The 72,089-nt window shown below is 37.9% G+C and overlaps 2 protein-coding genes across 4 annotated transcripts; one reads left to right on the forward strand and one right to left on the reverse strand.

Annotated features, from left to right (window-relative positions):
- The first annotated feature begins 5,490 nt into the window (after positions 1-5,490).
- LOC132644163 (DEAD-box ATP-dependent RNA helicase 20-like) lies at positions 5,491-23,030 on the forward strand. The gene is made up of 14 exons (XM_060360742.1): positions 5,491-5,933; positions 6,449-6,541; positions 6,638-6,802; positions 6,927-7,022; positions 7,751-7,825; positions 8,046-8,207; positions 8,652-8,732; positions 9,221-9,319; positions 11,368-11,463; positions 17,780-17,911; positions 20,292-20,366; positions 21,968-22,057; positions 22,152-22,226; positions 22,414-23,030. The coding sequence occupies exons 1-14, from the start codon at positions 5,727-5,729 to the stop codon at positions 22,585-22,587; spliced, it is 1,620 nt and encodes a 539-aa protein (XP_060216725.1). The 5' UTR covers positions 5,491-5,726; the 3' UTR covers positions 22,588-23,030.
- A 753-nt stretch (positions 23,031-23,783) lies between these two features.
- On the reverse strand, positions 23,784-30,188 carry LOC132644161 (protein NETWORKED 4A). 3 transcript variants are annotated; one of them, XM_060360739.1, is made up of 5 exons: positions 29,998-30,188; positions 29,503-29,637; positions 28,385-28,459; positions 27,717-27,825; positions 23,784-25,724 (listed from the first exon to the last, which is right to left on the reverse strand). In XM_060360739.1, exons 3-5 carry the CDS (start codon positions 28,397-28,399, stop codon positions 24,040-24,042), a joined length of 1,809 nt encoding a protein of 602 aa, XP_060216722.1. In that variant the 5' UTR covers positions 28,400-28,459; positions 29,503-29,637; positions 29,998-30,188; the 3' UTR covers positions 23,784-24,039. The 3 variants fall into 3 exon arrangements, with proteins under 3 accessions (XP_060216722.1, XP_060216723.1, XP_060216724.1); XM_060360740.1 differs by lacking the exon at positions 29,503-29,637; XM_060360741.1 differs by lacking the exons at positions 28,385-28,459; positions 29,503-29,637.
- Between the last annotated feature and the right edge of the window lie 41,901 nt (positions 30,189-72,089).

Consider the following 72,089-nt stretch of genomic DNA (forward strand, 5'->3'; position numbering starts at 1 on the left):
GGACATTTAAGTTAAGGGAAGAAAGTTGTTGAGGAAAGCAGGTTATATGTTGTGTATGTTGGGCAAGAATGTCGAGTATCAAATTAATGAGAGTTTAAAGACGTTTTGGAGAAGAGTTATAACGACCCTTAGATTGTTAATGAAGTGCTAAACAAGTGTTAAGAAGGTTCCCTATGGATTGGAGATCAAACGAAGTGACAAGAAATAGATCAGTGAAGATATGGGTATACGATCGATTATACGGACCGTATAATGTTATACGGCCCGTATAATGGACCGTAGAAGTGTCACAGAAGGAAGTTTTTAAGGGGTTGATTTCACAGTTGATTTCACGGTCACTTATACGGACCGTATAAAATTATACGGCCCGTATAATGTGCCATCAAATTGACACAGAAAAGGGTGGCCACTGGAGCAGTTTTACGGTAGATTATACGGACCGTATAAATTTATACAGACCGTATAATGGACCGTATAATGACGTCGAGACAGATTTCAAGTTTTAAATAAGAGACCCAAGTTCATTTATTTCATTTCCATTTTCCATTCTCCACAACTCAAGACTTCTCTAGAAGCTTCCACACATTTCATATATAAGAACTCATGAAAAATTGATGATCAACTTCATCAAATCAACAAAACTAAGTGTGAGAAACACATCAAAGTTCATCCAAGTCAGGAAATTCCATGGAAAGGGAAACTAGGGTTTTGCTCAAGTAAAGTATTTCCACCCAAAGCTTATTCCTACACCATCCAAGAAACGTGGGCATCAAAGGAAAACAAGCAAGTGACATATTAGTAAACGACAAAGGTATGTGAGGCTAGTCCTTTCTTTCTATGGCATCCGATGGCATGATTCTCCTTTCTCTCCATGAATTCTCTATATATACTGGAAAGTCAAGAGTCTATGATCATGAATAGCTACATGAGATAAGAGATATGTTATGAGTCCGATAATATTGATGATAAGCTTGAGTCTAAAGATTCTAGAGTTCATGATATGCTATTCCTATAATGCTAATGATATTGTACGTTGTATACACTCACCTTATACATTATTCCCTTCAAGGTGAGGCAGGATACCATAAGGCTAATGAAGTCATTCATTGTATACACTCACCTTACGTATTATTTCCTTCAAGGTGAGGCAGAGTATCATACAGTTAATGATGTCCTTTATTGCATACACTCACTATACATATTATTTCCTTCAAGGTGAGGCAAAGCACTTATAAATGCTCCATAATGGGATCGGGGGTTCACGACCTCATGTCACCCCGACATGTCCATAGTTGCTTTCAAGTTCTAATGTATGTTTCAATGATAAAGGTATAATGATGCTAAGTCATGATAGGTCTATAAAATGATCAATAAAGTAAGTTATAATATGCCTATGCTAAGTATGAATATGATGAATTACGATGAGTATATGATGACACGATATTACACCGTGCCTATATGGACGGGCAGACATACACACCACTATAGTGGGCAGCTTACATCCCGGACGCGGGAGGCCTGGACGCCACATCGTACCTATATGGACGGGCAGCTTATACTTGCACACTTATACATTAACACACCGTACCTATATGGTCGGGTAGCTTATACTTGTACATTTATACATTTATGCATATAGGATATGATGATGGATATGAAGTAAGTCAGTATGTGCTATTTCTTTCATAAGTGACAGCTATATGCAGTTGCTCCTTATTGATGTATCATTATTGTTTATGCCTCTCATACTCAGTACAATATTCGTACTGACGTCCGTTTTCTTTGAACGCTGTGTTCATGCCCACAGGTAGACAGGGAGGTGAGCGTGATCCAGACTCATAGGAGCTAGCAACTGATTTGGGAGCACTCCATTGTTCGGAGGTGCTTATTATTATTCTTTTGTGTACATGTATATTTTGGGCATGACGGGGTCGTGTCCCGTCCTTATGTCTAGCACTTCAGTAGAGGCTCGTAGATACGCATTGTGGGTTATATGGTCTCACAAGGTCATGGCTGTATATATGTATATATATGTGTGTACATTATCATTTTGATAGCCGAGAGGCGTATGTATATAAAAGTACTTGTGTTCTCAAACGAAAAATGATTTTCTTATGATTTGAGCATAAATTTGATAAGAAAGCATTAAATGAGTATGATGAATAATAGTATGAGCGGTGCTCGGTGGTTAGCCCCGGGTACCCGTCGCGGCCCCTAGTCGGGTCGTGACATAAACCTCTGGCTTAAGGCAGACTTTTTATTCAAAGGTCTGCCTGATAATTCAAAACTCCGCCTTATCAGGCAGAGTATGTTTTTTTTTTCAACAAATATATAGTATTTGTAGGTACGTGATAAGGCAAATATTTTCCAAAATTAAAAAGAAAAAAAAAAGACAAAAAAACTGACTATATTTATCCAACAACACTCCAATTAATGCAACAGTTACTGTAATTCAAAATGTAGTAATTGTTTTTGCTTAATGAGAAAAAAAAGTAAATCAAAAAACTGACTATATTCATCCAATTTATACTTTAATCGGTGCAACAGTTACTCCATTTATTTCAAAATGGAGTAACGGTAGGAGTAACTATTTTTGCTTCCTTCATCTATATAAAGCAACACAATTTTTGAAAAAGAAAAATATCACATAACAATCTGAATACAATTTTAAATATATTTACAAAATGAACATATCTCAAAATATTGTACGTGCTAATGGACAGGGACATCAACATGCACATTATCCTTCTCGTAACAACCCTGAGAACAACCCTAATAATTCGATTCTCCAACTCAGTCAAGAAATTCAGAATCTTAAAAGGGACGTGGATTTTCTGAGATCTCTTTACAATGTTCTCAGTAGAGAGAACGACGAATTGCGAAGAGAACTTTGCTTTGTCAGGCAGAAGCTGTTTTAGCATACTACTCAAATTGATGATGGCGCGATGTAGGTACATGTGAATTTACTAGTGATGGTGGTGACCATACCGGTGAAATTAGTGTTTTTACTAGCTGTTTATTTTTAGTTTATATGTTGTTTTTGTTTTTATTTTGTATAATTGTGGTGGCCTTTTTGTGGACATGGATATTACATGCATATTATTAATGAATTTTCACTTTGTTTAGTGTTTAATCTATTCTTTGTTTAGTATTTTGAAATTATGATGCCTCTTTGTGAAAATTTTTAGGCAGAGTTTTCTGTTAACTGAAGTTACTATAATCAAGCCCCTTTGTGAGTATAATAACTCAATAAGCATAGTATACTAATCAAAAGTAAGTTATAAACTATGCAAAATCACAATGAAGCAATAGATTTCATGAATTCTATGTTTAAAACTCTCTTTGTTTTTTTTCAAAACTCTGCCTGATGGGCAAAGTTAATGTTTGACCTTTTTCTGTTAACTGAAGTTACTATAATTTGAGTATAATAACTCAATAAGCATAGTATACTAATCAAAAGTAAGTTATAAACTATGCAAAAATCTCAATGAAGCTATAGATTCCATGAATTCTATGTTTAAAACTCTGCTTGATTATTTTCAAAACTGTGCCATATATTCAAAATTCTGCCTGATCAGGCTGAGTTAATGTTTGACCTTTTTCTGTTAACTCAAGTTCCTATTGTTTGAGTATAGTAATTCAATAAGCAGTGTATATAAATCAAAAGTAAGTTATAAACTATGCAAAATCACAATGAAGCTATAGATTTCATGAATTCTATGTTTAAAACTCTGCCTGAAATTAAAAAAAAAAAACACAATGAAGCTTAGATTTCAAGAATTCTTTGTTTAAAACTTTGCTTGATTTTTTTTCAAAACTCTGCCTGATATTCAAAAAAATCACTATGAAGCTATAGATTTCATAAATTCTATGTTTGATCTTTTTCTATTAACTGAAGTTACTACAATTTTAGTATAGTAATTGAATAAGCAGTGTATATACATCAAAAGTAACGTATAAACTAATCAAACCACAAGAAAACAATATATTTCATGAATTTTATGTTCAAAACTCTGCGATCAGGCCGAGTTAATGTTTGATCTTTTATGTTAATTGAAGTTACTACAATTTCAGTATAGTAGTTCAATAAGCATTATATATTAATCAAAAGTAACGTATAAACTAATCAAAATCAAAATAAAGCAATAAATTTCATGAATTCTATGTTCAAAACTCTGCCTAATATTCAACTCTATTTGATCGTTATATCACCTGTTTTTGAACATTTAAGTCATAATAAACTAAACGAACGTTATTTGTTGATATTTTCAAATAATAACAAATATAAACTTAATCAAACAGCTAAATTATTTAGAATTACGTTCAATTGAATTACATTCAATTGAATTGCGTTCAATTAAAACTTATTCATAAATTTACCTTTTTCTGACGATGTAGCAGCATAAACAACAGATTTTAGCCAGGTGAAACTTTGGAGAATTGAGATTTGGTTTAGTTGGAGCAAATTGCCCAGTGAAAAGGTGTTTTTGTGTTTTCGTTTGGAGATTTCTTTTACCCCCTATTTGGATGGTGGTTTCCCGTGGTTCATTAATGTATGGTTTTCTATGAAACTATGTTTGTTTCCATTGTTCTTAAAATTATGTGGTATGGTATTGTAAACCCGTGGTTCATCCCATGGTTATATAACCATGAAAAGTCCCAATTTTTGTAACCACGGATTTGGTGGTTTTTCCATGGTTACGTATTTCATTTCTCCATTATACCCCACCCTCCACTATCCACCCCACCCCAACCCCACCCTACCACTCACCCCTACCACTCACCCCCACCCCACCCCTACCCTACCACCCACCCCCACCCCAAGTACCCCACTCCTCTGCTACCCACCCACACCACCTTAATCACTACCCACTACCCCTCACCACCGCCCAACTCCACCCCACAACAACTCACCCCCACCCCCACCCTCATCTCACAACCACCCACCTCACACCACTCACCCCTCCACCACCCCCACCCACTACCCCTCATCACCACCCACCCCCACCCCCATAACCACTTACCCCACCCTACCATCCACTACCCTACCCTCATCCCACAACCACCCACCCTCCACCACCCCCACCCAATACCTACTTATTTTTTAAAGTTTCTATTTTATTCTTTACCTGAGTTTTAGTAATATATATAAACTAATTTCTAATTAAGAGTTAAGGATATTTTAGTAAACTTACAAGTTATTATACAGTACCATACAGTCAAACCAAACAATACAAATGTTATTAAACCATAACAAACGATACAGTCTATCCAAATATTGTGTTAATTAATACAGTACAATATAATACAACACTATACTGTACCATTAATGAACAAAAACAACCATCCAAATAGAGGGTTAGGTGAAGGCTTTCATATGTTTTGGGGTCGGGGGTAAAATTGTCTTTTTAGTTACGGGTGGATACAGCTTAAGGGTAAATTATAAAGACCACGATTTACGTTGGCAAAATTTAAAGACCAGCGCGTTGGCAGGGTATTCGTGCCAATTGCCCATTGGAGAAGGCCCCATATGAGGCCCAAATCGTTTTTCCAAGTAACACAGCGTAGATTTCATGAATAAAATGGGCGTTTGGAAGCGCAGGCAGTTGAGTACTCTTAAGTCATTTGCTGTCTTACCAGAAAACATCTGAGATAGTAGTGTGCAGTGTCATCTTATCCCGCGTAAATAATAGAAGAGTAGTAATACCCTAACACGGCGAGGGAGAATGTCTTATGTACCTCCTCACCTGAGAAACAGCACTGTAAACAGTAACGGCGGCGATCACTTGTCGTCCAAACAATTGGAAAAGGCGAATTCAGCTCGACGGAGCTCCTCCGTCAATTACTCATTGCCCAAGAGTGTCGCCATCCCTGACCCTGTCTTCCCCCACTGGAAGCCTTCCGAACGTGTTCTTCGTCTTAAATCCGAGCAGGCATTTCCACTCCCCTTATTTACATTTTTACCCTTAAATGCCCACTTGTAATATCTTCTTACGGTTTTACTCTGTCTTTTCCATCTTAAACTTCTTCTACTCTTGCTTAATTTTTTTTTTGTGCTGCCTTAAATCCTGCAAAATAAGAAATAGTAAGTTTGCATATACTGTGCTAATTTGCAGTTCAATTGGATTCTTCATACTAGTTGATTGAAAAGCTGCATCATATGTTTGTGCTCTTAGTCTCAGATTTATTCCCAGAGCAAGGGCTATTCCCTGGTGTGTGAAGTTACTTGTATCTTTAGGCCTTCACCCCAACATTATAATTATTATCCACTTTTACATGCTACACTGATTTTCTGATCAACTTTGGACATTTCAGTTGTAAAATACAACTAGTTATTTAGATTCCAAGTGTGTCAATATTTGCTAACTGTAATTTGAGCAAGTGCAGTGTGCAAAAAGTAAATGCTCTGATCCTGATTTACGTCTTTGATGTGCATTTCTATCTGCAGATAGAAGAGATTCGACTGAGGCTTAACGTTGATGTCAATGTGGCTCCAGGCTCATGTCCTCCACCTTCACCTATTGAATCATTTCCTGATATGGTTAGTTGAATGTTGAATTAATCATTGACAAATCACCTAATTGGGTTTTCAATATGTATATTATTTGGAAAACCTGGTTGGTTGTTCTCTCTGCAGTGCTTGCATGCAAGCATCGTGAAGGATATTGAAAAGCATGGCTACACTGCACCAACCTCTATTCAGGCTCAAGCCATGCCTGTTGCTCTTAGCGGCAGGGATCTCTTGGGTTGTGCAGAAACCGGTAGCGGCAAGACCGCTGCATTCAGCATACCTATGATACAGGTTGTTATTCCATTTGTGTTATTATCATGTCATGCTGTTAGTCTGTCAAGGATGTACCTCATCTTGCTTATATGAGTGTTTGATGTTTAATAAGTTTTATACATGTTATTTTCTTTCGATACAGCACTGCCTGGCTCAACAACCTCTTCAACGTGGTGATGGACCTTTGGCATTAGTGTTGGCACCTACGAGGGAGCTTGCACAACAAATAGAGAAAGAGGTAGGTTGCGGGCACTTTAAAATATGTTGCATTTTCTTCATATTCTGCATATATATGTTTCATTGGCCCTCTTTTCAATGTGGTTTCCCACATCTCAAATTCTAAACTCCATCAGACCCTTGGAATTGCCTTATCTTTCTTTTTATTGTGTAATTCATTTATACAAAATACACTGTTTTCTTTTTCTTTCTTTCTTTCGGTTTCATTCAAACATAAAGAACTTTCTCTGATGTGGTGCTAACAGTCTAATAACCATATAAAAGGGACCTACAAAACACAATACACTTCTCTGTTAGGCTTGCTTCGCTTCTTCAAACTCGAATAATGCTCATCTTTCAAAAACAGTTTTGTTAGTCAATTACACAAGTTACTGTCTTTTGCTACTGAAGCATGTTGTATCCCCTTGACTTTCTTTTGTCGTGTTGGTGTTTATAAATTAACTTGGTCTCTGTGATTCACAAGGAGTGGACTTCAATATCACTAGGTCCCGATTACTCATTGCCTTTCTGATTTTGTTTTATTACTGTGCAAAGCCTCCTCGTCTAACTTTGAAAATTTTCCTCATAACCAATAATTTTGCATGTGTATGTACCCGTATTCGTTATTACCAATATAGTGGCGAGGCATATCCAATGTGGCCATGCTGTAGACAAGAAAAATCTCAATTTATTGTATTTTGCCTTTAAATATTATGTTTATAGTTGAACTGCTAAACATTATCTTTTCAGGTTACGGCTTTCAGCATGTCTCTGGATTCCTTTAAGACCGCAATTGTTGTAGGTGGGACAAACATTAGTGAGCAGGTAACTTCATTTTTATTATCATTATTAGGGTGCTCTAGTTATCTGTGTGGTTTATACGTACTACAGGAGGATAAGTAAACCAGCGTCTCTTCTTTTATTCTTGGACTTGTTGCTGGGTTGTGCCTTGGAGCAATCATTTTCATCTTTTATGTTACCCGAAGATGCAAGTCTAGCGTTTTCATATTTTGTAACTGTGGTTTTTTATTGGATGCTAAGACAGAGATCTGAGCTTCGAGCAGGAGTACATATAGTGGTTGCTACTCCGGGAAGACTTATAGATCATTTACAGCAAGGAAATACTTCCCTCTGTAGGATCGGTTTTGTTGTTTTGGATGAGGCTGATAGAATGCTTGACATGGGGTTTGAACCTCAGATAAGAGAGGTATTTCTTTTTCAATTTTGTTTATTTTATCTTTTCGAGGGAACATTATTTTCCATTTTACCTGTTTGTCTGGTCTTCTGTAACTCATTTGTTTGTGTCTCCCTTATGTTCGTGAGGAGTATGCTGTTGTTTCTGGTATCTTACATGCATTTGCCGGTCATTTTAGTAGCTGTTTTGCTACCGTAAACTATAGAACATTGCTTGGTAGTGCCTTTTAGATTATTTTGTTCTGCTAGTATTTTTTTGTAAAATCAGAAAACCTCTTATGTCATTTGCTCCTGAATTATTATCTCTGCCTTTTGTTCATTAACTATTGTAATATGTTATAGATACCAATTTGGCATCAAGCTGGAATGATTCGTTTGCTGTTTTTCCTTGTTCTGCATGACTAAATATGCTATCGAACACCATAAATGACAACTTCCAAATGTTACTCTATCGTAGGTGATGCGAAATCTTCCAGAAAAGCATCAAACACTGCTCTTCAGTGCCACCATGCCAGCAGAAATTGAAGCACTGGCACAGGTTCTGTCTCTATTTACTTCTTCTTCATATTAGCCCAGGTATTTAAAATGATACCCTAGTGGGCTTATTTTGTGGATACTAGGATCCTTAGATTGTAAGGCTGATTCTAAGCATGATCAGATTCTTCGTAGAATCTATCAATGATATACCATGCAAATTCAATGTCGGGAAAAAAAATGAAAATTATGTCAAGCTAGAAATTTCTCTATTTTTGATTGGCAATACTTCTTGTTAGAAAGGGTAAACCTATTAAACCATAACGAATTCACTTTAAGGAAACTTGTATGGCCTGAAATCTTGAATTCTGTTTGAGATCTTGTTCATAAAGCACTTGCTTCCGTATTTTGTTGTTTTACTTCAACAACGTCATTCTCCATGTATATGCAATTCATTATCACTTAAAAGTTTCCAGGTTTGACAAACATATGATGTGGTCTATGTTTTTGTTTTGTAAAAGAGGTGTTACTTATCTCTTATGATTGTTACAGGATTACTTGACTAATCCTGTTCGAATAAAAGTTGGAAAAGTAAGCAGCCCGACTGCAAATGTTTCCCAGAATTTAGAGAAGGTACCCGAAAACGATAAGGTATGTTTATTGCTGAATTTAAACAGCAAAGACCACAGATTGACTTGCATTACTTTTAATGGGTTCAATGGTTCCATTTTTGTTGCAAGCCTTTGTTTTTTTTTTTTCAACTTTATTTATCTTCCTTGTTTGTTACTTGTATGTTTTGAGTTATGCATCTAACGATGTTGCATTCTTCATAGTTTGCCCGTAGGGTGTGTCTCTCGGACATTTATGGCTATGGAGCATAATAATCAATACTAAAATCCACATTACCAAAAATAATCAATACTAAAATACATGTCATTATTATAGTGATACATCCACATTAATGTTGATGCAAGATATATATGTGTGTGCTTTTGGGTGGGTCATAGCGGGTTTTAGGCTTGACAAGGCTGTCTCAGTCAAGAATTCTCTAATGCGTAAGGACTAAGGAGCTAACTCTTACTCTGTGAAGTAATGAGATTCTGATCAGCATAAGTGTGCCTTGTTAGAAGGGGAGCCTTGGCGTAACTGGTAAAGTTGCTGCCATGTGACCAGGAGGTCACGGGTTCGAGTCGTGAAAATAGCCTCTTGCAGAAATGCAAGGTAAGGCTGCGTACAATAGACTCTTGTGGTCCGGCCCTTCCCCGGACCCCGCGCATAGCGGGAGCTTAGTGCACTGGGCTGCCCCTTATAAGTGTGCCCCGTTCCAATTTATGTGGCACACTTTCCTTTGTAGTCTATCCCAAAAAGAATGTCACCTTTCCATAATAGAAACAATTTAACTTTAAAATTCTCCCTTTACCCTTAATGAAATGATTTATAGCCACACAAATATCTAAGTATCATTTTAGACCACAAATTTCAAAAGTCTTCCTTTCCTTCTTAAACTTTGTGCCAAGTCAAATGGTGCCACATAAATTGGGACGTAAGGAGTAATATTCTTCAAACCTGAAGGTGATAAAAAGTGTTAGCTCTCTTGAGTTTGAATCCTTGCATATAATCATATAATTTGTGAAGCAACTTTAATTAAGAAGAACTGCATGTATCTTGTCGGAGAGTTCGCTGTCTTTTCCCCATGTATCAATTAAAGTGGTTCTGACCCTATTTATTGTCATTGTTTACAAAAACAACTATGGTGAATCAATCAATCCAATTTATTAGGATGCTATTCAAAGTCTTGATTGAAATATGTATAAGTATCATATTGCACAAAGTGGGGAATATAAATGTAGATGAATCCACACACAAATCTTTCTTTCTAAGAAATCTAACAATCATCAATACAAAAATGGATTTATAGGGGCTTCAATGATAAATATGAGGCATTTGCAACCTAAAGTGTTGCCTAGCGGCCAATGGTGAGCGAAAACCTTGGAGGACCTGGGTTCAAGTCCCAGCAGAGATAAAAAATGCTAGATGATTTTTCTCATCTGCCTAAACGTTGGTGGGCAAAGTTATCTGGTACCTGTGCTGGTGGGAGGTAGCAGTACCCGGTGGAATAGTCGAGCTGCACGCAAGCTGGCCTGGATACCACCGTTATAATTTTTTGTTTATAAATAAGAGGCATAACAGTTCTGTAACTTTGTAGAGTATTCTCCTCCATCAAGGGCTCTTCCATTCACTAGGTTCTGCACATAGTTACGTGAGGACAATTCTCCATTCTCTCCTTTGTTCTGTTCACGCTATCAATTTACCAGCAACTCCTTCAGTGATTGAGTCTTCAAAATGCAACTATAAGCGATTCACATTTTGATATGTCCTTTGCTGGAGAGTTTTGTAAATTATATGGTCTTTTGGAAATGTAACATTTTTGTCGTGCAGTTATGAAAGACCAAATATATACCAAATTTTTGTCTCGCGGTTGTACTTTTCTTAGATTTCTTTTCCAATATTTGGTCACGGCGAATACGGAGTTATGTCATAAACTATCTTGTACTTGAAGTCAATCTTAGATAGGTGGAAAAAGAAGTTTTCAAGATTAGGTATTAATCGTCACCTAAAAAAAAAAGATGATGTCACCAGATCTATGGTTCTTTCGTCGTGATTATAGCTTGACGTTGTTGTGATGATAAATCTTGTAGATTGACCAACTTTTGGATTTGCTGGTTGAGGAGGCTGCTCAAGCTGAAAGATCTGGTCATCCCTTCCCTTTGACCATTGTATTTGTGGAACGGAAGGTATAATTTCTTGAACTCTGATTTTCCTTTCTGATTTTTCTGTTGCCCTATCTATGCTAATGTTGCCTTTCCCAAGAATTACCTGCTGAAGAGTATAGAAGATCATTAAAGGAAAAAGTGAAGTGTAATATTTTAAATCACCTGCTACTTTTTGAAGTGTGATTACCTTCTTTAAGGTTTCGCATCCAATCTTTATTCTTTGTTTTCCGCCATGTTTTGTTTTAGCTTCAAGGGAACAGTAGCGATCACACAAATGTTAATAGCCAAACCGACCTTCTACCTGCAATGTGACCATGTTGACCTCTAGCATAACATCAATGACCCATGTGAAAGAATAATGGTTTGTTGCTTATGGAAAAGTTATTTGCTATTGGCTAAGCTAAGCTACATAGGCTTGAAAATCCAACTTCTAAATGTAATGAACCCTTTGGATAGCCAACAGCATAATAATTTATTGCCAACGAGATTGATTGATGGAACCTCAGCTGTCTTCATTTAATCTTGTCGGAGACTTGCGATTGCAATGACAAAAATGGCATAGTGGACTTTGAGTTCTCATAAAAGCTAGGATGCAAAGTCCTGCTATCATTCACATTGTTGGATTTGTCCTAGAGCGTGGGGAAGTTTCCAAGTGTGCCATAGATCATTAGCCCTCTCCAAGTTACATAACTTGAGAGAATGTCTTTCTGTTTACACTATCAGACTGTATAATTATTTTTAAGTAGCACGTGATTGCACATTGCAGGACTTAGTTCACTCTTTTTTGGAGTGGGTTCATCTTAGTTTCTGGTTAGTCTATCATTAGTGACTTTTAAGCTGTAATATTGGAGGTGGAGGTTCTGTTGTTTATTGCTGATCAAGATTGAGATATAAATTTTAGGCTAAGTTACTACCGCCTTGATTTTAGCTCTTGCAACTTTATGGTACCTCCAACGTCGGTCTTCAATTTAAGTGTGAATTAGCCCAAAACATCTGGTCAACACTTGAAAATCAATAAGAATATAAAAGAGTAGGCCACATTTAGTGACTCAGAAGATCCCAGCTAAACTTCGTAACATCATTTTAACAAAAAATGCACCTATTTATAGTGGTGAAGGAATGTGGAATATACAAATATATATGTGGACTAAATGCTCGAACACTGCTTCTGTGAGCTCTACATTCTATATGAGCTCACATTGCCCATCCCAAACCCGCATAAAAGAGAGCTGTGCAAAGTTAATTGTCAACGTAAAACTAGTCAGTTTATGATGCCTCACAATATTAAATGCGTCCAAATGGGTTAAATGGATTTTGAAGATTTATGTAATGGATTGTGTTTGAGACGTCATAGTTGTTGCACTTATGCTTGACTCATTAGATCTGCGCCCCATTGACTTCCAATAGTAGCTAGAGGCTTGGAGGAGTCTATTGGGAATACAGATTCTCCTATTTTAGGTCTTTAACTTTCTTTTTATAGTCAATCAATCAACCACTGCTGAGTAGTCAAAAGCAAAAAGCACAGAAAAACGCCAAAGCGCCAAAGCCTGTTGGAGCTTTAAGTGCAATGTGCAATTAAAGCGTGGGTTTTTTTTTTTTTTTTTTAAAGCGTGGGCTTTAGAAAAGAGCTAATGAAGAAAAGATAAAAAATAGAAATATAATGTAAAAGAAAATGTAACTATAAACGCAAACAATAATTGTTTGGACAAAAGAATGGAAAAATTATAAGTAAGCTCTCTATATATGTTATATATATAAAAAAGTAAACGCTCTCTCTCTCTCTCACTATATATTTATATATATATTGGGATGGGATCTTGGATCATATGTACTAATGTTGATGTTAAAATCTTGATAGCATAAACATCTTGTGCAGTAATCGAAAATAAAAAACAATAAAAAGTAAAGGACTCAGAAACTTACTTTGAATATGGAGAGCATTATTAAATTTTGAAAACTAATACATGAGAGAGAATGCTTGAACTTTGAAAGATTTGATGTTTTGTTGGAGGAGAGGAGGAGAAGACTAAGGCATGGAATGTGGTTCCTCTTGCGATGATGTGGGTGGTTTGGAGAGAGAAATAGGAGAGCTTTCGACGGGGTAGAGGCGAGTTTTAGTCAGTTGAGGAGTAGCCTCCGGTCTCTTATTTTCTTTTGGTGCACCCATGAAATTCCTAGTTGTATAGAAGAATGGGTGGATTTTGTAGAGAATGATATTTTGTAGGTTCTTTACCTTTTGGTATACCCCTTGTATATGGTTTGTTTTGTGGCCATGTTTATAAATGAAAATACCTTTACCTGATTAAAAAAAAGAAGAGAGAGAATGCTTGAACACATGAAATTTTTACAGAGAAAATTCAAAGAGAGCTAGAATCGCCAAGTGAGATCTGCTCTTTCTTACATATGAGAGCCATTTTATAGGCCTCAATTTGAACTATCACTATCGGTCACTTTTGTCCATTCTTGAATTTGTCCATGGGGATCTTTGACTATTTGTAGTTAGATTGACCGTTTGATTGACATGTTGTCCTCCTAGAAGTTTTCGATGCAAGTGCCTTCTTGTATGCATTATTTCTGATTAGCTTAGTCTTCTTTATTGATGATCCGCTCATTCCTTGAAATATTGATAGTTGCTTAAATTATTGTCGCTTTTGAAAGTATTGATGGTTGCTTTACTTGTGACCTTGCCGGTTCACCTTCTCAAATTGAAATATTCTGACTTTAATAGCCACACTTGAATACTGTTTTTGTCCTTTAAAATATTGAGCAATTCCTACTGAATTTTGCGTATCTCCGTTGTCATTACTGGATGACACGGTGTTCAATTATTGTCGCTTTTAAAAATATTGATAGTTGCTTTACTTTTACCATGCGACCCCACCTTCTGATAATTGAAATGATTTAATAGCCACACTTTGAATGCTTTTTTTTTCCTTTAAAATTTAGGTGGTAGGTTTGACTTTTGAGGCATTCCTCCTGAATTTTGCATATCTTTGTTGTCATTATTGAATGGCATGGTGTTCAATAATTCTGCTACTTCTCAAAGTCTATCTTCAGTAGAATCAAAATTTAGACAGTCTTTAGCAAAAGGGTCGTAAAAAATCTTATTTCAAAACAAATATTTCAAAAAAATATTTGAAATGTTAACAGTCTCAATAATCTTATTTCAAACAAGTTGCTTGTTGGGTAAGTCTTTCAAGTTTTGATTGTCAAATAAAATTTACAAAGGAGAATCAAATTCTTTACCTAGAGATTTTCTATGGGAAAGAATGAGGCCGTCGTCGCCAAAGCCACATCTCTGAAAAAGAAAAAAAGTAATCAGTATTAGCTCAATTTCCACCATAACTAGCACCTGCAACACCTCAAAAAACACTTCCATATCCAGTCACAACCCCTACTAGTAGCCAACATTCAATAACCTGAACCAAAAGCAGTTATGAAATGAAAACCCTTACTAGCTATTCAGCAAAGCCTCCCGTTACTCCCAATAAAACCTCTCAACCATCAACCTCAACAATCAATTTTGAATATATTTACCATTTCAGTTATGTCAATTCTTGCTATTGAACGTTCTCAATTATCAGATGATATCAATAAATATAAAAAAATTAATTACATCAACAACTATGTTGAAACCAATGATCCTTGCAAACCAAAGAATATGACGGGCTTATCCAGAGGTTTCCACGACTCAATTAAGATTGAAAACATAATGAAAGGTTAATATGACCCTTCAGTGTTCAGTGGTCAATGTTCAATATTCAAATTTCATCATAAAAAAGATATTTAGCCTGCGGACTTCCGAAGAGCACTTGCATACTCGAAGGCCTTTGCCAGTTTAATATAGACCACAAACCTGTGATTGCTTTGATTATAAGGATGCATGGTTCAATTTCCTATACCCGGATGATTTTGTGATTGTTGGCAAGGCTTTCGAGGAAATGAAAAGGTCTTATCCCTCTCCTACCAGATAGCCTTCTCCAAGTTTCATCAACAACACAAAAATCAGTCAGTTACTAGCTCATATTCAATATTGCAAGTTTTTTTCTGAACCAAGCGAATTTCATACATTATTCCCTTAGGGTCTTTTCCTGGTCTGGATTAGGATAAATCTAATCTAATCTCAAATCTAGTTTAGAGCAATCTACAAGTGGTTCTCTACTTCTCACAAGTCAACTTGTCCATTGTGTCAATCTCCTTTTTGATGTATCGTTCAAAGTAGTGATGCCTTAAAAAATGTAATGTTCTTGAAGAATACGGAAGACAATTGTAGTTTACCAGTCAGCTCTTGGTCAAACCAATTTTTTAGTGCAAAAGATGTCACCTGCAGTTTTACCCTACCTCTATCTATCACTAATCTGATTTGCTACATTCTCAGTCCATCTTATTCAGTTAGGAACAGACAGGCTCATTAGCAAAGCCCATTGTACACACTTGAGAAACTCCTTCGGATCACTTCCTAGCACTTATTTGGGCCTCCCCCTGGGTGCCAAGTTCAAGTGTTGTGATATTTGGAATGGGGTGGTGGAGAAATTTGAGAAGAGACTGTCTACTTGGCAACTCCAGTACCTATCTTTGGGTGGAAGACTCACTTTGATCAGCAGTGTTCTAGACAGTATTCCAACATATTTTATGTCGCTTTTTCCCATCCCAAAGAAGGTGCTAGAAAGGCTGGATAAGATCAGGAGAAACTTCTTATGGGAAGGAAACAGCAGCACTCATAAGGTCCATCTAATAAAATGGGACAAAGTTTTGCTCCCAAAATGCAATGGGGGTCTTGGGGTCAAAGATCTGGCAATCCATAACAAATCTACTTATGAAATGGCTATGGAGATTTGGTTCTGAAAATGGTAGCCTCTGGAAAGATGTGGTCATAGCAAAGCATGGAAAGAAAGACAACTGGAGCTCTAACGCTGTGAATCTACCCTATGGAGTTGGTCCTTGGAAATTTATCAGTAACCTAGGCTCGGAATTTTCTCATGGAATACACTTCAAACCCGGGGCTGGTGAGTATATCAAGTTTTGGAAGGATAGATGGCTCAACAATTCTACTCTCATGGTGGATTATCCCAATATCTTTAACATAGCTATGGATAAGGACTCCACAATTGCTCAAAACAGGACTAACAACCACTGGGATGTGCATTTCAGAAGGTTTGTGCAAGACTGGGAACTTGGGAGTTTGATGGAAATGTTGGCAAAAGTGGAAGCTCACAATATTGATGAAAGTGAAGCAGACAGGCTCAGGTGGGGAAGCAAAGGCATTTTCACAGTGAAAGAATGCTATAGACAACTCTGCTCACAAAGTCAAGTTCCTGATAGATGGCCATGGAAACTAGTATGGAAGACCAATCTGCCTACGAGGATCAAATGCTTCAGTTGGATTACACTAAACAATGCTTGTCTTACTCTAGACAATCTAAATAGGAGAGGATTAGAGTTGGACAACACCAGATGCTTCTTTTGCAACACAACTCCAGAGACAGTCAACCACCTTTTTCTTCAATGCCCAGTAGCATATGACCTCTGGAACATGTTCTTGTGTTTTTTCAGTTTAAGTTGGGTGATGCCGCAAAGTTTAAGGGAAGCTCAAATTTCTTGTAGTCTTCAGTTAGTTGATAAAACCATCAGAAAGATCTGGAATACGATTCCGGCTGTAATTTTTTGGTGTATTTGGATCGAGAGGAATAGAAGATGTTTTGATGGTTCCTCAACTACCACCCCCATTCATGCACTTAGAGCGAAATGTCTAGTAAACCTTTATTGCTGGACAATGTTGTCCCCAGTGACTAGTACAGATCAGTTTTTGGATTTTATTAGCACCCTAGTTTTAGAGGGAGCCAATGTATAGGGGTATTTGTAATTAGCCCCTGTAATTATGCATCTGCTTGATGCCTTTTCTCAATGAAACAACTTACTTCATCAAAAAAAAAAAAAAAAACTCCTTAGGATTAGTACAACTACCATTCTTTTTCTTGGATCAGTTATTACAACTACTATGTTGTGCCACTTGATTGTTGGGGATGAGGCGGCTGACCTCAGTACCACAGGTTTGTGATCCTAGAGTGGACAGTAAGACTAAGGATTCCTTTGATCTAATAATTTTCTTCCCTCTTAGAACTGATGTCTATCCAGTCCTTCTATATGCTTTTGTGAATGGCTAGGGCTTTTTGAGCTTGTACATCCTTATGCCCTTGTTCCCTGGTAAGGGCTTTTAGTTTTTTTCTTGCACAACTGTCTTAAAATTTTGATATATCTTCTCGAAGAACTTCAGTTTTGTTTTTTAATCTATAAGTGCATGCTTCTAACTATGGTGCTATGCACCATCATCTTGTAGACAAAGTGTGATGAAGTAGCAGAAGCTTTAACACAGCAGGGTTTGCTTGCAACCGCACTTCATGGTGGTCGTAGCCAAAATGAAAGAGAGGCTGCCCTTCGTGATTTCAGACATGGACCTATCGATATCTTGGTATGTTTCAAACATCTAGGGCTGTAATATTTCATGACTTTTTCGCTTGTTGAATACAGATTACTTGTGAATTTCCTTATCCTGAGTTATGTAAGGCAATAGGAGTAATAATATCCCCAAGCAACATCAGTTGGTAGTGCTTCAGTGTGAAACTTTTTTTGTTTTCCTTTGAGGACAAAGTATGCTTTATTGAAATCAAGTAGTCTTTCTGTCCTTTCTCTTTTTCTTCTCCTTTTCCAATTTGTCAGCATTATTTCCACAACAGAATAGATATCAAGTGTCCAAGCTTCATCCCTTTTTGATGCAAAGAGATGATCAAGGTTCTTATTTACTTTTTAATTGTAGGAAGAAGAAATGTTTTGGGGTGGTGTTTGGACCAGGAATTTCTGAAAATATATGATAACTATCTGTTTATTTGTTTGGTCTGTTTTAAATTTCAATATTTTGTTAGAAAAAAAGAGTTAATACCTAACCCCCCCCCCCCCCCCCCCCCCAAAAGTATTCATGTTTTGCAAGTTTAATAGTTAAACTATAGGGTGTTGTTGTAACCTAAGTTACACGGACTCGGGAGCGGGCATCCGATACGGGTACGGATTCGGCAAAATCTAAATTTAAGATTCGGGGGTGCGTATCCGGTTATGGATACGGGTGCGGGGATTCGGCTAAGAAAATTCAAAATTATATAAAGAATAGAGCTATAAAGATATTACAAATTTTGAGAGATATTCTTATGAAAAACTTATATGTATATGAAATAAAAGTACTTCTTGGTATATCTGAAACATGAAGCAACATATATGAAATAAAAGTACTATAATATTTAAGGTATGTCATTTTCCTTATCTTAATCTGTTTTATTTTTTAATTTTGAGAAATCAAAATCTCAAATTTTCCCCCCAAATTTGTCGACGGACTCCAGTCAAAGTATCCGTATGTGATTGACCGTATCCGGAACGTTTGCCGTTCCGGCACCCGCAACTGTCCGTATCCGGGACGGGGACGGCACCCAAAATGGCGAGTCCGTGTAACTTAGGTTGTAACCCCCTTTACTCTTTACATTTCCTATCTAAACGCTCCTGCAGTGCCAGTGTTCATAGAGTGTAGCTTCACTCTCTTTGTAGTCTGTGAGAGGTGGACCAAAAAGAGCATCCATGTGGCATTTTGCATTCATCCTATTAAAATTAAATATTCTTATTTTCAATTTTTTAATTTTTTCGATTCTTTTTTTTTTTTTTTCTATTTCAAAAGTCTACATCTTTTGCTCACCAATAGCAAACTAGTTGAAATCCATAGCCATAGAATAAACACCAAAAAGAATTTAAAAAAACAAAAAAAATAAACCCAGTTGCAAATAATGTTACCTGTCTCAAAAAATAAATCCAGTTGCGAATTACAACTAATTGTTCATTAACGGTAGACTCTGTTACAAAGACATAACTCATAACGCGCATAAAATTGGGTTTTAGATAGGAAATGTTATAGTTCAAGGAGCTTTTTAAGTATTAACTCAAAAAAAAAAAAAGTTTTCTGACCTTTAAAAACAGCTATGAAGCTGTTTCCCAGAGATTGTTTTGGGAACAGAAAGGAACTTTTTAAACAGAAACTTCATCTTAATGTGCTTTATTTTTAGTCGACTTCTTCAAAATCATTTCTGTAATTGCTGCCCAAACACTACCAAAATAAATTCACCTTCTCTAAGAAGGCAAGTGGAAAGCAGGCTTCTGTTTTTGATGAATTACAATATCAGCAATAAAGAAATGGTGAGTTTTTACACTGTGAATTGCTTTCAACAAATGAAATTCTGATTGCTGTTTTTTATTTGGAAACAGAAATTTGTGCTTCCTTTAAAAAATTAGATTACGTAAAATCATTTTTATCCAACACTTAAGACGTGTCTGTCCAAAACTGCCCTAGGGTCACATACAAGAGTGGACTGTTTCCTGTGATGTAAATTTGGTTCTTCGTGAACCTACAACACCAGGCTTTGGAGACCCATGTTGTGCCGACCCTAACTAAGACCGTGTTCTTATCAATATAAATATGATTGTAAAGAATATTAATTATTTTTGCACCCCCAGTACAACTTGCATTCATATAGTCTCACAAACTGAAAATTGTATGTCCTAGTTGAATCGATCTCAATGGATCCATTCTTACAGCCCAGAAGAGAAGAATAGTAAGGATGACATGCTTTGATCATTTTTCACCCGAAACAAAGGTGCTAGCAAACCGCGCAAAATCCCTTTCAATGCGGTATCAAATTACAATGAAATTAATTTGATTAATCATTCTCAAAAAAATTGATTCTTCTTGACATTATTTTTGACACTTTTGAACTTCCATGTATCGGTGCAATTAACTTCTTACTATGGATTGGCAGGTTGCTACTGATGTTGCGTCGAGGGGATTGGATGTCACAGGAGTTGCACATGTAATTAACCTAGATCTTCCCAAGGTATATCAGACTGCAAGAAAAAGAAGTTAGATTTAGAGCTACATTTTATGGACAAATATTATAAACTTGCTAAAACTGTAGGTATACCTTTGGATTCTTACTCCAACGGTTCAACCCATATTAGAATTGTACCCATAACTGAGTCCACGTAATATAAGAATAGAAGCTTCACATGCATAGAAGAGCTTTCAAATTTTGGTATTTTAGTTCTCTTCACAATGTTATACTAGTAATTCTCTGGCATATTTTTGTGAGGGAAGGCCCAAAATATTCCTTTAAGTTTGGGATATGAATTAAGATAGTCCATATTCTTTATTATGGAGCACAAATAATCCTCCAACTATGCAAAACAAGTGCAGTTTTAGTCCCAACTCTAGCCAAAGTGGTAAACACTAACGGAACTTTACCATACACGGATATACCTACCCTTCCCAACCGACCTCATTCAGGAAAAAGTTGCAAAGTTTTCTTCCTTAATTAAATCAATATTAATGCCCTAATCCTAAACTAAAGATAGCTATTATAAAAATTGAGAATCATATCTGTCTCTACACACTAGCACACTACATTTCCAAGGTTAACAATAAGACTCATACACATCAACCAAAGTCCAATACTCATCTCCAGTCTGCAATTTACCATTGAACTAAACCCAAGTTATGATGATGCAAGCTCCTGAGGAAATTTAGAACTTAAGTTGAATGACTATGAAGATCGTTCCTTTGACGCCCGACATAGTGGTACTGTATTTAGAGTTCGCAGTAAGGTTGAAAAGCTAAAAGTGCATCTAAATTCTGAAGCTTATGTCTGAACTAAATTTGCATTCAACATTTTCATATTCACATTACCGTCAAAGATGCCTTTTATAAATCTCAAGGCGTACAACTAATGGGAACCGAACCACAGTTGTGCTCATTCGTTTAACAGCTTCTTCCTTATATGCGATTCCACCGCAAAACAAAAATGGATTTTCTGAGAGGTCAATCTGATTTTTAGTTGGTAACTTTTCTTTTCTTCATATTCTGTTACTGGTGTCATTCAGTAGGATATTCATAATTTATATACTTTCCTTGTACGGATTGTTGAATTTGGCAATTCGTACATTATCTTTAGTTTTGCAATTAAGACTTGCTCATTCTTTTGATTTGGGAAGAAAGCTGACAGCTTTTATGAAATGGTGGATTGAGATAGCTTGTTTGGGGTTGGCTCTGTTACTATTTAACGCTTCAGTTAGAGTTACATTAAAACTGCAATAAAATTGCATAGTTGAAGGACTATTAATGCTTCATATTAAAGAATAGGGATTATTTTGATTCATATTCCGAACTTAAAGGACTTTTGGACCTTTTCTCTATTTTTGTTGGTCATCTTAAGTTCTCCCCGTGGCAACTCTTTTCAGTTATCTATTTAATAATATAGGTCCAAAAAAATTCAGTTTCAAAAAAAATTATAGGTCTAAAAAGTCAGTTTGTTACCTTGAATATGAGCAAACAAGAGCTCGTGATGATGACTTTCTGAATCCTCCTAATTATTGGACTGGTAATCAGTTACAGTGCGTGGAGCTGTGTAACATTGATATCTCTTTTCCTATGTTAATTTAGACCATGGAAGACTATGTACACCGGATTGGAAGGACTGGTCGTGCAGGATCAACGGGCCGAGCTACTTCATTTTACACTGATCGTGATATGGTCTTTCCTTTATACTCAGCTCCTCTCTTGGCTTGTTCATATATGTTAATGTTCATGTTTTGACTTCTGCTTTCTTGCTTGGTTTTATTCACAGTATCTTGTGGCACAAATAAGAAGAGCGATCGCTGATATTGGTTCTGGCAATGATGTGACCATTGCTATGGGAAAGGTATATCTCCTTGGTTTTATCTCATTCTCCTGTTTGTATTCCTATCAATCCTCTTTCCTCTCACTCTGTTTCTCAGAGTATTGTGGTTTTCTTTTTCTTGTATGTGAGGAGCATTTCTGTCTATCATTTATTTTATCTACTATTTGAGGAATTCTGTTATTTTCTTATTTGTTTGTCACATTATTAGACTGCAAGAAGAAAGGAGAGAGAAGCTGCAGCTGCGCAAAAAGAAGCGGGGAGTGAATTGTCTAAACTCTCTTTAGTAGGGTCCACGGTAAATGTGGAGGATAAGTATAGGCACATGATTGCCCCAGCAATGATCAAAAAGGAGGGAGCCGCAGATGATGCTTGGGATGACTGATGTTTTTGTCCACATCTTATGTGCCTCTACTCTGATAGATTGTTGCAATGGCAAGTGCGTGATGCTCCAATTTATGAGATGCTCCAGTGTTTGGGCGTGTACATTTGTAGTGCAAAAACATCTTACATGCAAAGGTAGAAATCAGCAACATGAGGAGCTGCTAGCCCGTGAAACCCTTTCTGTATGTTGTATTGGTGTTCCACACGTGGTTCTTATCAATGAAGGGAAGAATTAGCAAAGTTTTACATGTACTGAAAGCCGGGTGGAAAATCGAGTTCAACTACGTGCTAAAAATGATTTGTGTAGTCTTAATCCATTTGTCTAAATTTTGTTGTTGGTTTGATATTACCACTGTTCATATTCTTTGGTGCACGTATTCCGTTAAACCTCTGCACGCAGGTGTAGGTAATAATCCAAATGAGTGAGATCCTTTTGGCTATAAACGATTTGAAAATCTGTAGATGCACTTCTGTTGGGATATTCTTGAGCATTTACACGAACTGTTATCTGCATTCACTGATGCTTGACAGGATTGCCCAGAAGAAAAAGAAAAATTGGAAAAAAGGGGTAAAAGATGACGCATAAAATCGCTTATGGAATTTTCCAACATAACAAATGTGATGACAGCTGGCAAATTCCACGACCATTATTGGAGAGACTGCAATATAGCAAATTTTGTTTTCAAATATGTATGCTGTAAATTCTAGGCTAGCGCCCGATCAAATGGATACTGCGCAACTTTTGTCATTTAAGCGCGCATTTCATTTAACTTTAAATCATTTGGATGATAAAATAGTTGTATTTAATTGATGATCAATATATAAAGCAGATGATATTTTAGTCATTTGCATGGAGCTCAAACTTCTTCCGTGCCCAACCCATGGAGTTTAAGTCTGAATGTTCTAATTATAGAATTATCTTAGAAATTAGTCCTATGTGTAAAAAACTAAAACACGGCGCCTGTAGCTCAGTGGATAGAGCGTTTGTTTCCTAAGCAGAAAGTCGTAGATTCGACCCCTATCTGGCGCACCTTTTTTTTTTTTTTTTTCCTTTCCCCTTAAATTGGGTTTTTAGTTTAAAGTGATATAGTAATTACTTTGGTAAATAATATGCTTTCTTCATCAGCTATCTCAAATTTTCTCGCCAACTAAATACATTTATGTGACCATATAATCATTCACACCATAAAAATGAAGTTGAATGAAAAGATTTTGTTTGAACTATGAAAATTTATCAGGGACATTAACATGTATATAGCAAACCACAACTGATATTCCTGCAATTACAGACATAGAAGAGAGCCGCAGTACTGAAAGGCACATGCCTAACAAAAGGAGCTATTGAACAAAGGAAAACTGAACCCTAAACGAAAAGCAAAAAAGGAAAAGAGTGGTTCGGACAAAAGATGAAGAACAGCCTGATCATAACGTTTGCCCACCATCACGAATGGACTTAGGACGCCATTACAGGTAGTCTCTTATGCTCCAAAGCCTGCCGAAGCCTTTGGTAACCATTTCTATAATGCTCAAGTGAGAAGCAAAGCTGCCTAATTGCCTCCCGTTTCTCTTCTGCACCTTCCAAAACTATTTCTTTTTGTCTGTCTACTTCTCTTTCCAACTCTTTAACTCTAGACCTTAGCTCCTCTACAATTTTACGCGTCCCTTCAGTTTCAGAAATCAATGCGACATGCTCAATGTGCAGTTGGTGCAAATGGTTGTTCATTTGATCAATCTGGTCATCTTTAGTACTTAGCTCTTCATCTAGCAAGGCAACTCTAGCATTTAGCCCATCTTTCTGTGTTACCAATGTATCATACTTGTGGTATAATGCATCAAGGTTTCTGTTCAGTTCTTCAATATGGTTGTCCCTCTCGGCAATGGTCAACTTTAACTGCTCCATTTCAGATTTTAACAGCATCTCCATTTCTTCTTTCCCTGCTACAGCTCGTCTAACATCCTCCTCCAATGATTGGCAGCGCAGATCCATTTCTTTGATATTATCCTCCAAATACGCTCGTTCCTTCAATAATTTGGTAATTTCACCTTGAAGTTGCAAGTTTTCTTCTGCCAAGGCCTTGTTGGCATTTGATATTGATTCTTTCAATCCTCTGATTTCTTGATCACGGTCTGACAAATTGGACTTGTACCTGGCAATTCGGTCCTGCAGCTTTGAGACCTCTCTTTTCTCTCTCTCAAGTTTGGCTTTCCAGCCGGAAACATCTTTCTGTGCTGATCCAAGCTGATCCTGAAGTAATTTTACGGAGGACCCGTTACTTTTAAGTTCCTCTCTTAAGCGCTCCACCTCCTTCTCTGAATCATGAAGCTTCTCTATCGTACTCCTTAACTCTTCCTCAAGTGTTCGGATCTTGGATTCTGGGTCCAAAACTTGTGGTTCTTCCTCTGTAGCATTCTCTTCTGAAACTTGTGGTTCTTCCTCTGTAGCTTCCTGTCCTGCGCTAAGCTCATGGACGGAATCATACTTATGAAGCTCAATTCTCAACCTGCTAATCTCTTCTTCTGATAACCAAATCTTTTCTTTTGCATTTCTAAGGTCTTCCTCATATCCAGCTATCCCAGCGACAAGATTATCAGAAGTCTCTTCCTGTTGCACGTTGCGAAGCTTCTCTTTGACGTCACGGAGCTCGACCTCCAATTCACTAATCTTCCTACGCAGCAACCCTTGGTCATCATCGTTGCTCACCGTACTTGAGTAATTATTGATAGACGAATCATCTGATTCTGATTCAGAATCTAATGTTGAGGATTCATCTCCTTCCTTGCCCAGATCCGAGCTACTTCCGCCTGTGCCCAGAAAATATTCAAATCCAGCAGCACGAGGACCAGGTTTAGGGTTAGGGCGGCTGGGCCTCCAGTCTGGAGAGGGCAACCTGGACGGTGGTTCAGAACCCACGTCAGAGATCCCTGACCCCTGTGATTGAAGATCTGAAGGAATATTTTTCCGCAGTTCCCCGGTCACATGATCATAACGCTCCGCTAATGACCGGTACATGCGGTAGAATTCCTCAACAAGCGTGATCAATTCTGGCCTTTTCTGATAATACATTTCTGCCCTTTTAGCAAATGAATCTGCATCCTCTTCAATGAGTTTCAACATCCTCTTGACATTCTGGTCCATCTCTGAAATAATAGACCTATTTGTCATTTTCTTGTATGCCATTTTCTCCATTCAACATAATAAAATTCTGAGAAACCACTTGGTAATTAAAATTAGGTGTTTTTACAGTGCATTTTCCCCAGGTGGTCTGTGTAATAGCTAGTAACCTCCTTTGAGATAAATGGATGAAACTATTCAAAGTTACTGTCATGGAATCACAAACAAGTATGGCCAATTGGCCACCGCTCTTCTCTGACCATTTTCCTTTAATACATAAATTATCATAGAATTTGAACACAATTATTAAAATGTAAAATATAGAACTTGAGACACAAAGTCTAAAATTTAAAATACCATAATAGTGTAAGCAACATTATTATATCATCTACTGTAATTAGAATTACAAAAACCACAAAGTATATTGAATGAATATTATTTTTGTGTTGCTTAAGAATAGGTCACAATGAATGGAGTTCAAACAGACACGTTGAAGTTTCAGGTAGGCTATGACTCTACTCAAAACACATTTGACCCAACTTAAAATGATTTAACCAAAATTTCAATTAACCTGTTTTGACCCCACCCATCTTAATCCAACCGCTCATTTCATGCCCTATTTGCAAGAGTTACATCTCACCCCAAGACAAGGGACAGCGGTAGGAGTGTGGAGGAGGATATAAGGCAAGGACAAGGGAAGGCTAAGGTTTTAGAATTTGTGCATATTTTGTGAGCCAATAATTTGTACACAGTACCATAACCCAATCATTAAAATTTCATATCTGACAAAGACAAATATTACATAGGGAATATTTGTTCAGAAAATAAGGGTGAAGAGTAAGAACTGCAAAGGCATCAAGGATAACTATGCTTCCTTTAGGGTTAAAGCACCAGAAAAGGAAGGGAAATGAGATGCAACAATTACTGATGATAAGGGCAATATGGCTCCTTTAGGGTAAACATGCAAAAAAAAATTGCTAGTGCAGAAAAACAAAAGTAAATAAAAGGGAGGACAAATACAAAAAGAAAAAAGAAGAAAAACACAGGAGGCAGAATTCAAAAGGAAAACCTAGTCAAATGTTTTTTGACGGATAAGAGTTGAGCATTTCTCTTTCTTCCAAAAGTATCTGAAATTTTTTGAATTCTTAATTGTTATTTTTTGGTGCAGAAATAAAAAATTGTTGAATTTTGTAAAGAATATCTTACAAACAAACGCCTCCTAAGGTTACTGATCAATTAAATGTGTTAATTGTGGTACTATTAGACTACCATCATAATTAGTCTAACTGGAAAGATGAAAAACGAAGAAGAAGACCCCTATCATAATTTGCCACAAATTGGATGATAAGATGCATTCATGACGTTTATATTATGTAATGTATAGTTACATTAACTATAACCAATCACTTAGAAAGAAATTATAACTTGACTTCATAGTGATTTGCATCTCTCAGTAGAATTCAATTTATCTGGTCATTAAAAAGCCAAGGCCTACCTAATTAATTACCAACAAGAGGAAGATGCAGAGCCAGGATTTGAACTTTATGGTTCCTAAATTCTAGGATAGTGACATCAGGTGTGAGTAATTGGGTTCTGAATTTAACTTTTGTCTATATTTAGTGGATTTCTCAATACAAATATAGGGCTTGGCCAAAAGCTACAGTGTTCAGCCTACATAACCTTCTAGCTACGGCCCTCAGGTTATATGAATTACAAAGCTACAGCCATTATCTGTTATTATGCATTCTAGTAATAGTTCAAATCTATTTGTGAAAATAATACCTAAGGTGAAATTTTAGAATGCCCAGAGTAGCAGGTCGAATCACTCAATAGTACAAATTTCAATATCTCTTGCATAGGCGACTAAATGCAAGAAACGATGCCCCGTCAATTAACCAGCTGTATATATATTTGGATGGTCAGCAACACATATGTTTGGCATTTGTAGAGTAGCCAAATAGATTAAAGGATTTGAGAAAGATACACAATGTAGAGTAAGGTTAAAGTCAATAGCTTACGTTCAAGATTCTCTTGAAGCCACTTGGAGTTCTTGGGACTAATGTGGCTATCCCACCACCAAGCGTGTGATTTCTTCGATTCCAACCTCCTCATCTTACTGGACTTTATCTGAAAAAGGATGAAACTCTTAATTTCATTGGACATCCAACAGCAAAGTTCTACACTAATATCACTCAAGAATTTATGGGCCTTAAATTTCCAAGTGATTCTTCAATTTAAATGCTACAGCCTGCCCCCCTCCCCCAACACACACAAGAGAAAGAGCAACTAACATGGTCAAATTTTCCAATAAAAGAAAGTATATTAATAACAAAGTCAATGCAGGATCGCAAGAAAAATAAGACAGCAAAATATCAACATGTAAAACAAATAAAGCAACACATAATAATACACACAGAAGAGTATGGATCTACGCGATACCTAAATATCAGTACTAAGAAAGGAGAAGAAGGGATGAAGAGGCTAGCCCCCTACCTATCACACACACAGTGCTACAAAACTCAACTACCTACTAACCGTCTACCCTAATTCTCTACCTGCTAAAAGAAAGTACATTATGGACAATAAAGACATATCAGAAAGTAAAAAGATTCTTGAGCAAACTAAGAGAAGCAAATAATACTCATTTAACATGTTAACTGTTACGTATGGAAAAGAGATTTCTTACTAAAGTTGATGCCATTCTGTCGAGGTTGTTATTTGATACAAACTCCTCAACTCAGAAAAGTAAAAAAAAGACTGCCTGCATAATGATGAAGGTAATATAAGCCAAACTATCAAAAGTCAACCTCATTAGGATATATGTTTCTTTGTCTCGAATAATTTGTTTAACAAATATGGAGCTAAAAGTATCTCTACTATTTCACTGTGATATCTGCTATGATGAAGGTAAAAATCCTTTTTCACTACTTAAATTCACTTGTAGATTACTTCCCTTTGTCCTAATTTATATATTTATGTGGAATATTTTGTTTTCTCTTCATTTATCCTTAATAAGATATTTATAATCACACAGATTTCCATACTTTTTTTAAAAAACCACAAGTTTTTGGTTCTTTATATCTTTGTTTAAACTCAGTGCCGACGCCACACATAAATTGGAACAGACGGAGTAGCAAATAAGAAAATGATGGTTTCGCAGAGCTTCCACTTATATGCAATGAATGGAGAAAGTTTTTAGATTGCTCCCTCTGTCCCATATCAGTTGTCATGTTTAACTTTTTGAGAGTCAAGCTGACCAATCTTGGAGATAAATTGGATTAGATTAATTCAATAATTTAAAATTAAAAAGAATTGATTCAATACATTTCTTATGTACCCATAGGTGCTGTATTGGATTTGAATCAGTTTTCGAATCAATCTATATTGAGTGACTGCCTCCATTATGTTGTTGCTAGCAAATACCACTATTTTTGGTTTTGGATTATAATTTAAATATTCAAAACTACATGAAAAGTATTACAAATTGCAATTAATTTCATGTCACTATGGTGAATATTGGTCAAAATTTATATAGTTTGACTTTAAAAAAGGAAAGTGGACAAGTAATATGGACGGAGGGAGTACCATTTTGAATGAAAAACGTATTGTATTGTCAAATATATATATTATGGGGTGAAACTTGAAAGTAAAGTGAGAAGTGATAATTAAGTCATTATTGAAGGAGCAACGTGGAATTTCCCGTATAGAAGGAAATGGGGTGAAAAATGACAAGGCCTAGTGTTATGGATGTTGTCAAAGAGTGGGCTGAAATTAACAAGGCCAACGGGCCGGCACAATACGCACCTCTCGTGGTGTCACGTGCCGAAGGAGCGCGTGAAATCTATATATATATATATATATATATATATATATATATATATATCTAATTCCACAGCTGTCGGAGCCAGCTATATCCACGCGTTCCTCCTCATATTTCGCCTGCCAACAAAGGATAAAAGATACGGAAAAGACAAAAAGAAGTAAACGTAAGCCATTCGTCTCAAATCTTTATTTATATTTTTCATCAAAAAGATAGACGATAATGAAATTAATTTTAACACATGGGTTAATTAGATAACAGGATTTCAGGGTAGAATTTAATGTAAATTTTGGGGACAATAGCTTGAAGTAAGTGAGGGGAATGGCTCATATACCCAAATCAGATAAGAAATGGGAAGCAGATTCAACAAGACAAGATTCAAGAAATGATTTCAAGCAGAAAATCCCCAAAAGAAGAATTAAAAGAAATGGAGCACAAGTGAAGTGTTATTGCAGAAAGTGGGGAGAAAGGGGGCTTACCTTGAGGATGGGGGAAGGGGGCAGGAAAGACAAGAAAATCTAATAATTTGAGAGGAAAATGCTAAAATTTCTGAATCTCCGGCAAAGAGGAGAAGCTTTCGTTTGGAACTATATACCAAGTATTTATCATCTCTCTCTCTCTTTTATGGAGGAAAGTGGGGAGTATTGGGGAAGTGGGGGCCAACAAGGATATGGGTAAAGAGGCTACGGACGACTTTCCAAAACAATATCTGGATTTGTTCACATGCCCCCTTCTTTCAAGTCAATACCTTTGCCTTTTTATTAAGTCAACAGACATAAATTGATCCTTAAACTATATTCTAAATATCGATATAGCACTTAAATTTTATCAATGACCTATTACATAACTAATATATGAAAAAGTAATATTATTTCATCCTTGAGAGCTGAAAACCAGTCACATGGTGGGAGGCGTTACACACTCTCTCGCCACATCAGCGTCATGTCAACACCGCATCAGAAATCTTTTAATTTTTAATATTTTAATACTGAAATGAAAAATTATAATTTTAAAAAAAAGTTATCACTCCTTCTCCACTTCACCCCCCCCCCCCCCACCATCACCCCCAAACCCTTCTTCTTCATCAGCACAACCCCGCCCCCTGGCCCTGTTACACCTCGAAAAAAAATTCCGTTGATGCATAGTGAATAGACTAACGAAGAGCACGGAATATACGGTAGTTCAATGAGTGAAGAATGACATTTGATGACCCTAATTAAGATTTCAAACACATCCGAGATAAGGGAAGAAAGTTTGCCAAGAGAGGGCAAGGCATGCGATAGGTATTGAAAAGAAAGTATGAGTAACGAGTTAATGATGATTTAATGATGTTTTGGAGATGAGTTATAACGTCTCTTAGATTGTTAATGAGGTGATAAACAAGTGTCAAGAAGGTTCCATAAGGATTGGAGATCAAACCAAGTGACAAGAACAAGATCAGTGAAAAGATGAGTTATACGGTCGATTATACGGTCCGTATAATGGACCGCAGGATTGTCACAGTGAAGTCCCCCACTGGTGAGATTATATGGTCACTTATACGGGCCATATAAAATTATATGGCCCGTATAATGTGTCGTATAATTGTCACAGAGGCGAGATGTTGAAGAGGTCATTTTACGGTCACTTATACGGACCGTATAAAATTATACGGCTCGTATAATGTGTCGTATAATGAGCACAGAATCTAGTGGAAAAGGGGGCAATTTCACGGTCACTTATACGGACCATATAAGTTTATACGGACCGTATAAGTGTCCGTATAATTTTCCCGACAGATTAGCTTTCACGCTATTAAAAAGGGACCAAGTCATTATTTTATTTTATTTTATTTTTCATCTAACACTTCAAGAACTTTCTAGAAACCCTCTCCACTCTTCATCTACAAGAACACAAGAGAAATTTATGATCAACTTCATCAAACTAAGAAAACCAAGTGTAAGAAACCCACAAAAGATCATCCAAGCCAAGAAATCTCATTGGAGATGAACTAGGGTTTTGGCTCAAGTGAAGTATTTCCATCCAAAGCTTATTCCTACAACATCTAAGGTAAGTTTTATGATCTTTCCATGTTATTTAAGGTATTGAGAAGTTGAAACACTTGGATTGTAGAAAGAGATAGAAAATGGGTCACGAATGTGGGAATAGTGTCATTTTTGAGTAATGGCTTGGGTTGAGTAATGATTCTTGATATGTTATGATTATAATCATGTTATAAATGACATTAAGAACATGGGATAAACATTGTATATGAGTGAAGGTAATAGTGTGCTATGACCATGGATATGGATGACTTGAAGTGAAAATTGAGGAATATGGATAATGTAGTTGAATAAAGACTATTGTTATGATGTTGTGAATGTATTATTGATGTTTGGGAGTTGATGTATGATATGGAGGAAGTCGTATAAATAAAGGAGATGATGTCCAATTCTCTCTAAGCTTTAGTCATGTATGCTAGCTATCGATTTCTAATGATAGTATAACTCTAATGAAGGTAGAAACGTGAGCATTGAAGGAGAACGTGCAAGTGATAAAATAGTTGAACGGAAAGGTATGTAAGGCTAATCCTTCTTTCATAAGGCATGGTTCTTCGGCCAAATATCTATTCTTCTATGAGCCTATGATGCCCTCCAAGTGATTCTATCTTCAAAAGCTACTAAGCTCATGATTCCCGATACGTTACGATTGTACTAAAATCCTCATATGACGAGTAATCCTATAAAGATAGATGTAATGAACGACGATAATGGTGATGATGATAATGATGACGATGATAATAGTAATGATGCTAAAGATGCTTACGAGCTATTATGTATATGTGTCTATGTATGACTATTATGGAACCCCGAGCTTATAAGGCCGGGTAGAATATATATTTATGTAATGCGCGCGCACCTCTGCAGTTGGGTACGAATAACCCTGAAGCCTTAGTAGGGTCAGGTATGTGTAACCCTGAAGCATTGGTTGGCCAGGTATGTATGATAACCGAGCCTAGCCACGGTCGGGTACGTGAAACACTGAACCTTCGTGGTCGGGTATGCTATGTCTATGATAGGATATGTATATGATATAGATATGAGTATGAATACGAATATGATATGAATACGAATAAGAATATGTATATGAATACGACTATGGATACGAAATGTAAATGAGTACGGATACGGATATGGATGTATGTGTCACGACCCGACTAGGGGCCGCGACGGGTACCCGGGGCTAACCACCGAGCACCGCTCGTTCTATTACTCATCATACCCATTTAACGCTCTTTTATCACATTTATACTCAAATCATAAGAACATCGTTTTTCATATGGAAACGTAAATACTTTCATATACATTGGCCTTTCGGCTATCAAAATCATATACATACATACATATATATATATATATATATATATATATATATATATATATATATATATATATATATATATGCCTAATAGCAACCTCGTGAAACCATATCACCCACACTGCGTATCTACGAGCCTCTACTAGAGTGCTAGACATATGGATGGGACAGGACCCCGTCGTGCCCAAAGCATATATGTACATAAAATAGTAAATCAATGGCACCTTCGGAATAATGGAGTGCTTTCGAGACTCTGCTTAACGGCTTCTACAAATCTGGGTCTCCTTCCTGCTTACCTGTGGGCATGAACACAGCGTCCAAGAAAACAGACGTCAGTACGAATATTGTACTGAGTATGTAAGGCATGAATGAAATAAGCATAATAGAGAATCATAAGACTTAAGATGAAGACATGACCTGTTTAACCTTTAAGGGAGGATACCTTTCATGCCTATATCATATACTACCACGGTACATGTATCATCATAGCTCATACATCGTCGTATCACACACACACACACACACACACATATATATATATATATATATATATATATATATATATATATATATATATATATATATATATATATATGAAATAAGCATAATAGAGAATCATAAGACTTAAGATGAAGACATAACCTGCTTAACCTTTAAGGGAGGATACCTTTCATGCCTATATCATATACTACCACGGTACATGTATCATCATAGCTCATACATCATCGTATCACACACACACACACATATATATATATGAAATAAGCATAATAGAGAATCATAAGACTTAAGATGAAGACATAACCTGCTTAACCTTTAAGGGAGGATACCTTTCATGCCTATATCATATACTACCACGGTACATGTATCATCATAGCTCATACATCGTCGTATCACACACACACACACACACACACACACACACACACACACACACACACACACACACACACACATATATATATATATATATATATATATATATATATATATATATATATATATATATATATATATATATATATATATATATATATATCATAACACCGCATCCGCTCATGCACATTAACGTTATCTGCATTCGGCCACGTAGTGGCTCGACAATCTCACCTACATATTGTTTGGGCTTTTTATACATACATCATATATATATAATCATAGCATATATGTATTTATATCATATACTACCTGGCCAACCAAGGCTTCAAGGTTATGTCTACCTGGCCTTACCAAGGCGTAGTGTTATGTTTACCTAACCCTACCAAGGCTCAGTGTTATGTCTACCTGGCCCTACCAAGGTTCAGTGTTATGTCTACCTGGCCCTACTAAGGCTCAGTGTTATGTCTACCTGGCCCTACCAAGGCTCAGTGTTATGTCTACCTAGCCCTACCAAGGCTCAGTGTTATCCGTACCCAACTGCAGAGGTGTGCCTGCGTTACATAAATATATACATATTCTACCCGGCCTTATAAGCTCGGGGTTTCATAATAGTCATACATAAGCACACACACACACACACACACACACACACACACACACACACATATATATATATATATATATATATATATATATATATATATATATACATAAAAGCCCATAAATATCTTTAGCGTCATCACTATTATCATCGTCATCATTATCATCATCACTATCAACATCATCATCATTATCATCATCACTATCAACATCGTCATCATTATCATCACATATGTCTCATAGACTTATCATAACCTTTCATGGAGCATACATTTGGATTTAAAGACAATCTATGAGAATCGCATCGTATTCGTAGCATGAACTTTGTAATAATGTCGCATAATAAACTTTATAATCTCTAACTTAGGCTCATTATTACTATCATCGTATCTATGGCATATCTCTTTCCTTAATCTCATATGGAACCCCTTATGAATATAGACTCGTAACTTTTTGGAACATTGGTCATAGGACACGTATTAGAGCTTATAGACAACCTATAACAATATCGGGGTGACGTAAGGTCGAGAGCCCCCGATTCCATCATGGAGCATTCATAAGCATTATGCCTCACCTTGAAGGAATTAACATATAAGGTGAGTGTAGTCAATGAACAACATCAATGGATCGTAATATGGATCATTAGCCTTGTAGAACCATAATATTATAGGCCTTAGAATCTTTAGACTTTGACTCATCATCATCATTATCGTATTCGTAACATACCTCTTATCTTATCCCATATGGCTATTCATAAACATAGGCTCTTAGTTTTCCGGAAGGTAGGAAAGTCATGGAGAGGTAAGGAAATAATATCATAGGAATCATATAGGGATCATTAGCTTTGTAGGAATATCATATCATGAACTTTATGACTACTAGACTTAAATTCATCATCGGTATTGTCATGTTCGTAACGTGTCTCTTTTCTTTATCTCATATGAAGTTCTTTATACTCGCAGATTCATAGTTCCCAATGTGTAGGAAAATCATAGAGAGATAGGAGGATTCATACCATAAGATTCATGCTTTAGAAAGAAAGGACTAGTCTTACATACCTCTTTCATTTAACAATTTCCATCGCTTGGTTGTTCTCCTTCAATGCTCACGTTTCTACATTCAAGAGAATTCACATTCACATTAGCTAATCGATTACATGAACGTGCTTACTAAAGCTAGAGAAAATTGGGCAGAATTTCCTTTGTTTATAAAACCTTTCCCATATTGTATATCAACTCCCAAACATTCATAATAACGTTCACAATATCATAACCAACAATCTTCATTCATCCATATTACCCTCGTTTCACAATTCCACTTCAATTCATCCATAATCATGGTCATAGTATACTAGTGCGTTTTCTTGCATATAATACCTATCCCGTGTCCTCAATATCATTTACAACATACTTATAATCACAACATATCAAAATTCATAACTCATCCCAAACTACTACTCAAAATCTCATTATTCTCATGTTTATGACCCATTTCTTATGTCCTACAATCCAAGTGTTTCAACTTCCAAATACCTTAAACAACATGTAAATACCATAAAACGTACCTTAGATAGTGTAGGAATGACCCTTGAGTGCAAACACTTCACTTGAGAAAAACCGTAGTTTCACCTCCACTTGGATTCCTTGTCTTGGATGAACTTTAATGAGTTTCTTACATTTGATTCACTTTGTTTGATGTAATTGATAACAAATACCCCTTGAATTCTTGTTGGAGAAGTGTATAAAGATGTTTTAGAGAGAAGGGGTGTGAAGGGAAAATGAAATGAAATGAACTTGGATCCCCTTTTTAATACACAAAATCAATCTCGACCCATTTATACGGACACATACGGTCCGTATGTGTGACCGTATAATGGTTCCAGTGGAGTCTCTTCTCTGGACAAGTTATACGGCCATATCTACGGTCCGTATCTTTTGTACGGTCCGTATAATGGACCGTACAATTCACAGTTTTTCGAAAATCATTTTCGTCGACTCGTTTGATCTCCAATCCTTATGGAACCTTCTTGACACTTGTTTATCACTTCATTAACAATCTAGGGGTTGTTATAAATCCTCTCCAAAGCATCATTAAGTCATCATTAATTCGTTATTCGTAAATCCTTTCCGATACATCTCGTATGTCTTGCCTCCTCTCGGCAACTTTCTTCTCTTACTTCGAATGTCTTTGAAATCTCATTTAGAATCATCGAATGTTATTTCTTACTCATCAAAACATCGCATACGTCGTACCCTTCGTCAGTCTATTCACTGTGCATGAACGAAAAATTTTCCGAGGTGTAACAGTATGTACACAATTACGCGTTAGAAATGGAAAGTCCCTATGAGAAGCAAGTAAGTGCTTATGACGATGATACTACTATCTCTCATCCTATGCTATTTATATATTGTCTATTATGCTTTCATAATTATATTGATCATGCTTTACATACTCAGTACATTCTTCGTATTGACGTCCTTTTGTTTGTGGACGCTGCGTCATACCCGCAGGTGGCCAGGGAGACAGGCTTGATCCATAACTGTATTTCTCAGGGACTGCATAGCGGAGCTCCACTTCATTCGGAGCTATAACTTTTGAGTATTGATTCTTTTGTGTACATATTAATGGGCATAGCGGGGTCCTGTCCCGTCTATATGATATGACATACTATCCTTAGAGGCTAGTAGAAATATGTATATAGTTAGATGTGTTTGGCCTTGTCGGCCTATATTTTAGATGTCATTTTGTTAGCCTAGTCAGCTTATGTACATTGCTATGGGCATTGCTATTAATGGTTATATGTATATATGTATTGTTACCCAATGGAAATAGTATGGTTGATGGATAGAAAGTATGATTTAATATGTGGCTCACCTAGAGGTAAATGTAAAAGTATGATAAGAGGTGCCCGGGTGCCCGTCGCGGCCCTCCGGTTGGGTCGTGACAAAAGTATTATCGGAGCAGTTCTGTCCTAGGGTGTGTCTATGAGCCGTGTCCAGTAGAGTCTTGGTTATGGGTGTGTTGCGCGCCACACTTATAAACAAGAGGCTGCGGGCATTTTAGGAATGAATGACCTTCTTTCTTCATAAGATCGTGCGATAGAGCTATGGCATAAGAACTTCTTTTCCTTAACGGTGTGTTATGTATTTCCGAGATGCCTGTAAAGAGAAAGGCTATGGCAGCCCAAAAGGGCAAGACAGTGGCAGAAAAGCGAGCTAAAAGAGCACCGCCAACAGTTGTAGAGGAAAGTGAGTCCCAGAATGCGGCTCAATCTCAGTCCTCCCAGTCAGTGCATGTCTCTGAGGAGCGTGAGGGAGCCTCAGCCCCAGCTCCAGCACCTCCGACTCCTCCACCGGATGCTTCAGGCCAAGATGTAAAAGAGGCCATTCATTTTCTTACTCAATTGGTTGCTGGCCAGACTCAGCAGGAAAGTACAGGGCAAGATGATAGGGTTGTTAGTGCAAGGGCTCTTGATTTCATTAGCTTGAACCCTCCGAAATTCTTTGGATCAAAGCCGGATGAGGACCCTCAGAATTTTATTGATGGAATGTTGAGGACGCTTCGATTGATACATGCTTCGGACACCGAATCGGTGGAGTTAGCGTCCTATAGATTGAGGGATGTTGCGGTTCATTGGTACACGGTTTGGATGGTTTCACGGGGAGCTAATGCGCCTCCCCCGGTATAGCAAGAATTTGTAGATGCTTTCCTCCGACACTATCTACCTCAAAGGTTTGGCGAGCTAGAGCCGATAAGTTCTTGAATCTGAGGCAAGGAAGCATGAGTGCTTTAAAGTATAGTCTCCGCTTCAATTCTTTGGCTAGGTATGCTTCAGCCATGGTAGCGGATATGGGTGACCGAGTGCACCGATTTGTGAAAGGCCTAGGGCCACATTTGATGGGTAGGTGCTTGACTGCGTCCCTTCAGGACAATATGGATATTTCACGCATTCAGGTCTATGCTCAGAATTTAGAAAAAAGTCTACAACAACAAAAGAGTGAGCGTGAACATGATAGGGGACATAGCAAGGGGGCTAGATCTTCGGGTCCGATGAGTGAGTATAGAGGAGGGCACAGACATCAGTTTTCTAGGCGTTTAGGCCATTCTATGACTAGTGCGCCTCCACGGTCTTCAGGCCAGAGATTTGATAGGTCCATTAATTCCGAGCCGAGTCAGAGCTTTTCGGGATCTCAGTTCAGAGGTGATTCGGGTCAGGCGAGGCCACCCGTGCCACGATGTTCCCAATGTGGGAAGTTACATTGGGGTCCATGCCGATTAGGTTTAGAGGTTTGCTATTCATGTGGTCGGTCAGGCTATATTATGCGTGATTGCCCCTCAGTTGGTGGTAGAGGTAGGACCCAGCCTTCAGGGTCTGTAGCCGGATCTTCATCATCTATACGCCCTATAGGGCCAGGTTCACATGCGCCAGTTGGCCATGGTAGAGGCAGAGGGAGAGTCCCCAGTTCTAGTGGTCCTCAGCACCGTATTTATGCTTTAGTTGGACACCAAGATCTTGAGTCTTTTTCTGATGTTGTCACAGGTATATTATCGGTATTTTCTCATGATGTATATGCTTTAATAGATCCGGGCTCCACATTGTCATATGTTACTCCGTATATTGCGGGTCGGTTTAGAGTCAAACCGGAATCGATCAAACCTTTTGAGGTGTCTACACCCGTTAGTGAATCGGTAATATCTAGCCGAGTATATAGAAACTGTATAGTTATGATTTGTGACCGTCGTGTTATGATTGATTTGCATGAGTTAAAAATGGTGGATTTTGATGTTATTATGGGCATGGATTGGTTGGCTTCTTGCTATGCCAATGTTGATTGTAGAATGAAAATGGTTCGTTTCCAATTTCCGGGAGAACCAGTTTTAGAATGGAAAGGGAATACTGCGTCACCAAAAGGTAGGTTTATTTCCTATCTAAAGGCAAGGAAAATGACCACAAAAGGGTGCATTTATCATCTAGTTCGAGTTCAGGATGTAGAAGCTGAATCGCCAACTCTTCAGTCAGTCCCCGTAGTAAATGAATTTCCGGATGTGTTCCCGGAAGAGCTTCCAGGCCTCCCTCCTGAGCGAGAGATTGATTTTGCTATTGATGTGTTGCCAGACACCAGACCTATATCTATTCCTCCTTATAGAATGGCTCCCACAGAACTGAAAGAGTTGAAGGAGCAATTGAAAGACTTGCTTGAGAATGGATTTATTAAGCCTAGTTCATCCCCGTGGGGAGCACCCGTATTGTTTGTCCGAAAGAAAGATGGCTCCTTGCGAATGTGCACTGACTATCGGCAATTGAATAAGGTGACGATTATGAATAAATATCCTCTTCCGAGGATTGATGACTTGTTTGATCAATTACAAGGTGCCAAATGGTTTTCCAAGATAGATTTGAGGTCTGGGTATCATCAGGTGAGAGTTAGAGAGAAAGATATCCCTAAGACATCCTTCAGAACAAGATATGGCCATTTTGAGTTCCGGGTAATGTCATTTGGGCTAACTAATGCACTAGCAGTATTTATGGATTTGATGAACAATGTGTTTAGGCCCTTCCTAGATCTATTTGTGATTGTATTCATCGATGACATCTTGGTGTATTCTAGATGTGAGGCAGAACACGCGGATCATTTGTGTACTGTCCTTAGAGTTCTTCAAACTCGAGAGTTGTTTGAAAAATTTTCTAAGTGTGAGTTTTGGTTGAACTCAATGACATTTTTGGGGCACATTGTTGCAGCTGATGGTATTCGGGTAGATAGCCAAAAGATTGAGGCCGTGAAGACTTGGCCAAGGCCCACAACTCCTACGGAGGTTCGTAGCTTTCTGGGTTTAGCAGGTTATTACAGGAGATTTGTTGAAGGTTTTTCTTCCATTTCTACACCACTCACAATGCTGACCCAGAAATCAGCTGAGTTTCAATGGACAGATGCTTGTGAACGTAGTTTCCAAGAGCTAAAAGATAGATTGAGTTCCGCCCCAGTCCTGACACTTCCAGAGGGATTGGAAGGTTATGTTGTTTATTGCGATGCTTCAGGCATTGGGCTAGGCTGTGTGTTGATGCAACATGGTAAGGTGATTGTGTATGCTTCAAGGCAATTACGGAAACATGAGAAAAATTATCCAACCCATGATCTAGAATTGGCTGCAGTGATTCACGCATTAAAGATGTGGAGACATTATTTATATGGTGTCCATGTGGATATTTATATAGATCATAAGAGCCTTCAGTATATCTTCAAGCAAAAAGATTTGAATTTGTGGCAACGACGATGGTTGCAATTGCTAAAAGATTATGATGTTGATATCCTATATCACCCTGGAAAGGAAAATGTTGTGGCTGATGCTCTTAGCCGCAGATCCATGGGAAGTTTGTGTGATGTACGACCATAGAAAGGAGAAATGGCTCGTGAGCTCCAGCAGTTAGCTAGTCTAGGAGTTTGAGTAGTGGACTCAGGTAGCTGGGGAACTACTATTCAGGATTCAGCAGTCTCGTTGCTAGTAGTAGAAGTGAAAGAGCGACAATACGAAGATTCCATGCTAATGCATTACAGAAATACACTCCCTCAGAAGGAGAAGTCATCATTTGAGATTGTAGGAGACGAAGTTCTCCGATGCCGAGGCACATTATGTGTTCCTGATGTGGCAGTTTTACGCCACCAAATATTGAGAGAAACCCATTGCTCCCGTTATTCTGTCCACCCCGGAGCAATGAAAATGAACCATGATCTTAAAACTATATATTGGTGGAATGGGATGAAGAAAGATGTAGCGGAATTCATAGCTCAATGTCCCAACTGTCAACAAGTGAAAATCGAGCACCAAAAGCCGGGTGGATTGTCGCAAGCTATAGAAATTCTAACTTGGAAGTGGGAAGTGATTAACACGGACTTCATTACAGGCTTACCCCGTTCTCGACGTAAGTATGATTCTATATGGGTGATTATGGATAGACTCACGAAGTCAGCTCATTTCTTGCCAGTCAGAACGACATATGTGGCAGAAGATTATGCAAAGCTTTATGTTAAAGAGATAGTGCGACTCCATGGTGTCCCAGCATCTATTATCTCAGATAGAGGATCTCAGTTTACAACTAATTTTTAGAAGTCCTTCCAAGAGGGTTTGGGGACTCAAGTGAGCCTTAGCATGACATTTCACCCGCAGACTGATGGACAAGCTGAACGTACCATTCAGACTCTTGAGGATATGTTACAGGCATGTATGATAGATTTTGGAGGTAATTGGGGATGATCACATACCACTCATTGAATTTGCTTATAATAATAGTTATCATTTAGCATCCAAATGGCACCGTATGAGGCTTTATATGGGCGAAAGTGTAGATCCCCAATTGGGTGGTTCGAGGTAGGAGAGACTAAATTGATAGGGCCAGACCTGGTCCAGCAAGCCATAGAGAAAGTTAAGCTCATACAAGATCGGTTATTAGCATCCCAAAGTAGTCAAAAGTCCTATGCGGATAATCGTCGAAGGGATTTAGAGTTCCAAGTGAAAGATTGGGTATTCTTAAAAGTGTCACCAATGAAAGGTGTAATGAGATTTGGCAAAAAAGGGAAACTTAGTCCCCGATACATTGGGCCTTATGAGATTGTGCGCAAAGTAGGCAAAGTGGCCTATGAATTAGATCTACCTCTTGATTTGAAGTCAGTCCACGCAGTTTTCCATATCTCGATGCTTCGTAAATGCGTTGGAGATCCTATTAGGATCGTGCCAATAAATGATGTACAAGTGACAGAAAAGTTAATTTATGAAGAGGTACCCATTGCCATATTAGATAGGCAAGTACGGAGGCTTAGAAACAAAGAAGTGGCCTAAGTTAAGGTTTTGTGGAGAAACAATAACCGAGAAGAGATGACATGGGAAGCGGAAGAAAATATGAAGTCCAAATACCCGCATTTATTTCAGCCCCTAGAAGAAATCCAAGATGAGACATCAAAATCACAAGGTATGTATATTTTCTTTTTATGCATTTGGGTCGTGTGTGGCCAAAACTATATTGCTATTATGTTGTGGCTCTGTAAGGCATTGTTATTATGGGCTGTTGTGATAGGACGATAGTGCCATACTAGAGAGGAAACTCTGGCGAAATTTTTATGGAATCCCCGAGAATTTAACATTCGAGGACGAATGTTCCTAAGGGGGGAAGAATGTTACACCTCAGAAAAATTTTCTGTTGATGCACAGTGAATAGATTAATGAAGAGCACGTAATATACAGTATGTCAATGAGTGAAGAATGACATTTGATGACCCTAATTAAGATTTCAAAGACATCCGAGATAAGGGAAGAAAGTTTGCCAAGAGAGGGCAAGGCATGCGATAGGTATCGAAAAGAAAGTACGAGTAACGAGTTAATGAAGATTTAAAGATATTCTGGAGAAGATTTATAACGTCCCTTAGATTTTTAATCAGGTGATAAACAAGTGTCAATAAGGTTCCATAAAGATTGGAGATCAAACCAAGTGACAAGAACAAGATCAGTGAAAAGATTAGTTATACGGTCGATTATACGGTCCGTATAATGGACCGCAGGATTGTCACAGTGAAGTCCCTCACTGGTGAGATTATACGGTCACTTATACGGGCCATATAAAATTATACGGCCCGTATAATATGTCGTATAATTGTCACAGAGGCGAGATGTTGAAGAGGTCATTTTACGGTCACTTATACGGACCGTATAAAATTATACGACCCGTATAATGTGTCGTACAATGAGCACAGAATCTAGTGGAAATGGGAGAAAATTCACGGTCACTTATACGGATCATATAAGTGTCCGAATAATTTTCCCGATAGATCAGCTTTCACACTATTAAAAAGGGACCAAGTCATTATTTCATTTCATTTTTCATCCAACACTTCAAGAACTTTCTAGAAACCCTCTCCACTCTTCATCTACAAGAACGCAAGAGATATTTATGATCAAATTCATCAAACTAAGAAAACCAAGTGTAAGAAACCCACTAAAGATCATCCAAGCCAAGAAATCTCATTGGAGATGAACTAGGGTTTTGGATCAAGTGAAGTATTTCCATCCAAAGCTTATTCCTACAACATCTAAGGTAAGTTTTATGATCTTTCCATGTTATTTAAGGTATTGAGAAGTTGAAACACTTGGATTGTAGAAAGAGATAGAAAATGGGTCACGAATGTGGGAATAGTGTCATTTTTGAGTAATGGCTTGGGTTGAGTAATGATTCTTGATATGTTATGATTATAATCATGTTATAAATGACATTAAGAACATGGGATAAACATTGTATATGAGTGAAGGTAATAGTGTGCTATGACCATGGATATGGATGACTTGAAGTGAAAATTGAGGAATATGGATAATGTAGTTGAATAAAGACTATTGTTATGATGTTGTGAATGTATTATTGATGTTTGGGAGTTGATGTATGATATGGAGGAAGTCGTATAAATAAAGGAGATGATGTCCAATTCTCTCTAAGCTTTAGTCATGTATGCTAGCTATCGATTTCTAATGATAGTATAACTCTAATGAAGGTAGAAACGTGAGCATTGAAGGAGAACGTGCAAGTGATAAAATAGTTGAACAGAAAGGTATGTAAGGCTAATCCTTCTTTCATATGGCATGGTTCTTTGGCCAAATATCTATTCTTCTATGAGCCTATGATGTCCTCCAAATGATTCTATCTTCAAAAGCTACTAAGCTCATGATTCTCGATACGTTACGATTGTACTAAAATCCTCATATGACGAGTAATCCTATAAAGATAGATGTAATGAACGACGATAATGGTGATGATGATAATGATGACGATGATAATAGTAATGATGCTAAAGATGCTTACAAGCTATTATGTATATGTGTCTATGTATGACTATTATGGAACCCCGAGCTTATAAGACCGGGTAGAATATATATTTATGTAACGCGCGCGCACCTCTGCAGTTGGGTACGAATAACCCTAAAGCCTTAGTAGGGCCAGGTATGTGTAACCCTGAAGCCTTGGTTGGCCAGGTATGTATGATAACGGAGCCTATCCACGTTCGGGTTTGTGAAACACTGAACCTTTGTGGTCGGGTATGCTATGTAAACGCTATGTATATGATATGGATATGTATATGATATAGATATGAGTATGAATATGAATATGATACGAATACGAATAAGAATATGTATATGAATACGACTATGGATACGAAATGTAAATGAGTACGGATATGAGTACGAATACAGATATAGATGTATGTACACAATTGCGCGTTAGAAACGGAAAGTCCCTATGAGAAGCAAGTAAGTGCTTATGATGATGATACTACTATCTCTCATCCTATGCTATTTCTATGTTATCTATTATGCTTTCATAATTATATTGATCATGCTTTACATACTTAGTACATTTTTCGTACTGACGTCCCTTTTTTTTTGTGGACGCTGCGTCATGCCCGTAGGTGGCCAGGGAGATAGGCTTGATCCATAGCTATATTTCTCAGGGACTGCATAGCGGAGCTCCACTTCATTTGGAGCTATAGCTTTTGGGTATTGATTCTTTTGTGTACATCTTAATGGGCATATCGGGGTCCTGTCCCGCTTATATAATATGACATACTCTCCTTAGAGGCTCGTAGACATGTGTATATAGTTAGATGTGTTTGGCCTTGTCGGCCTATATTTTTTTATGTCATTTTGTTAGCCTAGTCGGCTTATGTACATTGCTATAGGTATTGCTATTGATGGTGAAATGTATATATGCATTGTTGCCCAATGGAAATAGTATGATCGATGGATAGAAAGTATAATTTAATATGTGGCTCATCTAGAGGTAAATGTGAAAGTATGATAAGAGGTGCCCGGGTGGGTTAGCTCCGGGTTCCCGTCGCGGCCCTCCGGTTGGGTCGTGACAGCCCCCCTCTTCTTCTTCGTTTTCATCTTGATTTCCTCCACCCTCATTCCACCATCACCACACCCTCTTCTCCTCCAACGCCACCCCCAAAATCCTTCTTCTTCTTTTTCTTCATTTCACTAGAAATGAACAAACCTGGAAGTATTTTTGTCTATTCTCTTCCTTTCTTGAAAAAAAATAATAATTACAATACTACAAGAAAAGGTTCAGATTTTAGAGCAATTAAAACTTGGATTTTGTAGCCATGAAACCTAGGTTACTACTAAATCTCTGCAAACTCCATTGGATTGTGGATTTTTTTTTATAATGAAATTAGAAAGTAACACTTAATTGCCCTTATGATGTACTAATAGCAGTAATAAAACGATGCATAGCAGCTATGGAGGAAAGGGGCATGGGGCGTGAAGATAGGGGAGGAGGAGGAGGAGAAGGGGCGGGGGGAGTAGTAGCGGAAAAATGAAGAAGAAATGGGGTGGGTGTGGGACTAAAAAAATATGAATTTGGTATAAAAAAAAGGAAAAATGAATTAATTTTAATAAAACGCGCCCCTTTTAAAATTATTTTTATATTTTGTGCCACATCAGCTCTCAGGGGGTAAATAATATCACCTTTTCATATATTAGGTGTGTAATAGGTCACTGATAAAGTTTAAGTGTGATATCGATATTTGGAGTATAATTTAAGAGTCAATCTATGTCTTTTGCCTTTTATTAACTCATTCTTTCATTTTAGTATTCATTTTGCCTTTTCTCATAAAAACTGTGTCATGTGTATTTTAATATAAAATTGTATCTATCAAGGAGATAAAACTCACACAATTAGCAAAGTCCATAAAACGGACAAGCAATCTGAAATATGGACCAGGCAATAGCAGCTGACTATTTACCTTATGAACCCAATGAAGGGGTTTGACCATAAGTTTGATCCCTCGAGGTTTGCAAGAATATCACTTTCACCCTTCAGCTTGATGAGGTCACACTCTCACCACACGGCTTCTCACTCGCTTCTTCTTTCTTTCAAGGGAAAAAAGCCAAATATACCCCTGAACTTTGCGAAAATGTCTAGATATACCCTCTATTTAAAGTTTGGCCCCTACCATCATACTTTTAGCACATATATACCTTCATGGCCGTTAATTGCATTGTTGGATTTTCCTAACCCTTTAATTCTTTTTTTAAAATCTGAAATTGCTACATGGCATTTAAAATTTAAAAACTCCTCCCATTTACCCCCCCCCCCCCCCTCCTCCTCCAATACCCGACCCACAAATAATCTGACCAAACCCCTCCCTCTTAACCATCGACTAGACTTTCCAATTGCAGAGAACAACAACAGAGTTGCAACATCTCCACCAGCTAACAATGCCACCCAACTGAAAATTTACAAATTCAAAAGAAAATTTAATAAAACATCCCAACAAACAACAAAATCACATACATAGACTGATAAAAAAGACTTACCTCCATTTTTTTGAGTTTATCACTAAAGGAATTAGAATCAGGTTTCTCAAAAACGGATTCAACGAAAAAATACACTAATCCATTTCAGTCAAACAACAAATCACAGCAATCAATTATCCATAGAAATCAATTGAAGCATGACTTGAAATAGTGATAAGAGTAGAGATGGACCTCAAAATATAAAATAGCTTGTTACATTGCTTCAATGAATTGGGACCGTAACTCGACTAGAAATACCTCGACTTTAACCGGAGAAGAAAATGGACGACTGTGTTTTTTTTTTATTAGTTTTGACGGTGTCAATGGAGGTTTCAGGTGGTGATGAAAATCGGTCGTCAATGGTAGTTGTTTCTGGCTGAAACTTGATGGCCAGCGATGTGGTGGAGGAACGAAACAGTGGTTCACTCGGTGATGTTGGATTATCTTATGGGTCGGGTATTGGAGGGGGTGGAGTAAATGGGAGGGGTTTTTAAATTAAAATGCCATGTGGCAATTTCAGATTTAAAAATAAAAAAATTTAAAGGGTTAGGAAAATGCAGCAATGTAACTAATGGCCATAAGGGTATATATGTGCTAAAAGTAGGATGGCAGGGGCACATATAAGCCAAACTTTAAACGGAGGATATATCTAGACATTTTCGCAAAGTTTATGGGCTATATTTGGCCTTTTGCCCTTCTTTAAATTTGTTTTGCAGTCTCACTCTCTCTAATAATAGTGGTGTTCTGTAACGATCCGTTTCGTCGTTACTGTGAATTTCGAGGAAATCCGTAACTCTGGCTCCTTAAAAATGTCTTCGTTCAGTTATATTTCTGGAAATCACTAATTTAATAAAAAACCATTGTGCGCACGTGTGAGAGCTTGAAATGTGGGCCACCAGGTCCAGTTGAGCAGCCATAGCGTCTGTAAAGGCACTACAGCGGCGGCGCTGGCGTTGTAACGGTTGATTCACCTCCATTGCAGTAAGTATATTTTTCCATGGCGGCCACTCAGTCGCCCTAGCGGCATCGCTGAAGCAGTGAACATACCGCTGGAGCAGTTATGTACAGTGAAAATGCCTATTTAAGACTTCATTTCGGGAATTGGTCTTATTTTCTCAAAACCTCTAAATCCAGCAGCCTTCTAGTCTTTTTAGGGGCCTAAAACCAGATTTTGTTGGGAATGAAATTCCTCCTATCCTCTTCTAATTCCTCCCTTCACATAGTAATTGTTCCTAAAAGTCTTCACCTAGAGGGCTAATAAAATGGGTATCACTAAACCCTTGGCCGGGGGGGGGGGGGGGGGGGGGGGGAGAGGCATGATTTGTTAGCTTATTCTTCATATGTAGTTCTTTGATTTAAATCTCTCATGTTCTTCACCTAGATTGGTTAATAATCCAGATTCCTATCTTCTCCCTAATGGTACAAAAATTCTCCATGGATCTTGGAAATGGGTTTTCTCAAGAAAAGAGTTAAGAATGGCAACTCGGTCTAGCAATAACTCCTTATGGTTAGGAAAAGAATTCTTTGGTAATGAAAGCCTAGAAATCTAAGGATGGTACAAATTCCTAAATGTTTCTTATCAATCTGAAATCCCTTACAAGTGTGTTAATGGTGATTCCTATCCTTGGCTTTCATGAGTATTTCAAGTTCCTTGGTTCGGGTTACGACGTGATGAACAAATTAAAGGTCTACGGATGTTTGTGGCACCCACTTGGCCTCGAGGTAGGTTACGACTTCCTTTTGGTAGACTCCGGTTAGATTTACATATTCACGTATTAGAAGGAACAGAGAATGCATGTATGGGTATTGGAGATTTAGGATGGATTCTTAGGATAGTAGTATTATGTGACATTTGTGTTCGGGCTTGTGGCCTGTAGATTCCCTAGGATTCTTGTGTTGGATTGCCATGGGTATCGGTGGGTTGTTGTGACTTGGAAGTAGTTGTTGTTAATTACTTTTCTATACTCCTTGGTGAGAAGTTCCGTAAGGTGTGCCTAATTAGGTTTAGGTGCTTATAATACTGAATCTTCTGTGATATTGAAACAGGTAAATATACTAACAATCATGAAATGGATCCTAGACTGGGTATTGGGTAAGTTTGTAATTTAAAAGGCTAGTTATCTTGTATTAATCTTGATAGATATCAAGAAAGTGAGGTAATTGGTCACGTGACTTGATTGCTCTATTGTGTTGGCTTGATGCCACGTGTTGTTAGTAGATACTGGAATCTGTTGTTCCATCTTGATTGTGATATTGTATTATCTTACGGGTTGATGTTGATATGAGGATAGAACTCTATATGACTTGTGTAGTCTTTCATGATAATGTTGGTGTACGCAGGGTGGTACTTGTGACACTGATATATTGTTAATGTACCTATGTTGGTACTTGTGACATTGATATGTTGTTGGCGTACCCATTGTTAGTACTCGTGATATTGAGTTGATTCTTGATGTTGACATATGCATTGCACTCATTCTCATTCGTCATGATATACTGTTGATACACTGTTGGAACTTGATGAAACACTGTGATAAGCTGGGCTCGATTTTTAAATAAGAGTGATGAGAGAGTCCGATATCTGATGTTAGTACCGAAATCATGGATTGAGAGAGTGCATGGACTCCGCGGGTTCCCCAGGGTGGTGTGTTACACCTCGTGGTTTCGTCCGTTGAGATTCGTTAGGTGTTAGTTGTCCTAATCATGGAAACTGGAGTTACCTTAGGATATATGAGATTATATATTATCCCATATTATGGTTATGGGGGGTTTAAGCCCATGAAATAAGCTATGGAAGGATTTAAGAACAAGTAAATTAAGGAATGGAGTTTGTCGGAACTTTGGGAAAACTTGGCAAAATTTTCGGACAGGATTTTGGTCCAAATTGGAGGAGGTATATCTCCTAGAATATGAGGAGTTTTGGTGTGTTTCTTTTATCCAAATTGAATTTCATCGAGTCTAGTTTCCAACGCAATAAACCGTTCGTCAATGTTACATCGGAGTAAAAGGTTATGGGTATTTCAAGACAGACTGTTAGAGCAGAAAATTTTGACGGACCGTTTGACTCCCCGCAGGAATTTTGACGGACCACAGAAATTTTCGCGGCCCGTCAAATTGCACCAGCCCAGCGTAAAATGGTTACAGTGAACCATATTTGACTGGGCAGTTCTACGGACCATTTTGACGGTCCGTAGGAATTTTGACGGCCCGCCAAAATAGGTGCAGAATTGCCCGACGGGATTTTAAGTTACGCATTATATATTTCACTCCACTTCATTTAGACATTTTATTTTACCAAATCAGATCCAAAAGCTCTCCAAAAACCCTCTCTTCAACTCCATAAACTAATCCAAGCCAAAATCCAAGGGAGATTAAATATCAAGAGGCACGAATCAAGATATCCATGTGTTAGAAGTCTTGCTAGGGTTAGTAGACTTCAAGAATTCTTTGGGTATTGAATCTAGGGTTTTCATATAACTTGATAGCTTGCTCCAAAGCTTATTCTTATGAGATAAAAGGTTAGTTTTCATGCTTATTACATGTTATCAAGAATGTTTAGTTGTTGAACAACTTGAGTGGAAGGAGAAAGTAGAAGATAAGTTCTAAATGTAGTTTTTATGATGTTTTTGAGTAGTAAGCTAACTTGAGTTATGATTCTTAGTATGATATGGATATAATCTTGCTATAGAAGGTAATAATGATGATGAGACACGTTCTATGAAAAATGTGCAAAGGGTTGGTGTGAAGTTGCTAGTGTAAGTTGAATGTGAGAATGAATATGGAAGACTTAATGGATTTGACTACGTGATTATGATATTGTAGATGTTATTATGGTTATTTGAGAGTTGTTTTGTGATATGGTGGAAGTCGATGAAATAGGGGAAATTATGCCCGATTTTCGTTAACTCATGAATTGTTCTAGTTTGGATTTAAGAGTATCTTTAAGGCTTAACCAAGGTATGAATCCTTTTAAATGTAGATTTTCCAAGCTTCAACGGTGAACGTTAAGTAGTGAAGAAGACGATGAGGTATGTAAGGCTAACTCTTCTTTCATTAAGGCATGGTCCCATTGCTAAATACCTTCATATAAGTTCCATAGCATCTTCCAAATGACTTCATTCCTAGAATCGCTAAGGCTCATGATTCTTGATAAATCTTATGATACCATTGGTCCCATCCTATGATAGTTGATTCTCTGAGGAAGGATATAATGAAAATGATGATGACGATGATAATGTTGAGAACGTGTATGTGCTTCTATATTTTTTATATATATATATATATATATATATATATATATATATATATATATATATATATATATATATATATATATTAAAATATATTAAAGTATGACTACTAAGTGCACCGAGCCTTCATGGCCGGGTATGATATCTATCGCGTGCATGTCACACCCTCATCTTGATAGGGCATGATGGGCACCCGACTCCCTTCAGAGTCGAGCGAACCCTTAAACATTCGCTTTACGAAAACCTGTCATTTCAAAAACTTTTAAACACATGAAACTTTTCCAAATAGAGGTCATTATCTTTATACAAATTATAAAAAAAACTTTCAATCAATTACGTATTTTTTACCAACTGAAATCATCTAAAAATACATACTCTTTTAACATCTATAAATGATTCGCACTTCTCGACGCCTTATCCACAGAACACTGTCTGCAAAGTCTCTAACACATACAAAACACCATAACAAAGGTACTCGACTCGGCAATACTCCGAACTGAGATGGAGCTCGCCAATCCCGCTGGAATACCTTCTAGCAAAATCTTCTACTCACCTGGGTGTACCTGCGTGGCATGAAACGCAGCCCCCGAAGAAAGGGGGTCAGTACGGAATATGTACTGAATATGTAAAGCGGGAATAAATGATAACCATCGCATAATTTAGGAAAGAAGAAATCATAACCAACCCAATACCTGCAGCCTTCGCTGGAAGAAACGTAAATATGTACGCAAATCTCAAGCAGGCTTCAAGTAAATAATTGCAATCTAACTAACATTTTCAAAATAAGTAATGTAATCTAACACACCTCCTTTAAGTGAATAATGAAATGCAACACACGTGCCGCTTCCGGCAAATTCATGATGGCCCCTTCGGGCAGCCGCTTCCGGCTCTATATCAATAATGGCCCCTTCGGGCAGCCGCTTCCGGCTCTATATCAATAATGGCCCCTTCGGGCATGAATGCAAATATGCAAATGTATGGAAATCTCTTTTAAAGAAAATCCATAACATAAACTAAGGCCACGTGTCACATAGCACACTCAGACATAAACTGAGGCCATAGCGTACCCAGGCGTAAGCTGAGGCCATAGCTCACTCAGGCACGAGCTGAGGCCATATATCATATAGGACACTTAGCTACGTCATGAAGTCATCTAGTGACTTAGGCTTGAAAATCTCGCACCCCTTCGGAGTGGTTTTTGGAAAGTCTAAATAATAAAATCTCGCATTCCCTTCGGAGTGGTTTTGAAAATCGACTTTATGTTTCCTTTAGTACAAAACTAGTTTTCTTGAAATCATTAGTAAACCACAAACACGTTTCAAGTAAATCCGAGTTAGTCTACGAAAGTTACGAGCTTTTGAAGTACGGAACCTTCTAAAAACATTTCATAAGCCATATTTCGAAATTCAAGTATTATTCATATTAGGAAGCTTCTGAATAATGTTTTGGACCAAATCAAATAGGGACCTTAAGATCATATTTAAGTATCAAAATATTCATCAAAGACTTTAGTCATATCAATTTTCTTTCGAACAACATTCGGAAATATACCCACTAAAATCTTTGAACGCCATGTATATACATATCAAACCATATGGGGTACTTATGGAAATCAAAGACATCGGCCATCCTAGTGGCGCTAAGAATAGAATTTTCCTTAGAATCATACATATACGTTATTTGTTCATTTCATAAAGGTCATGCCAAAAGAAAGAAAGGTAGGCTCTACATACCTGTCAGTGACTTAATCGTGGATCCTTTTCGCCTCGTCGCCCTTTTAGCCTATTTATATAAAAGTAACGTTATCGTTAGTAACTATATTTTCTAGTCCACAATTCTATAACCCATTTCTTATTGAACCTATATTTTAGTTTATATATCCCCATTTAGGGTTTTTTTTATTATCTAAAAATCTAGCGAAAATCCGGCAGCACTTCCCCTATACATTCGCCTATCCCAAATTTTCAATCGCCCTCCTGTTGACACAGAAATACCAACAACAACATATGGATACAATCATATCTTCAATTCCTTCAATTCAACGAAAACAACATCATATTCACATCAACAAAATTCCAACTTTAACTTTCTAATCTTTTCGCCATATAATCCATGATAATAACAACCACACTACTAATTAAACTTCATTTACCATAGCTAGTTTAAATTGGCCCCATACGGCTCAAACTCCACTTCCATATGAACATACACAACTCTTGAAATTTCTTCCACATCCACCAATTCATACAAAGACTAATCATCTTCTAAAATAGGTAGGAAAATATTAAACCTTACCTTAATAGTAGCGCCGTGAATAGTGACGCCGTGAACAGTACCCCGCCGTGAATAGTAGCCCGAACCTCTCTCTCAATTCTCTATCCACAAGATAAAAAAATGATCTTTTGTTGCTGAATTTTTCTGGAAATATTGGGAACTTTTGTGCTGAAAAAAATGAGATTTTTGTCCCTTAAAAAGGAATGCTGAAGTCGGTTTCACTGTAGCTACAGTACTGTAGCAGGTACTGCGGGAATGCTGTTCCTGCATCGACAGTTCAGTTTGTAACGTCTATAATTCCCTATTCCGATGTGCTATCAATGAACGGTTTGTTGCATTACAAACTAGACTCAACGAACTTCATTTTAGGATTTTGAAATACCATAAAACTCCACATATACTATGAGGTATGCGCCTCCAAAGTTGACTAAAACCCGTCTCGCGTTTCTCAAATTTTCGTCGAACTTATTTTCTTCAATTTGCTCGATCTCGAAATATTCTGAAATTATCCATACATGGTATTTATCACTTATTACACGAATAATGGTCATGTTCTCGTATTTCAAAGTACTTTTTCCTGATTACGACTTACGAGATCGTAATTCACCCGTTTTCTTCGTTGTTACGTACTTTCCATGGCTTGTGCCTTTCAAAGCAACCTGGGATGTCTCCGATACCCTATTACTACGATGAGGTACATGCCATACTCATGCAATGGAAATGCGAGGTATAACAGTGCACACCACTGCAGTTGGGTACGGATAACACTGAGCCTTGGTAGGGCCGGGTACGTATAACACCGAACCTTATCATGGACGGGTATGTAAGACACCGAACCACTATGGTCGGGTATTTTACTACTACACATATAAATGTATGAAATGGAAGGTTCCCATTAGAAAGGGGATAAGTAAATATGATGAACAACTCTAGAGGTATAAATGGCTTCATTATCTCATGACATCTCTATCTTATGTTATTTCTGACGTTTCTATTATGATGTTGATTATGCTTTACATACTCAGTACATTATTCGCACTGACATCCTTTTTTTTATGGACGCTGCGTCATGCCCGCAGGTGGACCGGGAGACAGGCTTGATCAGTAGATTTCTTTTCAGGGACTACATAGAGGAGCTCCATCTCATCCGGAGCTACAAATTTTGGGTATTATTCTTTTGTGTACCTACATATGGGCATGGCAGGGGTCCTGTCCCGCCTATATGATGTTACATACTCTCCTTAGAGGCTCGTAGACAGTTGTGTATGGTTAGATGTCTTGTAGCCTTGTCGACTCATATTTTGTATATCATTTTGATAGCCTCGTCGGCTTGTGTATATGGATATGGGCATTGTTATTGATGATGATATAAATGTGTTGTTGCCCAACGATATTAGTACTATTGATGTATATAAATTATGAGTAAGCCATGTGGCTCACCTAGATGTGAATTTGAGAGTACGATAAGAGGTACCCGGGTGGGTTAGCATTGGGTGCCCGTCATGGCCCTCCAGTTGGGTCGTGACAAAAGTGGTATCGGAGCAGTTTTGTCCTAGGGTGTATCTACGAGCCGTGTCCAGTAGAGTCTTGTTTACGGGTGTGTTGTGCGCCACACTTATAAATAGGAGGCTGCGGGCATTTTTGGAATGAATGACCTTCTTTCTTCATAAGATCGTGCGATAGAGCCATGATATAAGGATTTCTCTTTCCTTAACCGTGTGTTATGTATTTCAGAAATGCCGGTAAAGAGAAAAGCTACGGCAGCCCAAAAGGGTAAGACAGTGGCAGAAAAGCGGGCTGAAAGAGCACCACTAATGGATATAGAGGAAGGTGAGTCCCAGAATACGGCTCAATCTCACTCAGTGCCTATTTATGAGGAGCATGAGGGAGCCTAAGCCCCAGCTCCAACACCCCAGCTCCTCCACCGGACGCTTCAGGCCAAGATGTGAAAAAGGCCATTCATTTACTTACTCAGTTGGTTGCCGCTTAGACTCAGCGACAAGGTATAGGGCAAGGTGATAGGGTTGTTAGTGCAAGAGCCTGTGATTTTATTAGCTTGAACCCTCTAGAATTCTTCAGGTCAAAGCCGGATGAGGACCCTCAAAACTTTATTGATGGGATGTTGAGGACACTTCGGTTAATGCATGCTTCAGATATTGAATCGGTAGAGTTAGCATCCTATAGACTCCGAGATGTCGTGGTTCATTGGTATACGGTTTGGATGGCTTCACAGGGAGTCAATGCACCTCTCCCGGTATGGCAAGAATTCGTGGATGCCTTCCTCCGACACTACTTACCTCCATAGGTTCGGCGAGCTAGAGTCGATAAGTTCTTAAATCTTAGGCAACGAAGTATGAGTGCTTTAGAGTATAGTCTAGTCTCCGCTTCAATTCTTTGGCTTGGTATGCTCCGACTATGGTACTGGATATGGGTGATCACGTGCACCGATTTGTGAGAGGCCTAGGGACACATTTGATGGATAGGTGCTTGATTGTGTCCCTTCAGGACAACATAGATATTTCACGCATTCAAGCCCATGCCTAGAATTTGGAAGGACTCCAATAACAGAAAAGAAGTGAGCGTGAGCATAATAGAGGGTATAACAAGAGGGCTAGATCTTCGGGTCCAACAAGTGAATTTAGAGGCGGGCCAAGACAGTAGTTTTTTAGGCATTTAGGCCATTCTATGACTAGTGTGCCTTCACGGTTTACAGGCCATAGATTTGATAGATCTACTTATTCCGGGCCGAGTCAGAGTTTCAGGGCTTCAGGTTCTCAGTTCAGAGGTGATTCGGGTCAGACAAGGCCAACCGTGCCACGATATTCCCAGTGTGGGAAGTTACATTGGGGCTAGTGTTGACTAGGTTCAGAGGTTTGCTATGCATGCGGTCGGCCATGCTGGTCGGTTTGGGGTCAAATCGGAGTTGATCAAACATTTTGAGGTATCTACACCCGTTGGTGAACTAGTAATAGCTAGTCGAGTATATAGAAATTGTGTAGTTGTGATTTTTGACCATCGTACTATGGTTGATTTACAGGAGTTAAAAATGGTGGACTTTGATGTTATCATGAGCATGGACTGGTTGGCTTCTTGCTATGCCAATGTTGATTGTAGAATGAAAATGGTTCGCTTCCAGTTTCCGGGAGAACCAGTTTTAGAATGGAAAGGAAATACTGCGTCCCCGAAAGGTAGGTTTATTTCCTATCTCAAGGCAAGGAAAATGATAGCAAAAGGTTGTATTTATGGCAATGGCGGTGGTTGGAATTGTTGAAAGACTATGATGTTGATATCTTTTATCATCCCGGGAAAGCAAATGTGGTGGCTGATGCTCTTAGCCGTAGATCTATGGGAAGTTTATGTGATGTTCAGCCAGAAAAAAGAGAGATAGCTCATAAGCTCCAGCAGTTAGCTAGCCTAGGAGTGCGAGTAGTGGACTCAGGCAGTATGGGAGCTATCATTCAAAATACAGCGGTCTCGTCACTTGTAGTGGAAGTGAAAGAGCGTCAATACGAAGATCCCATGATAATTCATTACAGAAATACACTCCCTCAGAAGGAGAAGTCATCATTTGAGATTTCTGGAGATGGAGTTCTCCGATGCCGAGGCAGGTTATGTGTTCCTGATGTTACAGGATTACGCCACCAAATATTGAGAGAAACCCATTATTCCCGTTATTTTGTTCACCCAGGAGCAACGTGTTACACCTCAGAACTTTGGGTTGCTGAGCGGTGAATGGACTAACGTAAGTTAAGGTGTACATGATGTCCCTACAAGTAAGAAGGGATGCTTAATGATTCCAATTAAGATTCCAATGAAGTTAGAGGCAAGGGAGAAAAGTTCGTCAAATGAAACTCCACTGTAGTTCTGCGAAAGGGGGGTTCGACGGTTGTTCTTTGTACCATCGGACGGGCCGACAATTCGTCGATTGTGCCGTAGAATTGAGTTAGCGCGAAGACCATTTGACAGATCAGATCGACGCTCCGTCAATCAGTTCGACGGACCGTCCTTCTCACCGTAGAATGAAAGGAAACGAAAGGTTGCTCACTGGAAATTTAACGACTTCGATGATCAGATCGATGCCCCGTCGATCCGATCGACGCTTCGTCGATCGTACCGTATATCTCGGTCGGGACTGATTTCATGATTTTATATAAGGACCCTTCTGTCACGACCCAAACCCCGTGGGCCGCGACTGGTACCCTAACTGGGTACCCATACGTACCTACCCGATCGAATTCGAATCATACAGATTTTTTTTTTTTTTTTTTTAAAAACAGAAGTTACAGAAGTAGGCCGATACAACTACGGCACGCGCGCAAACATATATATATCTGGACATACATAAACATACAGATAAGCCGATAAGGCTAACATACAGACGAAACCCGTAACCCACACATCGATCTACAGGCCTCTACAGACATACAGAATCATATGACGGGACAGGGCCCCGCCGTACCCAGAATATCCATACATACAGAGTATACATAAGACAGAAGATATATATACCAAAAGTATACGCTCCGGATCAAAGGAGCTCTTCAAACAGCAGAATTAGAACCCTACGTTGGCGGCGTATCACCTGGTGCGTCGGTACCTGCGGGCATGTAGCGCAGCCCCCGAAGAACGGGGGTCAGTACGAAAAATGTACCGAGTATGTAAAGCAGAACATAACAGATATAAACATAGTCCGAACCGGAGTCACAGAAATATAACGAACAGAACCATAAATCAGACTGACGGACAGAGTCATGATCCAGACAGACATACAGAACCGTGTCCCATACAAATAAACAGAATTATGGTTCGGACAGACAAACGGAATCATAATACGGACAGACGAGCAGAATCAGAATCCATACGGACATACAGAATCAGAATCCATACGGACATACAGACGTAGTCGTCTTTCAGACGGACAGACAGAAGTATGTCGGACAGAATTATGCATGCAGAGTAGTACAGAGTCATACAGAATCATACAGAGGCATGTGCTTATATAAATATAGATAGCACACGCATACATTCATACAGATCCCGGCCCTGTCTGGGGGCGCGGTAACAGAACCCGGCCCTCTTAGTACGGGACGCGGTGGACAGACAGAATCAGATCAGATCATATGCCTTCCTGGCCGCCATCCCCATACACAGATCATAATATCATACAGACATACAGATCCCGGCCCGTACGCCGAGGGACGCGATGAACAATGCAGAGAAATATGCACGATAACAGAACCTGGCCCGGGTCGCAGTGAAAGAATGCATTGGGACAGACACGAACCGATAAATGAGAAACTACTTACATACAGACTCAACATACAGACTCAATCAAACTGAAGGGTGCCAAATGGCGAGCCAAAATCAGAATATCCAGATAGTATGCATAGTACGCGCCTATGTCCTAGTTGGGAAGGCACGACAGATTATCATCAGAATCGGATTCTCAGATGTTCAAAATTCATTTGTATGAATTACACAAAAATAGCCATATTATACACAAAATAATAGTCCAGAAGTTTTTAGAGAAAATCGGACCAAAACGGAAGTATTTAAAATTTTACAGAAGATATCGGGCCTTGTGGGCCCGCCTCGGACCAACTCGAGGCTACATAGGTAAATTGTTGCTAATAGACCTTATGAGGTCATCCATAGTCGTTTGGAAGTGTTCCGACTCCGTTTAGGGAAGTTTTGTACAAAAATTCACTTTAAAGGCAATTTGTAAGAAAATAGCTTCAATTGAATTGAAGGAATTGGAGCGGTTTTCCGTCTCGAATTCCGGGGAACGGAGTCGTACTTAAGGCTCGCGGCCGAGCCTACCACATCCAGAACATGCCTAGGAACATAGGGAAATGCTTCACATACCTCGATGGCGCCTTATGCTCGCTTGGCGTCAATCCAAATTTCGTCCAAAATCTGGAAATGGTCAAGTTTACCATTTGTTAGTTTCATTCTTTCCATATTCCAATTTTACACATACTTGCCTACCGAAATTTCGGCAGCATTTCCTCTGTATATACGACATCCCCGAGACTTAGCTCGGCTCAATTCATCAACACAACAACCCAGAAATGACATCAAAACATCAATGGACATTAAAACATACACTAAGGCATCATTAGCCATCTTTCGACATAACGAAACATTTTTCGTTTCAAACTTGCATTTCCAAACCAAACTTATTATTTTCATATCCATTATCCATCAAAATCATTACGACATACACCGGAGGCATCCATACCATTTTCACATAATATTCATAAGATACACAAACATTCCAACTTTCCATTAAATCACTACTTTTCCAATCTTTTCCTAACTTTCAACATACAAGTTCATAACACATTTCCATCTTCCAAATTCATCAATAATAATCATAATTTGCCTCTTGATACCTTCATTTCCATTTTTACATAAATCATAACAAAGTTGCATACTTTCCTACAACAACTTGATAACCATTTTTCCAAAACAATAAAGATTGTTATCTTTTCCATTCACTTCACCATAACATACTTAATATACAAACAAGATCAAATTCATACTCCATCAACACATGACCATACCACACGGCCACCTCCTACATTCTTCAATTTTCACTAATTCATTCCACTTTCATTTCTAATATAATTTCTATCATAACAACAACTAGAATACATCATAAAAATTCAACTCATCACATCAATACATCAACACACACACGAACACTTTCCAACAAACACACCCACTTTGCAAACTTCCATATTTTCACAAATTCTATTCATTTCTACATTCCGCAACATAAACAAAGCTCCATAACATAATAAAAAGGGATGGATTCTTACCTTTTCCCAACTCTTCCACTTGCCACAATTGGTAGTTTCTTGCCACAATAATTATACCAACTTGAAGAGCACCTTGAGCTTAGTAGAAATTTTAAAAGAGATGAATTTTTTGAATCAAGATTGAAGCTTGGATTTTTTTTTTCTTTCCTTTTCTTTCTTTCTCTCTTGGAGCCGAAACCCCCTCAAGTTTCTTGCTTTGTTTTGTTCTTGCTCTTTCTTGAACATTCTTGATATTTATCCACTATAAATGATTAATATATCACAAATAAATTTTCATGGGTTTGGGCCCCTCCCTTGGCCGGTTGGGCCTCTCCCATTTGGGCCTTACTTATCATTTTTTTTTAGCCCAACTTGGCTAATTTTGTAATTTATGGAACAAGTTTCCAAAATTCCAATTTTGCCCTTGGCCACCTTTCGTAATTCCACACCATTGAATTCATAACCTACACATTCATACCAAGTAAGGTCCAATTGTGGCCTTATTCATCACACGTCAATTTGTCTTGAATCTTTTTGAATAAGCGAAAATGTCGGATGTAACACCTTCTCTCATTTTAATTCATTTTATTTCCACTTTTCCACACACCAAGAAGCCTCTAGAACTTTCTCCATTATTCATCCACAAGAAACTAAGGGAAAACCATGATCAACTACACCCAATCCATGAAATCAAGTGTATGAGACCTAGTAAAAGTTCATCTACACTATGAAAACTCAAGGGAAGTGAGTTAGGGTTTTGGTGCAAGAAGATAAGTTCCACTCAAGTGTTGTTCATCCATCATCTAAGGTGAGTTTTATGATCATTCATGATTGTTTAAGGTGTTGAAAGTTAAAAACCCACGGATTGTAGAAAGATATAGAAAACGGGTCATAAATATGGGAATAGTGACATTGTTGGGTAGAGGTTTGGATTGATTCATGATTATCGATATGTTGTGATTATAAATATGTTATTAATGACATTTATACCATGGAATAAGTATTATATATGAGAAAACGCGATAGTGAGCTATAACCATAATTGTGGAGAAATTGAAGGAATATGGTGAATTGTGGGAAATGTAGATGATTGATGATTATTGTTTGCGATATTGGGAATATTGTTATGAACGTTTGGGAGTTGATATAGAATGTGGGAAAAGTAGTAGAAACAAAGGAAATGCTGCCCAATTTTTCCTAGAAATAGTAAGACGTTCTTATGGCCGATTAACTAATGTTAATGCGAATTCTCTTGAAGGTAGAAATGCGAGCATCGAAGGAGAACGATCAAGCGATAGATTAGTTAAGCGTAAAAGGTATGTGAGGCTAGTCCTTTCTTTCTATGGCATGAATCCTATAGCATGACTTTTCTTTCCTCTTCATGATTCTCCTACATTCCGGAAAGCTATGAGTTTATGTTCATAAATAGCTATATGAGATAAGAGATACGTTATGAGCCTAATAATGATGATAATGAGCTTGAGTCTAAAGATTATAGAGTTTATGATATGATGTTTCTATAAAGTTAATGATGTCGTTTGTTGTATACACTCTGTTATACCCCGTATATTTATACGTCGAATTATTCGCAAGCAAATCAACTTAAGTTAAAGGCGGAATTATTTTCGGACACGAAATAGGAACTTTTAATTTTCAATTTTAATTATTACACAAATTGTTTATAAATTTTAATTAGAGTAGAAATATCATTGGAGATTAGGAAATTAGTTAACCATGATTAAATTATTAAGTGGGGATTAGTTGCTAAGTAAGATTAATTAAGTAACTAATTAAGGAATTAAGTGGGCCCCATTGACATGTGTCAACATGGTGGACACATGTCATGTTGGAGGACACATGTCCTATGGCTAGAAATCATATATGAATTCACAAATTGTGAATCATACTTTGGCCGTGTACTTCATTTGTACACATTTCAATTGAAAAAAAAAAAGAGCATGGCCATGGCTGCAGCTCACGGCCAGCCATGGTAAAGAAAATTTTGTTGTTGTTTGCTTTGATTTAATTCCAAGATGATTTGCAAGTTCAAAGAGGTGATAGCAACATTGGATATTGAATCGAGGAAGAAGAAATTGTGAAATTGGAGCAATTAAGTGTAGAAAATTCCTCCGAGAAAAATTAAGGTAAGATTTTCTTGTTTTTTAATATAATTTTATTAATGGTGTTGTAATGGAAGGATTAAAATTGGATTGGATGAAAATGGAAGTAAGAAATTGCATGAAATCGTTGTTATACGAAATTGTGGATTGAAAAGGATTAAAAAGGATTATTGGATAGTTAGAGTTGTTTATGGGCGGAATTGTAAGGATTCTATATGAATATTGCTATTACTGTCATTGTTGGTATTTCTGTGATAACAGGAGGATAATTGGAAATTCGGGTTAGGCGAATATATAGGGGAAATGCTGCCCGATTTCCGTTAAGTCCTTAACTAATGAAAAACCCTAATTGAGAAAGTATAAATTAAAGAATAAGTTCTATAGGCGATTGGTCACGGATTTATGAGCTAGGAAGTATAGTTACTAACGTTAGCGTTACTGTTATATTAAATAAGCTAAAGGGGCGACGAAGCGAACGAGATTACGAATAGCCTTCAGCATGTATGTAAAGCTGTCCCTTCTTTCTTTTGGCATATCTTAGATTTAAGTGACGAATGATATGAGCTTTGGGGTAATTCTATTCATAAGTTTCGAGTGTGATTCATGATTCTTATTCACTTCTTGATGTTAGAACTCTTAAAATGATTGAGCTTCCTTCTTCAGTTTTCTATATGTTGGATAGTAGTCGATATATATATAAGCTCTTATTCTTAGAAACTCTACGATAACTAATGTCCTTGACTTCTATAAGCTATTTCATACTATATTGACATATGTCTATGATTCCTAAGGCTCTTTTGATATTATTTATGATGACATTCGAGGGATATTTGATATGATTGTCGCTATTGATACTCAGGTGTTAATCCCTTCTTCTTATTCTGTTTGAGTCTTGATAATGTTTTAAATTGCATATGGTTGCTCACTACTCTGCTCGTGCATGCCTCAATATGTCCTTCACCGAGTCCCGGGCCGGGTATGTTATCGTGCACAGTTTCACTGCATTGTTCACCGAGTCCCTCACTAGAGGGCCGGGTACGGTATATATATATATATAATGGTGTTATGCTGTGTTATGGCGTTATGTTTATGGAGTTATGCTGTGTTATGGCGTTATGATGTGTTTATGGAGTTATGTTCTGTTATGGCGCCAAAGACGGGGTGGCGACCATGTTCACCGAGTCCCATAATGGGCTGGGTATGATATATGATATTGACATGCATGATTTATGTTTCAAAAGGGCAAGTGTTTTGGTATTCTGGACATTGTACTTATTTTCTGTACTCCCTAGTTCAGTTATGATCCTTTTTACTGTATTTCATGCTTTATATACTCAGTACATATTCCGTACTGACCCCCTTTCTTCGGGGGGCTGCGTTCGCAGGTACAGATAGTCGGTTTGGTGACCCTTCAGCATAGGGCTTCTACTCAGCTGTCTCGGAGAGCTCCGTTGTTCCGGAGTCTAGACTTGGGTTCAGATCTTATATTGTATATGTATATGTTTATCCAGGGGTACGGCGGGGCCCTGTCCCGTCATATTTCACTGTTGATACTCTTAGAGTTCTGTAGACATATGTGTGGGTTGTGTATCAGTTCTGTTCAGCTGTGTTTAAACGTTGTGCTATGGGTATGTTCGTCTGTAATGGCAGCCTTGTCGGCTTGCATATGACATGATATTGATGTGTAGTGGCAGCCTTGTCGGCTTGCATATTATTTCATGATATGATTAGTTGTGACTCCTCAGGAGACAGTTTATCTGGATATATATATGACGACGTTATGAACTTTGGAGTTCCTTTATAAGTTTCCATATTGTCGTAGTTTCAATTTTACTATATCTAGCAGATACGTATACGGGTGTCCAGATCGGGCACTAGTCATGGCCCACGGGGTCGGGTCGTGACAAAAGTGGTATCAGAGCAGTTCGTCCTCGGAGTGTCTACAGACCGTGTCTAGTAGAGTCTTTTTTATCAGTGTGTTGTGCATCACATCTATAAACAGAAAGCTACAGGACATTTAGGATGTTACCTTTCTTTCATATCTATGATCGTGCGATAGAGCCCAGCTATAGGAAATGAAATTCCTTATACTAACCTTTGATTTCAGCTGAAGAACGACATCGACAGAAGAAAGCGACTGATGATATTGGAAGTTACAAAGTACACAAGTAAGCAACGGTGCGAAAGGGGCATGTCGGATAAGGTAAGAATATTGAAATATGGTTGAAATGTAAAGTTGAAGGATAACAGAGAAGGTAGATGGAGAGGTATAACAGGACAGATCGTTAAAGGATCAGGTACGTCTCGAGGTGCGATATGTGGGGTAGGTTCCGACACCTTTATACTTTTTACTGGAAATTGGGAGCCCTGTGTGGCTATGATATGATATGATATATGCGTATATATGTTGGCCCTGTGAGGCATTGTTGGTATTTCCTGCGTGCAGGTTTTGAGATAGTAAGAAATACAGAGGAAACTCTGTCAAAATTTTCCTAGAAATAAGAAGGGAATAAGATATAAGTTCATAATATGTCTTGAAGGTTGATACCGATAGGGTAAATTTATTATGTTGGACTAAAGCTTTAAGAGGTACCCTCCATGTCATCCGTAAGAGGTACCATTCTTATTTGGAAAATTTTATTTCGAAAAAGCATATATGAGTAGCAAAGTTTGGAATTCATTTGAACGGACCAGAATACTTTCCAACCATATTTTACCTTAGAAAAAGGCTCACGTTGAAGGGCGAAAATGTCCAGCAATTAAGTTTCACTCTATTGGAAGAGTACAAAGCATACAACAAGTATTTTGTGAACTAAAAAATTCGTTCACGACTCAAGAATAAATTTGGAGGTAAACCATGTGAATCAAGCACTAGAAGTCCTGTGGTGCTTGTCGGATTCTAGTTTTTCTTCTGGTGGTGGTTGGAGAATGTTTCATGGTGACATTTTATTAGTTCTTAATCAAATAATTGGAGATGGAATTTGTGGAAGGAAAACTCAAACTTACGGGCTGTCTAGGATCATGTGTTTCATATGTTGTTGATGAAATGCTGGGATAATTTGGAAGAGCTGGTAATACTAAGGGATGATTTAGGAAAAGGTGGCAACTCTTAACAAAACATTTTATTGAGATATCGAGTGAACCGATAAGTAGGGATAAATTACGACGAGTTTACAGTTAAAAGAAGTAATAGTATGATTGAGATAAAAGTATGGAGGAGGAAGAATTATGACGAATTATGAAGGTATTGATAAGACAGCTTGTGAGATATTAAGGATAAGATTGATCAGAAAGGGTGAAGGGTTAAGTACGCCTAGTCCACGGAGTGTAATCAAAACATAGTAAGAATCGTTAATAAAGTTAAGAAGTATTACATTACAGGATGGATTACGAACAGGATGTAATGTGAACACCATAGGGATTGTTATAGAAATGAGTCAAGCCTAGCGAGGAAGTAACTAAAGGATATGATGTGATTAGTGTGAAATGGAAAAGCAAATGTAGAACGAATAAGAAAGACTTACAAAAGTTCTATAGGGAAAGATCAGATTAGAAGTCAAGTGGTAACGAAAGTGAAAGCGGGCACAGGAAGAGAAGGAGTTAGTTGAAAAAAGAAGATAAGAAGAAAGCGAGTGGGATTACTGTGTAGCGATGTGTTATGACGTGTATAGCTGAGAAAATGAGTAATATAAGCGATAGAATTGTGAAAGACCAACCTAAGGGTAGATGAGCAACGAGACAGAATGAGTGCCAGAAATGACTGGTATGATAAGAATAAATAGGGATGAACAGAATATACTTTGAAAATGAGAAAGGGGTTATGTAGAAGTAGTGCTTTCTGAAGGATACAGAAGTAGCATGAGATTCCTCGTGCACAAAATAAAAGATGGACATAGACTGGAGAAATTAAAGGAATACTAAAGAAAGCACTCAAGACAGACGTAGTTAATTGAGTATGAGTATAGGATAAAAGGGGAATATATAGCTACGAACTTAAGGTGTAGTACGACGAAAAGGTGACAAGACAAGGCCACTATAAAACGAATTTGATATGATTTTGAGTAAGTTAGAAATTAGCATTAGATATACAACAAGGGAGAAAGCGCATGAGGCATAAAGGAGTATTGCATTCACCTCGGAAAATATTGAAATCCTTAAAAGACAAGGATGGTAGATTTGTGAAACAACTGATGTATTGTGAGTTTATTAGAGGAAACAGGTGATATCTGTTGGGATAAAGATAGTGTTATAAGAAAGCTTGGGACACTTATCATTAGAATATAAGTGCTACCGAATGGAGAATTTGAAACGACTATAAGCACTAGCTAATTACTGATCGGAATAAATGGAATGTGGCTTTGGATAAATCGTTACATTAACTATATTACTCGAGTACCAACCATCAGATAAGATTTTGTACTACATATCGAGAATTCTCATCGCCTCATGGTTGTGTCAGGGTTTCATACACGGGTAATCTAAGTTATAGATAATATAAAAGAAGACATGGATATGGTGCAGTATACCAAATGTGTTGGAAAAGAATCATATAAATTTGAAAATCTGAAATGGGGAAATAGAGTAGAACATAAATAGATAATGATGTAAGTACACCCAAAAGGGGGGAAGCGGATGAGAGAGATGCAAGTGTAAGATGAAAACAACCGACACTGCAACACATTTAATGTGAATATTTTAACTTCAAGTGAGATCTCTTGCTGAGACAAGTTAGTAAGATTTGAAATCCAGCAATAAACAGATAGAAGTCAGGATGGTATTTGAGACAGCGCTGAGAATTATTGGTAAAGATCTTGGATAATATGACATCAGAAGGTGGGTGCTTACAAAAGGAAGAATACGACAAGAAAATGATAACGAGCAACTTAGGAGATTATGAAGGATAGCAATGCTATACTGGATTATAGGTTAAGATATTGGCAACTGAGTTATTGGCTAATGACATTGTGACACGTAAGTAGCAAAGGAGAAGGGAAAGGAAGGGAGTATGACAAGAAAGACTACAAACGAGTTTTAGTACGGAGATGTAAAGCAGAATGAACCAGGAAAAGAGAAAACTCTAATTAAGATTAGATACACTTTATACAAGTTGTACAAAAATAGTTACGCAACCTACGAATATTTGTGTGTGGAGAATGAGACCAAGTAAGTACTTGATAAGAAGGGTAAGAATTCAGTAACAACAATGCGGTTGCGTTATTTTGGATACATCAAAGGAAGGTGTAAGATGGTTTGAGGCAAAACTACAGAGATATAATTAGTACTGAGGGCAAAAGCCATAATTGGGCCCCGATACCATTGAAAGGTACGAGGGAAGAATGTAAGGTAAAGCACAAAGACTAGTGAAACGACGCTAAGGTATTTTATGGGCTGGTTTGAGCACCTACACATACCCGTGTAAAGATTGCAATAGGATGCGTGAAAGGAGGACTAAGAGCAAATTTGAGTAAAGGGGCAATAGAAGAGTTTGAGTCAAAAATAGAGAAACGACACGAAATAATATGCCTAAAGTATTTCCAGTTAGGGTAAAGGAAATTACGAAATGATTTAATCGAGACGATCAGAACAAGCGGGTTACTGGTTACTGGATGACAGTAAAGTTATAATATAAGGGAACCCTAGCGCTATTTGATAGCCCACCCTAAAGATCGAGATCAAGAAGTAAAGGCAAGTGATAGTTAAAGACCCTTAAAAGGAAGTCAGAAAGTGACACACGATGCTGAGAATTCCAGAATATGGACTGTAACAGCGGAGTAAAGCAAAAATATTGGAGTATAAAAATGTTACCCTCTGGGAAATTTCGTTTTACTCGTAGAACCTGCGAAAGGTCTACAGGTTACCAGAGGCATGCAATACTCCAGGGATATTAAAGTCTAATGAATCGATGGAGGATGTCTGTGCGTTACAAGATCGTGTTTAAAGATAAAGAGGTAAAGTGAAGTGAACGATACATCGTCTTAAAGGAGTAACTATAGAAAAAGAAAGAGTTGAGTCATGGCTACGTGCACCATGAGTACAAGTCCGAATCAATCAGTGACAGTACAACTGAACAGTAACATTTCATTAGAAAAGCTCGCAATACAATTGACAACCGACTGCGAAATAAAGAGGAGAACAAAGACAACGACGTAAAATAATTACCTTGAGAAGCAACAGAAAGAGGAAATATTACAAGAATGACTATGTAGAGATCTGGGATGCGTTATAGTAAATTATAGCGAATCGACAAACGGAAAAGGTATGTGAAGGGCGAACACTTGAGAAAGTATTAGGAGTTCAGGATCAGTTTAACATTCGAGGATGAATGTTATAAAGGGGGGAAGGATGTTATACCCCATATATTTATACGTCGAATTATTCGCAAGCAAATCGGCTCAAGTTAAAGGCGGAATTATTTTCGGACACGAAATAGGAACTTTTAATTTTCAATTTTAATTAATACAAAAATTGTTTATAAATTTTAATTAGAGTAGATATATCATTGGAGATTAGGAAATTAGTTAACCATGATTAAATTATTAAGTGGGGATTAGTTGCTAATTAAGATTAATTAAGTAACTAATTAAGGAATTAAGTGGGCCCCATTGACATGTGTCAACATGGTGGACACATGTCATGTTGGAGGACACATGTCCTATGGCTAGAAATCATCTATGAATTCACAAATTGTGAATCATACTTTGGCCGTGTACTTCATTTGTACACATTTCAATTGAAAAACAAAAGAGCATGGCCATGGCTGCTGCTCATGGCCAGCCATGGTCAAGAAAATTTTGTTGTTGTTTGCTTTGATTTAATTCCAAGATGATTTGCAAGTTCAAAGAGGTGATAGCAATATTGGATATTGAATCGAGGAAGAAGAAATTGTGAAATTGGAGCAATTAAGTGTAGAAAATTCCTCCGAGAAAAATTAATGTAAGATTTTCTTGTTTTGTAATATAATTGTATTAATGGTGTTGTAATGGAAGGATTAAAATTGGATTGGATGAAATTGGAAGTAGAAAATTGCATGAAATCGTTGTTATACGAAATTGTGGGTTGAAAAGGATTAAAAAGGATTATTGGATTGTTAGAGTTGTTTATGGGCGGAATTGTAAGGATTCTATATGAATATTGCTATTACTGTCATTGTTGGTATTTCTGTGATAACAGGAGGATAATTGGAAATTCGGGTTAGGCGAATATATAGGGGAAATGTTGCCCGATTTCCGTTAAGTCCTTAACTAATGAAAAACCCTAATCGAGAAAGTATAAATTAAAGAATAAGTTCTATAGGCGATTGGTCATGGATTTATGAGCTAGGAAGTATAGTTACTAACGTTAGCGTTACTGTTATATTAAATAGGCTAAAGGGGCGACGAAGCGAACGAGATTACGAATAACCTTCAGCAGGTATGTAAAGTTGTCCCTTCTTTCTTTTGGCATGTCTTAGATTTAAGTGACGAATGATATGAGCTTTGGGGTAATTCTATTCATAAGTTTCGAGTGTGATTCATGATTCTTATTCACTTCTTGATGTTAGAACTCTTAAAATGATTGAGCTTCCCTCTTCAGTTTTCTATACGTTGGATAGTAGTCGATATATATATAAGCTCTTATTCTTAGAAACTCTACGATAACTAATGTCCTTGACTTCTATAAGCTATTTCATACTATATTGACATATGTCTATGATTCCTAAGGCTCTTTTGATATTATTTTTGATGACATTCGAGGGATATTTGATATGATTGTCGCTATTGATACTCAGGTGTTAATCCCTTCTTCTTATTCTGTTTGAATCTTGATAATGTTTTAAATTGCATATGGTTTCTCACTACTCTGCTCGTGCATGCCTCAATATGTCCTTCACCGAGTCCCGGGCCGGGTATGTTATCGTGCACAGTTTCACTGCATTGTTCACCGAGTCCCTCACTAGAGGGCCGGGTACGGTATATATATATATGATGGTGTTATGTTGTGTTATGGCGTTATGATGTGTTTGTGGAGTAATGCTGTGTTATGGCGCCAAAGACGGGGTGGTGACCATGTTCACCTAGTCCCATAATGGGCCGGGTATGATATATGATATTGACATGCATGATTTATGTTTCAAAAGGGCAAGTGTTTTGGTATTCTGGACATTGTACTTGTTTTCTGTACTCCCTAGTTCAGTTATGATCCTTTTTACTGTATTTCATGCTTTATATACTCAGTACATATTCCGTACTGACCCACTTTCTTCGGGGGGCTGCGTTACATGCCCGCAGGTACAGATAGTCGGTTTGGAAACTGTCACGACCCAACCCTGTGGGCCGCGACTGGTATCCTAATTAGTATCCTAACTGGATACCCATACATACCTGAACATCCAGAAATTTACAGACAAGCCGATGAGGCTAACATACAGACGGAGTCACAAAATCATTCGTACTTACCTAAACAGATGAAACCCGTAACCCATATATCTATCTACAGGCCTCTACAGACATACAGAATCAGATGATGAGACAGGGCCCCGCCGTACCCCAAAATACCATACATACAAAGTCTACAGATGACAGAAGATATATACCAAAAGTATTTGCTCCGGATTAAAGGAGCTCTTCCAAAATAGCAGAATCGATGCCCTAAACTGGCGGCGTATCTCCAGGTGCGTCTGTACCTGCGGGCATGTAACGCAGCCCCCGAAGAACCGGGGGTCAGTACGAAAAATGTACCGAGTATGCAAAGCAGAAACATAACAAACATAATCATAGTCTGAACCGGAACCATACATATATATAGCGGACATAACCATAAATCGAACGGACGGACGGAATCATAATCCCAACAGACGGACAGAATCATGGTTCAGACAGACAGATAGAACCGTAACCATACAGACGTACAGAATCAGAATCCATACGGACATACAGAATCAGAATCCATACGGACATACAGACAAAATCGTAATCCAGACGGACGGACAGAAGTATGCCGGACAGAATTATGCATGCAGAGTCATACAGAATCATACAGAATCATAGAGAGGCATGTGCTTATATAAATGCTGGTGGCACATGCATACATACATACAGATCCCGGCCCTGTCTGGGGGCGCGGTAACAGAACCCGGCCCTCTTAGTACGGGACGCGGTGGACAGACAGAATCAGATCAGATCATATGCCATCCTGGCCGCCATCCCCATACACAGATCATAATATCATAGTCATACAGATTTAACAGATCCCGGCCCGCACGCCGAGGGACGCGGTGAACAATGCAGAGGAACATGCACGATAACAGAACCTGGCCCGGGACGCAGTGAAGGAATGCATTGAGACAGCCACGAACAGATTAATGAGAAACCACATACATACAGACTCAACATACAGACTCAATCAAACTGAAGGGTGCCAAACGGCGAGTCAAGTCAGAGCATCCGGATAGTATGCATAATACGCGCCTATGTCCTACTTGGGAAGGCACGACAGATTATTATCAGGATCAGATTCTCAGATGTCCAGAAATCATTTTGTAAGATTTGCATAAAAATAGTCATTTCATAATCAAAATAATAGTCCAGATGTTTTCTGAGAAAATCGGACAGAACCAAAGTAATTAAGGTTATACAGAAGGCATCGGACCTTGTGGGCCCGCCTCGGACCAACTCGGGGCGACATATGTAAATTACTGATAATAGACCTTATGAGGTCATCCATAATCATTTGGAAGTGTTCCGACTCCGTTTGGGAAGGTTTCGTGCAAAAGTTCACTTTGAAGGCATTTTATAAGGAAATGGTTTCAATTGTACTGAAGGAATTGGAACGGATTTCCATCTCGAATTCCGAGAAACGGAGTCGTACTTAAGGCTCGCGGCCGAGCCTATTACATCCAGAACATGCCTAAGAATAAAGGGGAAGGCTTTACATACCTCGATTGCGCCTTACGCTCGCTTGGCTTCAATTCCAATTT

The sequence above is a fragment of the Lycium barbarum genome, chromosome 6 (genome assembly GCF_019175385.1).
Source record: "Lycium barbarum isolate Lr01 chromosome 6, ASM1917538v2, whole genome shotgun sequence".
In the NCBI taxonomy this organism is placed as follows: domain Eukaryota; kingdom Viridiplantae; phylum Streptophyta; class Magnoliopsida; order Solanales; family Solanaceae; genus Lycium; species Lycium barbarum.

Excerpts from the sequence above, each read along its gene's own strand:
- LOC132644161 (XM_060360740.1), bottom strand. Across the intron at positions 25,725-27,716 it reads GCTTCAAGAGAATCTTGAAC|AGATGGACCAGAATGTCAAG; the intron begins GTAAGCTATTGA and ends CTATTATTTCAG.
- LOC132644163 (XM_060360742.1), top strand. The coding sequence starts at position 5,727 with ATGTCTTATGTACCTCCTCACCTGAGAAACAGCACTGTAAACAGTAAC. Across the intron at positions 6,803-6,926 it reads TCAGCATACCTATGATACAG|CACTGCCTGGCTCAACAACC; the intron begins GTTGTTATTCCA and ends CTTTCGATACAG. Across the intron at positions 7,023-7,750 it reads CACAACAAATAGAGAAAGAG|GTTACGGCTTTCAGCATGTC; the intron begins GTAGGTTGCGGG and ends TTATCTTTTCAG.